The 60948-nt window shown below is 46.0% G+C and overlaps 1 protein-coding gene across 5 annotated transcripts; it reads left to right on the forward strand.

The window, feature by feature from the left end:
• Positions 1-17664: 17664 nt before the first annotated feature.
• INF2 (inverted formin 2) lies at positions 17665-60173 on the forward strand. 5 transcript variants are annotated; one of them, XM_036384023.1, is made up of 23 exons: positions 17665-17761; positions 35869-36277; positions 37616-37731; positions 38268-38427; positions 39207-39240; positions 40277-40418; positions 40520-40661; positions 41141-42028; positions 43230-43375; positions 43461-43522; positions 44147-44249; positions 44333-44418; positions 44943-45043; positions 46332-46402; positions 46516-46623; positions 47489-47559; positions 48182-48302; positions 48866-49030; positions 49716-49818; positions 50672-50830; positions 51832-52545; positions 54017-54076; positions 57184-60173. In XM_036384023.1, the coding sequence occupies exons 2-22, from the start codon at positions 35884-35886 to the stop codon at positions 54073-54075; spliced, it is 3945 nt and encodes a 1314-aa protein (XP_036239916.1). In that variant the 5' UTR covers positions 17665-17761; positions 35869-35883; the 3' UTR covers position 54076; positions 57184-60173. The 5 variants fall into 5 exon arrangements, with proteins under 5 accessions (XP_036239916.1, XP_036239918.1, XP_036239919.1 ...); XM_036384025.1 differs by having other exon boundaries at positions 54020-54076; XM_036384024.2 differs by lacking the exon at positions 17665-17761 and adding an exon at positions 19595-19613.
• Positions 60174-60948: the final 775 nt, after the last annotated feature.

Below are 60948 nucleotides of genomic sequence, written 5' to 3' on the forward strand. Positions count from 1 at the left end.
AACTGTCATGTTCAGATTTTAAGAGAGGAGGTCATCCTTACATCCTCTCCAGCACCCTGGGAAAGGGCTTGGAGATAGGGGACATACTTGGTTCTGCTTTTGTCTGAAAAAGTTTGAGTACTCAGCCCACTCAACCTAGGAAGTTTGGGATGCAAATAGAGCCCCAAAACCTAAGGAAGCACTTGTGGTCTGAAATGAGCACCATGCCCATCATAAGAGCAGCCTGGGTAACTACCCAGACCTCCATTCACATCCCCAACAGAGCTGTTTTTAACGGGGCTGTGCCTGTCCTGAGGAACTCCACCCTTCAGCTGAGCAAACACGTTTCAGGCAGAACCTGAATGAGCCTCTCTCTCTTTGACAGATCAGGCACTTGCTGTTTAATTACACAGATGAGTAACAGCAATGAAGGGCTGCTTTTCCTTCGGAGTTTGTTCCAGGGGAATGGATGCGAATGAGGCTGTAAAACAAAACAACTGTGGTGTAAATAGTGTAATTGCTGTCTCCTCATCTGTGGCAATCAATGAGCTGTTAAGGCATTTTACATGGCTGCCACGAGCCACTCCACCATCCTGCAGTGTCTGGCAATAAATAACTCCTTTGCAAATGAGAGAGGGAGATGTACTCCAGTGTGAGCCCCACAGCTGCACTGCACCAGCAGGGACAAAGGCAGTGGGGAACACGGTGCAGGCTCTCACTGGTTGACCCCAAGAAGGGATGGACAAGTTGAGGCACACTTCATTTGGGCATGTCCTCATTTGACAGCTTTACCTAGGAAAGTCCCCAGAAGGGACATTGGAGGTCACAAGGTCACAATTTGTACTCAAGGGACACTCATTGGAGGTCACAATTTGTACTCAAGGGACATTCACTGGAGGTCACAATTTCTACTCAAGGGACATTCATTGGAGGTCACAATTTGTATCACAGAGCCTCTATGTGCTCAAATAGCAAGTGGGGGGGGATTTAGACAGTGATTTCATGACCTCTCCAGTCCAGTGTTCATCCTGAGCACTATTGCAGGGGCCATCCTCCTTTTCTCTGGTGCAGGCAGCTCCGTGGTGAGTGGGGTTGGGGCTCTCCTCCCTCTGGGTACTCCTCACACCTGCACAGCCACAACATTACAGGTGTTAGGGAAGAAAGTCAAACCAAAACTCAGCCTGGCCTGCAGAGAACTTCCCCAGCAGGGCAGAGGCAGAGAAAAAAAACAGGCTTTTTCAGCTGTTGTCCTAGGGTCAGAGATCTCATTTGGTCTGTTCTCAGAAAATTGAGAAATTGAACAGGGCTGTGACTGGTTTGTCATGTTTTGCCCTAGGGTGACAGTGATGACTCAGAGCACGAAAGAGGAATGAAGACCCCAAAGGCCCAGGTTTTCTTCTTACCCAGTTGAATGTCTGAGCCTCTCCCTCTCCATGCAGATTGAAATTTGACACTCAAAAATTGGACACTTGTTTTCCTACTGCTAAGAACAATTTCACAGAATCACAGATTGGTTTGGGTTGGAAGGAACCTTAAAGTTCATCTCATTCCGACCCCCCTGCCATGGACAGGAACACCTTCCACCAGACCAGGCTGCTCAAAGCCCCCTCCTGCCTGGCCTTGAACACTCCCAGGGATGGGGCAGCCACAAGTTCTCTGGGCAATGTGTTCCAGTGCCTCACCACCCTCACTGACGAGAATTTCTTCTTAATATCTAACTTAAATCTCTCCTCTTTCAATTTAAATCTATTAAGCCTCGTTCCATCACTATATGCCCTCATTAAAAGTGCCTCTCCAGCTCTCTTGTAGCTCCCTTACATAATGGAATGTGCTGTAAGTTCTCACCAGAACCTTCTCCTCTCCAGGCTGAACACCCCCAGCTCTCTCAGCCTGTCTTCTTAGGAGAGGAGCTCCAGTCCCTCTGATCATTTTCATGGCACTCCTCTGTGCTTATGTTACCCCATGTGACATCATTTTAATGAGAAAGCCAACACACATTTCTTTCCAAGCCACACAGAAGGGGCTCTCATGCTGCCAGCATCACAGGCAGGTGTTCAGGTCTAAGATTCCCTGTCCTTCCTCCTGGAGGATGGGGAGGAAGAGTTTTCACCCAAAAATGAGAGTCAGGGCTCAAACCCCTTCTCAGCACCTGCATAAGCACAGCCTCCTCCTGCAGCCCTGGCTCCAGGTGCCCTTCCTGAACAGCAGCTGGAGCTTGTTAGAGCAGCCACAGCCCCCAGCAAGGGCAGCCCCGCTGAGAAATCAAACCAGAGCTGCAAAAATGGGAAGTAGAGAGAAAGCCCTCAGTCTGTGGTCACTGCAGAGCAGATGGGGATGAGAGTGGGGAATGAGCACCTGCACATCTCTGCCTGGAGGTTTCTGAACCTGGAACCAGGTTTACTGTGCTGAACAAGAGCCCTGAGAGTGCTATGCCAGCCTACACAAACAACTGAGGGACCTTACCTCCAGCTCAGCCCCATTTAGATCCAGACCCAAAAAAGACATATGAATGTGCCAGGAGAGAACAAAATCATTTTACTGTGTTCATAGAGGAGAACAGCTAGAAAGGGGGCTTTTTTCCTCTAAATCAGCACAAATTCAAAAAGGTAGTTCACATCCAGTTACAGACACAATAAGCACATGTGCTTGAGTCTTGGCTAGAAGCTGACGAGGTCTCTGGTGTTGAGATGATCCCGAGGTGTTAGAAAGTCTCTTTTTTCCCAGCCCCAAGACCAAAGAAGAAGACAGAATTCCTTGGCTCTCGTTCTCAAGGTTGTTTATTTGCTCTCATCTAATACATTTTCTTTCTCTGACCTCCTGAGATCTGTCCAGCAGGTCAGGTTGAGGCACACTGACCACCCTTTTTATACTAAGAACTACATATACTTTATTTACAATAATTTTCCAATACTTATCACCTATGTTAGACAGTCTGTCTCTAAATCAATCAAAAAGTGTCACCATCCCAGCAGAAGATGGAGGCTAAGAAGAAGGAGAAAGACGGAACACGCCCAGATTTCTCCATCTTGCCTCTTGAACCCCCATTCTAAAAACCCCAAAATTCTACATTTTCACCCAGTGATAAAGCCACTATCATTCTATTCAAACTCTTGTGGCTTATAAATCTTCACACAAAGTTGGTAATTTTTTTCCATGGACTAAAATCGAAGGCACAGGTGTCTTTGAGTCCATGCCAAGGTCTCTGAGCCCCTTGCCAGGGTCTCAAATCACCCAGGGCAGCCAGAGGAATGTCCTGGGTTCCAACAAGAAACAATGGCCCAGGTCTTTCCAAGCTCACTTTTCCATTTGTGGCATGAAATTTCCACCTGATTTGTGCCAGTATGGCTGGAGTTACTGCCACTTTTAGGCTGATCCTCAGAGAAAGATTTAGTGTAATCTGCTGATTCCACCAACTCCATATCTGACCTGCACAGAGCAGAAGCTGAAGGCATGGCTTAAGCTCTCCTCAGCCAGTATTTACTAAATGTGAGCAACTCCAAAAAAAAGATAAATAGCTTGTGTAGGCATCCTCTCAGGCCTCCTGATACCAGAACTCATAGATGTTCATTTTGTAGCTGCCAGCAGCCCTTTTATGTCTTCCTTCAAAGAACAGTCAGTCACTTGTCCAAAGTCCATCACCCTCTCTATGTTTACATCAGTGCCCAGTTTGGCAGGCATGGATTGCCCAGTTTGGCAGGTATGGATGTCCAGATCCTGCCAGGGCTGGTGATGGCTGGAGCAGAGTGAGCACAGTCTGTGCACAGGCCCCTTGCACGTCCCACAGAGACCCTGGCAAGGATCACAACACTAAATTTACCAGCTCAGCAGATTTCAAAGCCCTTAACACAGGCAAGTCAGGTGTATCTGTCCAATGGAAGGACACAGGGACAAAGATAAACATCTCCAAAGGCCTCTGGACACTTAATGTGTTCTGAAAATAGAGTCACACCCCTCTCCAGAAGTTTGGCCAGATGTTGGCCCTCCTGGCTGCCCCCATCATTTCCCCAGTGACGGCACCACACCAATACCTGCTACAGCAAGGGAGTGTGACAGGGCTTCCTTCATGCAAGCTGAAAACTTCTCTGCTTCTTATCAATACAGCATCCTCCTGCACCCTCCCAGAGAGCACCAGAGCTGACTGGCTGTGGTCCAGCTGCACTGTATAGCTGAGCCTTCCTTTGCATCAGTCTTTGCCCACAGAGACTCTGTGATTCTCTGTCTTTAATCAGATCCCAAATCTCCTCTCTGCTATTCTGATTTGTGATTCTAAAAGTGGCCAACATTCACAGCTTCCTTTTTGACTTCTCGGGGTGTAATCTCATGCACAGCAGAGAAATCTAATAAACTTCATTCACCTCAGTGCAATCACACTGCCTTTGGCCAGCTGCAACTCCACAACTGGCCACTCATTTCACACCACATTTCAGACACTTCAGCACATATCTTTGCTTCTGCTTCCTTTTCTCATTTGACCCAAATTACTTCCCCTTTCTATGTTCTATTCACATAAAACCTGCATTTCAACCAGAAAAAAAAATGTAAATGAACTTTTTTTTGGTCTGAAGAAGGCAAGAAGGATTGAGGCTCTCAATCCCACCTCCAAGCTGAAAATTGGAACACTCTACAATTCCCCTGCCCCTGACATGGCAGTGAAGCCTCCTACACTCCCTCCTGCCCCTCCCAGGCAGTCCCTCAGGCTTTATCTGCCCCCTCCCATTCCAAGTGCCTGACTCCTCTGGCATTTCTGCTCCCCTCCCACATTACAGGCGACCCAGACCTTTCCATGCTGTCCTCATTTGCTCCCTTCAGTCCCAAGGGACTGCAAATGCCCAAGCTGTGGAGCTGCAGGGAACAAATGACACTGCCTGGTTGAAAGTTGGTGCTGGGCACTCAGAGCATCCAGAGCACACAGCCCTGCTGAGCATCTCTAACTGAAAAGCATTTGCTTTTTCTCCCTTCTCCCTCCTCTGACCTTCAGAAGATAAAGCAAAAAAGAAGAACCTAATTGGAGTTCATCACTGTAAAACAGAGGTGAGACACCAGTCCAGAGAGCTGTGACAGCTTTAACCCAGCTGTTTGAGGAAGCAGCTCACCCACCAGATCACATCTTTCACCTGGCTTGTGTCCTGTGGAGAGCAGCCCCCTGCGCCCTCACCACTCATTAGACCTTATCACACTGCTCAGTGATAAGGGGCAGCCAGTGCACACAGGATATTTGCACAATGCTGCATCCAGGGCAGCTCTCCCAGGATCCAAGGCAGTTCCCTGGCTGGGGGAAGGCTCCAGCTGCCCCACTGAGCAGAGGATCAGAGCATGTCCCCAGTGAAGTGCAAACCTGCTGGCTGCCAGAGGCTGCTCTGCCCTGGGCTGCACTCAGCTGTGTGTACAGAGCATCTTCCAGCCCTCCAGAGCAGAAGTGCTGCACTAATGAGCTCTGTGTGGGTATGTCCAGCTGTGGCTATCTGGGAAACATCAGCTCTTCCCAGCCAGAGGGCTGGAGGCAGCTATCCCTGCCCTGCTTGTTATCAAGCTCCTTCAGTGCAAAGAGACTGGAGTAGCTGCACATTGCTGAGCACAGTGCAGGAGCAGATTCTACATCTTATGAGTAATGCAAGTTTGAACCTAGCTCTCAAAATACATGTCTCACCAGCGAGGAACTGCTAGACTCTAGTTATTCTTAGCCCCCAAGTCACTGTGGTAAGAAACTAAATGGAAATGATTCCCAACAAAAGACATACTGAAATCAAAATATTTATCATGCTGCTTCTGTAAATGGGAAAAGGCTCTTCATTTTCAGGGAAGACAACATGCTGTTTTTATAAGAAACCATTCCATGGCTGATGTTAACTCATTGGAGTTTCTGGAGGGAAAATGAGTGCAAGGTGCTTTAGGGACCCTGCCTGCATGCTCCCATCTGAGATTGACTCTATGTGTTTGATGAGGAATTCACAGACCAAGCAAAGCAACTGCTCCAGACACATGGGATCCCAACACAGGGAAACTACCACACTACAACAGTGCCTGTGAACACACTGCCTCCACAGGGAGGGAATGGAAAGAAGTCAAATGATTTAATCCTATGCCCAGCGTGTGAGATGGAACAAATCTGCTGCTCTGACTTGGCATTGTCCTGCACCAGTTTAATTACCTCTAGTAAGGTGAGCTCAGTGGAGAAACTGGCCCCTTCCTGCAGAGGTGGTGATGCATGTGTGAGACATGAGCTATCCATTCCCCATTCATTTACAGCTTCATTCATGGAGTTGGAAAACAGAGCTCAGCGCCCACACACCTCTACAGCTTTTATTTTACAAGCTCGTCAGATAATGGTGAGCTGAAGCTTTTGTGCTTGTCTTTTAAAAGCTGATGACAGCTTTAAAGACCAGTTTTCCTAAGCCCTGCACAGATTTCTTAATAAATAAAAGAAAACTGGAGTCAGTATAACAAAAGATCCCTCTCCCTGCATGTCTCATGTGGATTACATCCTCGGAGTGTCACAGCAACAGGCAATTCTTGGCTACATGAATATTCAAGGGTTCTCAACAACTTTCAGCAGCACCTACAGAATTTGGTCTGACTTCCTACAGGATGGCCTTTGGAATTCAGGTCTTCCTCTGCTCTGGAAAAGAGTTACAGATCTGCAGCCAAGTGCAGCCAGCAGTGCTGTGCTTTTCAGTATCTGTGCAGCTGGGAGACACAACATGGACTACTCATCCTTCAGCTCTGGCAGCCTGGAATGAACCATCTTTACTTGCTGGCTTCAGCCACATGAAACCCTGAAAGCAGGTTCCAGTGCTGTGAAGCCACCTGCAATCCCCCAGTGATTCCTCTGAAACCTGTGTGAGTCCCAGTGTAGAAAGACAACACTGGAAATGCCCTTCCAGCTTTCCCTCTCATGCCAGCTTCTGCTGCCTGTGAGGCAAGGACCAACCTCTGCAGCCAAGCTTCTCCCTCCTGTGTTTGCTCAGCTTCAGGTCCCCTCTGGTCTCTCTCTGCAGACATGTAGGGGACAGGGAGCAGTTAAAATTTTGCAAAGAAGAGGTAGAGAGGACCAGACACAGATGAATTTCTCAGTGCACACAATCACCCACACTGCTTTGGCTTTGCAGCTGCTGACAAAAGCCCCCTGCAATGACCCATCCTTCATTCCAAGCCTGGCCTTGAGGGAGAGAACAGATTTGTCCAGCCTTAAGCAATTCACTGCACAATACCAAGGGCAGGAACATGATTTTCACTCTTTATCAAAACAGTCAGTCCAAGGGCAAGGCAATACAGTGCAAATGAAACCAGCACGAGGCAGCACAGGCTGGTAATAGCAAGAGAACAAGAACCAGGCAGTGATTTGAAGGTCTCCATCAAGTAAGGGGTATTTCCTGCCCTACCCTAATATAACCCTTTCAAGCCTGATGACTCAGATTCACCGAGAATCACCACTTCCTTTTTGTTTTCCTCCTGCAACTGAAAGAAGCATTTTCGGCTGGCCCATGGCAGTGTTAAATAACAGCCTTTCTCATGCTGGCTCAGCTGCCTGGCCCCAGAGGCACAGGGTGGGGAGGTAATGTGTTCCCCACACAGCTCACCTGCTGCAGGAGGGCACACGTCAGCCCATGTGCATCCAGGAACTACACACAGGCAGGTCCCTTGAGCAGGCTACAGGGCTAAAAACACTGCTTCTGGGGCTAACCTAAACCCCTGGGGCTCAGTGCAGCTCTGGTGGGGCTGGAAGGAGAAAGGGTTTATTATGAAAGGTGAAGCTTCCACCAGTGAAGTGTAGAAAGCTGTCAGTCCTTACCCCATGCTATTGCTAACCCCAGCTCTGAGTCTCTGCCCCAGCTCCACTGTTCAGGTATTAATCAAATTCAGCTCAAAATTAGTCTTCAAGCAGTTTTCTGATGAGTAACCAAGACACATTAGTGGCTGAGTCATAAGGAAGCAAACCTTTGTGCAGCAAGAGCAAGCTATGGAAACTCTGTCACATCAGCTTTGTGAGTGCCTTCAGATGTTTCCAAAAAAGCAACTTCTCTGTACCACAGTTAGCTCAAAACCTGTCAGTGTCAGGGGATAAATGTTTTGAAAATGTTAGCAAATGATTAAATGGTGCCGTAATTGCAAAAAACAGAAGCAGAACTGCACATTCATAGGCAGGCTGCCTTGTCCCATGGTGCAAGATCCCATGGGAACACAGGAGATTTGAGTGCTCTTGCAGACTCTGTTGCCATCTTCCTCTGTAACCTTGGAAAAATCAGAGCTTCAAAGTCTAGCACCAGTCTGAAGGTCAGTTTTTAAGAGAAGTTTGGCACCAAATTTGCTGAGCTCTTTACAGCTCTGGGGGAGAAGGCAGGAACTCTTGCTGTGGGACCTGTGTCCCATGTATGGGACTGCAGCAGTGGTCTTGGATAGCAGTGAGCACTTGGGCAATAGGGACATGGCATTCAATCCAAATACTCTTCTAATCCATGTGCATCTTTTGGACTTGCTGATCCACACTAGACCTTTGTGATTAATGGCCTCAATGGACTTTTCTCCCTTGAATTTCTCTAACCATTTTTTGAAGAACTTTATTCTTGAGCATGTACAGTGAACTCTGGAGTTTAAAGCCTGACCTGGTAAAGAATAGGGGTTTAGTTTAAAAACTGTTACTGAAGAAAACAGTTAATCTTAGGACCCCAAGCTCTTATTTGACAAGGAAAAAGGTGGATAATTTTGTTCACTATTGCACCTTCTCTATTACACTTATGGCATTGCAACTTCTACCACAGACCCTTTCAATCACCCCTATTCCTACTCAGTAAAGTCTTCTTATGAGAAGAGGTCCTGTTCCTATTACTATTCCTGTTTCTTTCCCCATATTTTATCTACTTTATTTTGGGGTTTTTTTCAGCAAGAAAGTTAAGAACAGCTCTGGGTGTGCAGCCTCCCAGCTGTGAGTGCAAAACATTTCTATAGTAGCTTGTTATGCTTCTCCTTTTTTGTGCACTTTTCCTTTTTGAACAATACCTAACATCTGGTTTACCATTTTCTAATTGCTGAGCATTGAATTGACATTTTCATGGTGTTACACATGATGAGCTAAAGTTCTTCTTCCTGAGTGGCAATAGCTAATTTTAGACCTTACTGCTGTGCATGGCTAGGATTGTCTTGTTTTCCTTAAGTAAATTAATAGCATCTGCTATTCTCCCATTCATCCAATAACCTTTGTGAGATCCTTCTGTAAGTCTTTACTGTCAGTTTTCATTTTTCTTATCCTCAGTCAACCCTGTATCATCCAGAGCTGCTGTCACTTCTTTATTCACTGCTCTTGTAGATCACTTGTGAATATGAAAGAAAAGCAACACAAGATAAATCTCTAGCAGTCTGCTAGAAACCCAGAATATCCTAAGCTAGAAGGGACTCACAAGGATCATCAAGTCCAACTCTTGGCCCTGCACAGACACCCCAAAAATCACACCATATGCCTGAGAGCATTGTCCAAATTCTTCTTGAGGTCTCCCCTCCGTCACCTCTTCTCCAGGCTGAACCAGATTTAAGTCCATTCCTCCTCAGCTGTGAAATTTCTTTTTTGCTACATATGTCTTAACCAGTCATTAATCCATGGAATTGGCTTCATATTTACCCCTTTGACTATGAGTTTAATCCTTTGTTTTTCCTTTTCTACCAGTTTTCCAAAGACAATCTGAAGTTTCCTCACATAGTCTTCCTGTACTCTTCTGACGTTAAGATCTCCAGAAAATCTGCCCTTTCATCACTATGTGTCTAAAAATATTTGATGAATGGAAATAACAAATGCTACGAAAAACAGGTCAGTTTATAGGAATGTCACAAATTGTCAGGGTAATTGCTGATGATAATCAAGTGCTTTAGTGTTTAGAGGCAATTCCATGTACTGAGTCATACATTTCATCAGCTCTTCTGCTGAAACAGATCTCTGTGTTCCTGTACTAAATATTAAAGCGTATGCAAAGACTTTGACGTTATTAGAAAATTATTGTTGTGTGTTGTTACCTGTGATGTTATGCCATAGGAGCCATTCATGCCAGGCTCTGACAACTGTTGCTGCACAAACTTTTGCCTAATGCTAATCAATGAACCAAATGGAATAAAAATGTCCAAGTAAAAATTGTTTCATCCAGTAATACAATTGGTGATTAGGCATGACTCTCACTATGGTTGCTTTGTTTTCCAGTTACAGACAATTATACAAACATGGGCCCAAATATTTACATTGCAAACACACTGTGTCTTAGGCCAGTGGTTTGCTATGTTTCCAGAGCAACAACTCAAATTTTCCTTGCATTATGAATACAACCACAAAATGTGCTGGGCAAATATGTTTCATTCCCAACAAACTTTGTGGATAATTTATAAAAAACTACCACTAATCTGCATACTACCACTGCTTTATGTGCTTGAGCAGGAGACATTGTTCTGTTGTAGGAGTACCTCAGGCATCCAAGGATAGGCTTTGAGAGTTGTATCTTCCTCCTTTTTACATATGAGGAACAGAAGTGGAGAGTTAGTCTAAATATAATTTACCACAGCATGGGCCTCAAGTTACCTGGAAAACCCAAATTCTCCCTGGCCTACTTGTTTGTTGGCCATGAATTCAGCCAAGAAAAGGTCCTTAAAAAAACTCAGAAGTTACAGAGATTAGAGAAAGAAGTGATGACCCAATTTGGCACCAATAAAATGGTGGCAAAACCTTTGTGTCTTGTTACTGGGCTTTAAACTGAGACCCTTTGGCCTTGGTGGCAGGATGGACATCCCTCAGCCAAGAGAAGGCAGAGATACAAAATAAGCATTTCCTTGAAACCTGTGTTTCAGAGTGGTAAGGGGAACAGGCTGACTTTATCCTCACAATGCATCAAATCATGGCTCTATTTATTTACATCCAAGCATGATGTATGCATGTACAATCAAATCAAATATCCCAAGCTATTGTTGAGCAGAGATTATGGGGTCAGCCTTTGTTCTGCTGCATGTACCAGCATTGAAAGAGAGCCTTTGTGGAAGAAAATGGCCTGCTGTTCATATCAGTTTCCCTCCCTAAAATGAATTCTGCATTTCTCCCAAAGACATACACTAGGCCTAAGTCTTGCTCTCACAAAGGGGCTTTGTCTGGGTGCCTTTGCTTGGAACACAGATTTTATTTATCAAAAATGGGCATGAAACTTGGAGCCATGTTGATATTTAACATGCAGAACATGCTGCTTCTCTGGAAGCAAGGGCAGTGAAAACAGGGATCTTGGAGGAGAAGGAACCATGCCTTGTCCTGCCATGGTAATTCCATCTGTCCACCATCTCAGACTGAATCACTGCTAGCACTAAGCTGTCTCTGGAAACAAAACCCCATGCCCTGCTCAAAACCAGAACAAAGACCTTCTGGGGAAGATCTGACAGCTTTTTGCAGCTATCATACTTTTAATCAGTCTATTTCTAAGTCACTTAGCTAAAACTTTCACAGGCATTGCATCAAAGAGTGGGCAGTGAACCAGGCTCTGCAGGTGGTGGAGAGCTACCTCTTCCTATGAGGAGCAGGCTGGAAGAAAGCCCAAAATATAAGACAAGCTCTACTGGGCCACACCAAAGCTTCCATCCAACTAGACCCACATTGATTGTCTGTAAGTGGCCAAACAAGATGCTTCCTAGTTGCTAGTCCAGTCTAACAATTAATAATACCAAGCTAATAACAAATAATTATGCTATAATTAATTATAGCATATAGTCATATCCACCCATAACTCCTCCTCCATCTCCAACATTTTGCACCTTAGGAACTTCCAGAGCCAAAAATATTTTCTCCATAGCCCTCAGTCTATTTTTCTTCCACAAATTGGTCTCCACTGATTTTTACTGTCGATAACATCCTGCAGCTGGGAGTTTCTCAACTTATGTCACCTGGTGTGAGGAATCATCTCTTGTTATTTGCCTCAAACTTGTCTTCTGCTAGTTGGATGAGATTTTTTTTTTCTGAAGTTCTAAATTTTTACTGGACAAGGCACAAAATAGCTGGATTCTGTTCTGCTGGATCAAATCACAGGGCCCAAGTGCTTGCAAAAATCCTTTCCCAGAAATGTAGCATCATTTTTCTGCCATATCTGCATGTCCAATATTCTGGAAAGGGTAAAGAGGCAGGAGCTGTGCCATTAATGAAGTAATTTCATTATAACCAGTTACACACATCTTAAGCTGCTTGGTCCTTCTTTTTGTGGCAGTGGATTGGTCATCCAAAAGCTGATGGAGGGAGTTTCCATTGCAAGATACAGGCAAACCTACACAGAAACTCCTGCCTCAAAGTGTATAAAACACTGCAGGCATCCAGGGTGCAAAAGGAAAAGGGAAGCCAAAAGTGAACCACAACCAAGGCAAGAGATGTAGGCTGACATGAGTATGTGAGGAACAAGGAGAGAGCCAAAGGAGGGGTGACCTATCTCAAAGCACCCCCATGTTGTGAGAGCAGCTGTCCTAGATAACTAGCCAAAATGAGAGGGCAAACTATGTACCACAGCCTTTCTTCATCCCTTCAAGCTATAAACAGATGCTTAAGTAAAAGGAAAGGAGAATTTAGGATCAAACCCCTTTGTGGTCACTAAAATTGGCATCTGCTGTTGCAGACAAATCCCTCTTCAATCACTTTTCATAAAGAAATGAAGCTCCCTTTTAACTCAGCCTAGAATTTTGGCCTTTTATCTCCTGACAGAGATAACAATTTTCTGACCATTAAAACCCTTTTTCTCTTCCCCAGTGTAAATGGGTTTATTTCTCATTAATACCCATTTGTTCTTGTGCTAGCACAGTTCACACACTTGAATAACCAGGGGGTATTTTGCTCCTGCATGGCACTGACACCTTTCCTGAGATATCCAGAGATGATCACATGCCCTCTCAACCCTCATTTTGTTATGTTTTATCAGCCAAAAGTCTTTTAATCTCATGCTGTAAAACCCCACTAGCATCCCCCTTCTCAGCATCTGTCCCACTTAAAATTCACCATTCTGGGAATTATCGAGAATTACACACAGGATTTCAAAGGATGCTCCTAGGTGAGTTATTAGCAATGGGAACCTGAACTCCAGCAACTTGGGCATAAAAGCAGAATGCTTTCCTGACAGAATTGGAAACATTTCCAAGCTCTGGAAGACTTAAAATTTTTACATCATCTGGATAAGAGGTAGGAGCAGGGAACCACACATCTCCTGTCCACCCGGTCTGGCTGACAGATGTGTATCCCACCAGTGAATGGGATACCTGGATAAATCCTGTCTCCCTGGTTTGTAACCAATTCCCTCACCCACAGCAAGTGACAACAAGCATGGCTTTGCTGTGTACCTGGAAGAATACCAGGAAGAGCAAGGAGCAAGAGATTTATAAGAAAACCAGAGCACTGAATCAGTACAAAATTACATCCAGTTAGTCTGTACCTTGAGTGTGCCTGAATAATCAGTGCCAAAATCACAGTGCTTTAAAAATCCATTACGTGGGAAATACAGCCATTAATCCTAAATTGCAATGAAGGGAAGAAGACTTCAGTCTCTGCTGTGGACTCTTGTTCTGAAAGCCTTTAATCTCTATGAAGTAATGTTTGAGATGCAGTTGCTGTTGCTGGGGAAATAAACATGATGGCACACGAAATAAAAAAACACTGTGAAGTGGGGAGGAGGCAAGAGTAGTAGATGAGCCCTGATGAAACAAAGGACTCTCACTCTCCAAGTGTAGCCTCTAACAAAACAAAACATGAGGCAGAGTGACTGAAAACATCTTAGAAAAATTGACTGTGCTTAGGTGCGTTATCTAGTAGGACATCTCTGAGTCTTTATCTAAATTACACAATCTGAGGCATTTCATCCACTCAGTGTCTCTAGGCTTCTTAAATGAGAGGGGAGGTTTATCTTCCTCCCATTACAACTGCAAACGTGTGTCTAAATCCTCGTGTGTGTATGCACCATTACTGACTTACAAATACCACATTGCTGCTCAGCATTGTTACTCAATCTCCTGTGGTTCAGGGAACACTGAAACACAAAGATTATTTTGCACTTGGTATTATAGATAATATCTTTATCTTTAAGGTTCTCAACTCTCTTGGGGCCTCTACCTCAGGAAAATTCAACTCTTTGACAACTGCTTTGCGACTCAAAACCAAAAAAGCACTTTTCTTCTGTGCTCTGACCTTCGCTGTAAGCATTGCAAAGGGCTTAAGTAAAGAAACAAAAGATCAGGAATCCTTCTGTGCAGTACATGCTCTTAACCTTCACCACCACTGGAAATGAGTCCCACTTTAATCTGAACAGGGACAAACACAAAACCAACTCTCGTCATCAGACCTTGGGACAACAATTCCTGCAGCTGTGCAGAAATGACATTCTCAGCATGGCAGATCTCTGTCTAAAACCCTGCTGCTAAGAAGGAAAAGGAATGTCTGCACAAACACTCACGTCTCTACATTCCTGAGCTCTACTGTAGCCCTGCCTTCATGTCAAAAACACCAAATAAATGTTTCAGCCCTTCTGAAGAGCAGGGCACAACTGCAGGTAAAACATCAGGAACCTGACAGAGGTCTGTGGACAGCAAGAAAAAAAAAAAGAGATCAGAAGAAAAAAAACTTTGATTCATATTTTTGGCATTTAGATTAGATGGTCATTGTAGGTCCCTTCAAACTGAAATTTTCCTATTCTCTTCTATTCTATTTAATATTAGTGTAGGTAGTGAGAACACAAAGCAATACAAGGTAAGAATGATTTGGAAGTAGCTTGCTCCACTGAAAAAGTTGCTTTTTAGGACCTCAATCCAGCCAGGGCAACAATTCCCCTGAGCTTCAAAGTCCCATCTTCCAGCTGCTGTTGTATTTCTTTCCAGCCCTTTCACTGTGGGACTGAGCAGCCAAGCATGGGGATGCTGTTGAATAAAAATGAATTTGCTATCAGCTCTTTTGCCCAAACCAAAGAAAAAAATGGCCAGCTGGAGGTTAAAAGAGCAAATAGTGGCTCATGGTGTAACCAAAGAAGAATTTGGTCCATGTGGTAGAGTTCTATGTACACATTTCTGACATAATTGGCAGTGATTGCACCAAATAGAAATGGCAATTCAGACCATCAACAAATTCAGTGATCACAGCCCTTCCAGGCAGGCAGATGGAGAGCCCAGGGAGAATTCAGCCTGATTTTCGTGGGTGCAAGGTTCCAAAGTGCAAAGCACTCTGCAGATATAGGTCTGGGGAAGCAAACCAGCTACTGCACCCCCTCAGCCACAGCACGTGTGCACCCAGCTCTGGACATGGATGCGCAGCGTGGCTGTATCCCAACAAAGGAGCACTTGTGTGTTCACTGCTCACCCCCGCAGTCATATCTGCTTTGGTCAAAAGGGATCTGGGTGAAAATGAGGGGCATTTACACAGAGTTTCATTTTTCCTCTTTGCCTTGTCTTTTCTGAGCTTTGCCCCTCATTCCTACATGATGAGAGCCCTTATGGCCCAGCAGTTATAATTCATCCTCCATAAGCAATTTTTACAGCAGTGTATACTGTCCTTCTACATCCAAGCAGGACAGACAAGTACCAAGCACTAGAGTAAGAAGGAATAAAGCAGTGAAACATGGAGGAGGAAGAGTTCCCTTGCTCCTCTCCCTGTCTCTCATCTGCCCTGAGCACAAGGTCTCTGTGAGCTGCAGGTCTCCTGTGTGTGACCCAGCTGCCCCATGGTCACACTCCCTGCTGCCCCATGCTCCTGTAGACATAAGAGGAAAGTGGATTAAAGGATCTACAGCCCAACTTCCCCAACACTCACAGTCACCATGAGGGACAGAGGCCACAAACCTGATGCTGAAAATGCCTGAAATGAGCATATGAATGAGGCAGCAGGAGGGGAAGCCCCACGGGACATATCAAGGTGTCCTACCTGTCTGACTTCCATATGGCAGGGCTACTCCAGAATACAAAGGCAGCAGACAAACACAAAGAAGAAGAAAAATGCTCTCAAGCAGGAAAGATTTGGGTTCCCTGTTCTTCATATAGCAAAGCAGCAAAGCAGCAAAAACTTTCAGAGAATGGAAAAAGGGCTAAAGCAAGAACAGCAGCAGCAGGCAAAGACAATTACTACTTTCTAAAAAACAAATAGTTCTTTCAAAACCAGTTTTATACCCTTTAGAGAAAGACTGCAGCGGACACATCCATTTTTCCCACTGCGTAGATTTGTAAAGCTAAGTATGTATTGCATAAGATACCAATTAGAAACATTTGTTTTGGGCAAAAGAAGAAGCGATGAGCCACTCTGGTTAACTGCCATCTCTGAGAGAGGAAGTCTTTTTCCATTTGTCTGCTCTTCCACTAAAAACAGAGTGTTTTATGAGCAAACAGTGAAAGCTCAGGTCTCGTTTTCCAATTTGAAGTCTCAGAAGTACTCAGCCCTGTGTTCTCACCCTGTAACTATCCTCCAGTCACCTGTAATCATACTCAGTGGTCTCAGCTTGGCTCTCAGCAACTTGCAGCAGCCCTTTGCAAAACATTTCATCAGTTATTTCCCCCCTCCATGATTTTCCCTGCCAGGTTTTCTCTGGATGGCAAAGCTGAGTGGCTTTGTCTGAAATCAGAACTGACTCATGCCTATAGGACACAGCACTTCTGACCCACGAACGGGGGTCACTTTTCCACCAAATTCTCTCCACTTGGCTGTCGATATTTAGCTTAACTCCATTGTTTCATTGCTTATCTCTGGAGCTGATGTGTTTTACTAATGGAAAAGGCATTCGTTCTCTTCTGCTGAATTGGGTGGCCCACTGTGCCCATCTGAAGCACCAGGAGATGTAAAACTTGTACTGACTTTAGTTTTAGGCTGTATCTGACTGGATGTTTACATGGTGATACACTAAAAATCTGTGCAAAATGCTCAAATACTAGCTTTCCTAGCCCAGCGCAAAGTACAAGATTCACACGTTGTAATAGGCTATCCCGGGAACCGGTTGAGTCACTGTCCCTGGAGGTATTTAAAAGACATGTCGATGTGGCACTCGGGGATGTGGTTTAGCGGTGGGCTTGGCAATGATAGGTTAACGCTTGGACTCGATGATCTTAAAGGTAATTTCCAACCCGATTGATGCCATGCTTCTGTGTTAAAAGTGAAGCGCTAACATTGCAGAGACCAGGGTGCCGGGTCCCTAGAGGAGGGTGCCGGATCCCTTGGCTCTCTGACCGCCTGGGCAGCCTGTCCCCAGCTTTCGTGATTCCCCTCTGATCTCCCAGCCCCGGGCCGCGGATCCAAACCCCAGGGCCGGACTGCGAGGGTCCCCGGGCCGGGCGGGGGCTGCACCCTCACACCGGGGCCGCTCAGGCTGCCGGACGGCTGCGGGGCAGCGCTCGGCTCCAGGATGCCCACGGGACACGGGAGGAACGGGCACACACTGGGGAGCCCCCCGGGACGGGCAGCACCCTCTGCAGCGAGCGGGACGCAGCACTGGCTCCGCGGGGAGCTCTTCCCCCGGGGATGATCCGCCAGGGCGAGACCAGGACAGGCAGCGGGGCTGCTGAGGGAATCCACGCAGCAGAACAGAGCTCTGGGGCGGCGCGGCGGAACCCCCGCCCGGCAGGCGACAAACTTCCCCGGCGGGCCCGGTCCGGACCCCCCGCCCCGCCCGCGCCCCGCCCCGGAACCGGGCGCGGCTCCCGCGGGCGGGCAGAGCCCGGCGGCTGCGGGCGGAGGGGCTGCCGTGAGGGGCGCTGCCCGCAGCAGGGCCGGGGGCCGTGAGGGGCGCTGCCCGCAGCAGGGTCGGTGCGTCCCCGCCGCAGGAAAGCCGCCGCGGTAAGGCCGAGCTCCGCCGGGGGCTCCGCGGGAGCTCCGCGGGAGCGGGGTCCTCTGGGTCGGGAGAAGTTGGGCTAAACCCCCTCCCGGGGCTGGGCATCCCCCGTGCCCCGCTGCCGGCCGCTGGGACCGGCCGGTGTCCGCGGAGCAAGGAGCTCAGCGGGCCGGAGCTGCACCCTCACACCGGGTGAGGGATGCACCGGAGGGATGCTGAACGCAGGGGGATGGAGGCGCGACAGCGGCAGGGAGGTGTAGGTGGGACCCAGTTCGGGCTGCAGGTGCGGCAGCATCGCTGGGACGGGCCCCGCTGCCGCTCTGAGGGTACACGGGAGAGGCGGGAGCCGGTCCGGGCTGCGGATGCAACAGCGCGGGGTATTCATAGGCGGGATGGAGTCCGGATTGCAGGTGCGAGAGTGGAGCACACAGGTGGGAGCGGGTCCCACTGCAGCCGCAGACACACCGTGCGAGGGCTCGGGTGTTGGTATTCTCGCTGCTGGGTGTCCTTCGGATGGCGGGTGCAGACACACGGGGTACGGGTGCGATGTGGTCCCGATTGCACGTGTAGGTGCAACGTGGTGCGGGGTTGCAGGCGTGATGGCAGCGGGATGTGGTCCTGCTGTGCCTGGGGCTGGCAGAGCATCTCCCAGCACAGAGTGGATGGATGGCGTGCCTGCGTCTGCGCTGGGCCACTTTCAGGCTTTTATTTTGACGGATTCTGTTCTGTTATCCAGTGGTTTTCAGACAAGGTCTCCCAAGTCCTGCCCGGTTTTCCCACATAGTTCTCTCCAGCCTCATCCTCCCTTTTGCTCAATAACTCTGCAGTGATTAAATGGCTTCTTGCAACATCGGTATACAGAACTGAATTCCAGAGCTCGTGGGCGGGGAAGGAGTGCTCAGACATACTGATTTTAGAAAAAATACCCCAAAACGGTGCTCGTGGTTGTCCCTCTCTGTACCAGATCAGCACTGTGAACTGTACATTCTTTTTTTGGATTCTTAAGACTGAAGAATTTCTCCGGGTAAACACAGTGCAAAACACCTCAGGCTCCCTGGTAGACTGCAAGGAAACTTCTGGCTTGAGTTAGTTGAAAAGGAAAGTTGGAGTCAGCAGAGTTACAGTAAGGTTGCCATCGTCCTACTGAACTTGCTCAGAATTTGGGCTGTCTGGCCACTAATCTCGTTTCTCTTCCATCCACTTAAGCTTATTTTTCCACTAAACAGAGGCTGCCAAAACCAGAGGGCTGGGGGGAAGGGATTGCAAGAATATGTGAGGATATGAGATTTTTTTTTTGTCCTGTTATAAGTTAATAATCCCATTCTAGGCTGTCATCCAAAAATATTGCTGAAAAAATGCAAGCAGTGTACAAGACCCATTGTATAAAAGATAATCTAAATGTAGGACAGGAAGAGACCTGGCAGGTCAGCAAATCTAAACACAGAATGATATTATGCTGTATTGCACACGACTGTAATTCATTTATTGCCAGCCTTCTGGGAAAAGGAAATTTCACACCTTAATAGAACTGATATTATAACCTTTTCTCCAATATATGGCTTTCTCTTACTTTGTATTTGCACTGTGACTGCTTCGTTCTCCCTGCCTGGTGCTTTTCTCTTATCAGTGCAGAAATAGGAGTTGCACTCTTTTCTCTTTACTGTGCAATGCCAAACAAGCTCCAACTTGCTGTCTGCTTTCATGAAGCAGGCTCCAGCGTCTGCTGATCCCTGGCAGTTGTGAGCTGGGCTTCCTAATCTCCGAGTTCCCTATGGATGAGCAGAGCTGCAGGGCTCAGAGGTCTGTCCTGTGCCTCTCATGTTTTGACACCTCACCTAGAAATAAATCCCTCACCAGGTAGGTGCTGCAATTAACCTCCTCCTCAGGTTCCTCCTGTCCTGTGGTGGGGGGTGGGAAGCTGGGATTTTCCTCTCCAGGTGTCCATCTGACTTTTGTTTTCTGCTGTCAGCTCTCATCGTATTCCAGTCATTCTGTTAATCCCATTTTTATTGCATATCCCCATGTTCTGTGCTAGTTCAGAAAGTTCCCTCAGCTTTCTCCCACTTGCTCTGTGATGAAGGGAGAAGTTAAGTAGGATGGAGTCTCCCTCACTTGCAGTAGTGACCCCTGCTAGACTCAGACTGACCCCTTCCATTTCATTTTCTGTCTGATCCTTCTAGGTCTGTACCCTGTTTATTACAAATTTTTATCTTTCATTTGCAAACTTCTGATTTCACTGGACTGCACAGCAAATGGCTTCAAATGTGTTGTAAGCTGAACTTTATCCCTGTCTTGTGTGCCAGGTATGCTGAATAGTTTTCCCAGAGTAGCTGAGCAGAAAATTTTTCTTACCAAAGCAAGCTAAATTGCATTTTGTCCTTCTTTCCACCCGATTTACTTCCATGGCATCAGTTATTAGATGTGGGGTTTTTCTGCAGTGATTATTCTGTTGATGAGGATATTTAATCCCACCATTGTAGCTGCAGCCAGATGTGAGTAGAAGATGGGTGAAATTCAGCAGTGAAGAGCAGCACAATGCTGCAGGTTGGGCAGTGAACAACATTCATCGAGCTGAAACAGCTGAAGGAACTTCAGACAAGCTCAGTGCTCATATCTGAGCTCAGGTTAAGCTCCCACTTAAATATCCTTGCTCTTAATATTTGCAGTAAGGTCTATCAATAATGATTCAGAGAAAATACCACTGAACCAACAAAGTCAGGTCATGGGGTCACACAGTGACACTGAACAAATCCAGCTCTGCTCAGTCCAAAATGCTGCAATTGGTAGGTGCAGATAAACATTAGGAGTTATCCCTGCTCCGTTCATTAACATTGTACATTGCTTTTTATATAATCAGGTGAAAAATACCTAAATATTTTGCAGAAGGTAGACTGCAGCATGATACCCCTCGTGTTCAGTGCATGACTACTAAAATATTATAATCCCTTTGGCATTATCCACCAAGCTGAAGTTTATTCCAGTGTTTCTCAGCATTGCCTGTGAGCAGTTTATCATGCAGTGTTCATGAGCTTGGTCTTGCACAGGCTGCCTTCATCTCCCAATGGCCAGAAAAAGCACTGAGAGCACCAAGTGAGCAAACAATCTGTATTTTAATTTTACTGAGATTTCTCCAGTCCAGTGCTGCCAACCAAAATGCTAAGAACAAATTTAGGGAAGGCAACAAGTCACATCAAATCCTGAGTTTTGACTGTCACCTTCTAAAGAAGGGCAGCTTCTTGCTCACAGGTCTGGTGTGGGGTTGTCAGACCATTCCAGAGGTTCCAGTTCTGCAGGCATGCTTTAAGACTGGAGTGAAGCAGAAATTGGAAATGCTTAAAGAAAGCATTTGGGTGACTTTTCAGTGCCTCTCAGATTCCTTGTCAAGGGCAGGTATCCTCTGGCTCCTTTTTCCTAGGAAAAGAATAATAATGAGCAACAGCCAAGCTTTATGATTGCTACCAGATAATGTCAGTGGTAGATGAGGTGATTTTATGAAACTGAATACAGAAGAAAATAGGGTGTGGGGTTCAAGCATGAGGCCCTGAGTCATTGCCTGGCATCTACAGGAGTGCCCAAAATTAAAAGTTAGTGATTGTGTAATGTGGCAGATGAACATTTGTTGCTGCTTTGTCAGCCAGCCTTTCACATCTGCAGGAAGCATCAGGAGAACATCTAACAGCATGGTGGGTTTTCTGTTTGATGTAATGAACACATGTTGTTCATGGATTCAGCTATTTCTACTATTTTAATACCTGAGCTGACATTTCAAAGTGCTGGGAATGCTGGAGCCACAGATCAATGAGACTCTTAAGCAAACAGTAGTGTTTGCAAAAAGCTCTGTAGCATTTAATAGTGTATTTCAAGGTCTCTGAAAAACCATCTGAGCTGATAAAGGACACCAGATAAAGCCAGAAAAGACTGAGACAATGGATGAAGTCCTCATTCCATCACTGGAGTCACTCAGCTGATTCCAAAATGTTTAATGACCACAAAAGAAGCAGCTCACTTCAGAAGGGACATTGCTCCAGCACTTTGTCCAATATCACAAGAACAGACAAATGCAGAGCTGCCAAATGCTGTAGTTGGTAAGGCCTGATGTTGAACTTGGCATGGTTGGAGTAATTATCACCAGGTGGTGCTACTTGGAAATGACTTCCACTTGTTATTTTTACCAGGATCATTATTCAGCTGAGGTGTGAACAGTATTAATTTTGTGGACTGTTAGAGGCCAGAGAAGGGGTTTGCTCTTTGCACTGCTGTTCCATTGGAGTCTGTGAGCAGGTGTCCTCAGTCACTCCTTGGTGCTGAGAGTTTCAGCTGATGGTTTGCATTGCTGCTCACAGGGTACCTACAGACTCTCTGACACTGGTTTCACCCCAAACCCAGCTTGCAAAGCCTTTGATGGCTCTGCTGCTCCCAAGCTGTTGGCTAATGCTAACACAGGACATCACTGGTGGCAGCTGGCCACCTTGGAACTATGTGGGTCTCCACTTTTCCAGATGGGAAAGCTGAGTCACATTTTAACAAGCAAGGACAGCAGAGGAATTTGGAGATCACTCCAGGAAAGTGTGGGAAAGGAGGCATCCTGCAACCATAAAACCTCTATATTTAGTTGTACTTTAAAATGGAAAATATTGGTGATTTTGGCATTGCAGAGGTCCAATGAGCTCCACTCCTGTTTGCTCTGCTCAGGGAGCCATGGCCACCTGTCCTACCCCTTCCCTGTGATCCCCAGAGGGAGGGACATTCCAGCCCCACTGGGGACTGCAAGGCCAGCCCTTCACTTGCAGGAGGCACAGCCAGAGGGGATGAAGGGAGGCAAGCAGCAACAGCAGAGCCCCTTCCTCTCTCCAGATCAATGAATAAGGTTGGCATCATCTTGATTGATTTATTTATTTATAATTGTGGTGAGCGGCTCTGCTTTTGCCAATGCAGCAAAGGCATAACTGTTACACTGGCTCTGTGGGTTAAGTTGCATTATTTTTAATGAGGCAGCTATCTCCATGCTGCTTCTGTTCTGCTGGCTTCCCCTTTCTGGGAGCTGTCTGCTCTTTACTTGTCCTGCTTTTCTGTTAAGTCATTGCTGGAAGCAGTGAGCTAAGCATTAGCTTTATTTTCTGACAGAGGCCCCAGTTGGAAACAGAAGTTCCCATAGTACAGGGCAGCAGCTTTTTGTGAGCAGTGCTTTTCTTCCCACAGCCTACCAAGTCAGACTGTGCAAATCAACTCATCCCACCATCTGGCCCAGATCAAGGTACTTCACCTAAATAAGAGGATGGCCCCTGCTGCCAAAGGATTTACTCCCAGGAGTGGGTGCAGCCCTCAGGGGCTGGATGTGCCACCCAGGGCTGCAGGAGGAGAGGCAGAGAGCCACAGAGCCCTCCCTGGGCCATTCCTTGTGCACTGGCTCCTCTCTTCCATCAGCACTGCAGTGCTGAGCCCGTTCCCTCTGTCCCACCAGGTCCCCTGGGGACACAGGGTGGCTCTGGGGGGTTCTGGGGTGCAGCTCTGGGGTTTTGCCCCCCTCGCAGCCCACAGCTGTACTGCCCTGGGTGGCTGCATCAGCTGTGTGAGTAAGCCTCCCTCCTGCCCCAGAAACAGCCACAATCTCCTCTGTGTGTTTCTAGCTCAGAAAAGGCTGATTCATTCTCTGAAGCAGATTAATTACTTCTGCTATTTAGAAAAGAGGAAAAAAAAAGATAAATCCTTTAGAATTGGTCGGCTTAACTTTCAACTGTGTGCACAATGCAGTGAAGCAAATCTGCTCTGAGGCAGAGCAGAAAAGTTCACACTTCTTACAGTAAGAAATTGTAAGAATGCAATATTTACCTGTCATGTCAGCAGTGGGCTCTGCTATTTAGAAAGTATTTATGAATGTGTCTTCTTCTTGACTTATATGACAAATGGTGCAAATGTGAGCCTGCCATGAAAGTGAACTGGGGAGCAAATGTTTTTATTCCCTGATACATTTTATAACTTGCTTCCTTTCTGGTTTGTGTCATGCCTATGTGGCAGCAGGCTCCCTGAGTAGCTCTCATCTGAAAACTGGCTGAGCTGCTCCATTTCTCCCTTGGAAGGCTGCTTTCCAAGCCTGCCTGGCTGTGCTCACTTGTTTATGCACTGATGGGCTGTAGTTTCCCATTTCAGAACAAGCTGTCCAATATTCATGAGTTATTTTATATTTACCCAGTCCTGAAGCTTCTTTTATAAGCCTGGGGATAAATTTTGGGTTTTGTTGTTTCCATTACTGGAAATGGACTGAACCTCTGCAAACATTACCAAGCCTTAAATAAGGCCTCTATTTATCTAAAAAGGAAGGGAAAGGACTAACACAAAGCTAAATTGATTTACAAGCCAGTAATTCCCAAACCCCTGTTCTGATAACACATGTAAGAAAGCAAGCCATATGTGAAGAGATGAATCACTTATAAAATTATATCCTAATATTCACTGAATATTAACTTATCAGACAAGTATAGTGATTTTCCTCTTGAAGATTAATGACAGCCACATGTTCAGCTGGCATAAAGCACTGGAACTCTTTGGACTATGCAAACCTGAGGATATGATTGAACAACTGATTGCTTTGCAAAGAACAAAACAGTATCTAAAGTGATAAGGAACAACTGAAAAAGGTAAAAATTATAATCATTAGATATCCTGCTAGTATAGCAAGGTCATTTTGACCAAGCATGAGACCTTTCCCATGATCCCCAGTTGGCTGGGCCATACTAAAATCTTTTCACATTAATACAAAGACTGGGTTGGAACCGGAAAGTCAGTATCTAGGGGGACAATTTTAGGTCCTCTCAAAACAGCTGGAAAGAGTACTGTAGCAAAATGAAAGGTTAAACCCATTAATGTTTTAGGATTACTGTGTTACAAAATATGCTCCTCAAACTTTTTTACCCAGCAGTAGAGAAAATACTCTAAAGGCATCTTTGGAGTGGATTAATGTTGAAATCATGCTAAGCCAGCCTTCTTCAAGCATTTATTTTAAACAGCTCAAATGCTTAACTTCTTGAATTAGCAGCTGAGCAGGTTCTCTCATTAGGCTTGGTAATGTTCACATTCACACGAGCGAGCAGGAAGGTACCTGGCAGTATCTGGGGCTGGTCTCTTTAATGTGTGCAATACGTGCATTAGGAATCCTGGCTGTGGTCAGCCTTATCTGAACAAAAACACTCAGGATGTTTGCATTTGGGCTGTTCAGCAGATGAGATACCAGCCCCTGTGATTCAGCAGCAGCTGAATGGAAAAGCTGATCTCGGTAGAAGGGAATCACATTTGCAACCTGTTTGGAGAACAGCTGGAAAAACACTTCCCCCTTCTGCACCATTCTGGTGTCTTGGTAGCTCTGTTCAGAAGGGATATCTGTAAATATGGGTCTGGGTAGCTCTTTGGCTTAGTGATGCCCTCAACCCTTTCCTCTGTGGACCTCCAGCATCAAACTGGTTTTTAGGGAAGAGCTACTGCCTGCCTGAAGATCTTCAGCCTTGTGCAGGGTTTGTGCTTGTGCTGGAAGGATACAGCTAAACCCTGGGCAGGACCTGCTGCCTCTCTCCCTCTGGGGCAGGGCTCAGAAGGTCTTTTTTCTGTAATTACATCTTTTTGCTGCTGCAGCACCAGCATGTGTACCAGGGAGCAGAGTCCAGCTGCCGTGGCACCCTTCATCCTGGCAGTGCCTAAGCAGTTCCCCTGCAGCCTTGGCACAGGTGCACTATATGTATGCAGGAAAAATAAACAATAAATATTAGCCTTCTTAGCTGTGCTTAGCAGCACATACATCCTTTAGAAACCTGTACATGGCTCTGTGCTCTTGGCAGAACTGCTGGTGCAGTTTGGGGTTTTGGCAGAGATTTTTGTCAACACCTTTCCAAATTAAACTCCAGCTTCCTGACAGTTCATGGTTAAATCTCCTCAGGTGGAAGCACCCTCCCCAGACACCCTCCCCATGTTTCCTTCTTGCAGAAGCTTTCTACCAAAAGAACTGCAGAGCAAATGTTAAGGATGTTTTAAGCAGATCAACCCTATTAGATACAGAGTTTCCGGAAATATGCTACTGGCAGTAGCAGAATCTTTTATTTTTGTTATCTGAAGTATTCATCAGATATAGACTACTTCAGAAGGCTTTTTTTTTTTTTCCCTCCTTTTAACATCCTCTAAAGTGAATGCATTCAGCCACAAAGCAATCAGAGAGCTGGTCTGTGGCAAGAGAGCTGGAGGGATGTCAGTCTTCAAGGAGAGTAGAGAAATTCAGTAAGAGCCAGCAGCAGTCAGCTCTGCAGTCCTGTCTTGCTCCTGTGGTTTCCTGAGGATGCTCAGATGTCTCTGCTCCCCACAAGGGAGCAAACTGGCTGCTGTCACTGTGCTGTCCCAATACCTGGGAAGGTCATCATTAGTTCACCCCATTTACATCCCAGTAGCTCTTCTGGCATCTCCTGCTGCCCCCAGTGTATAAGGTCATGTTGCTGAGGCCAGAAACCTTGTGGGCAGGGGGAGGATTTGCCTCTTCCCTCAAATTTTACTTTGCTCTCTCCCTAAATTTGTATGTCTTCATCTATGCTTAATTCCCCTTGAGTGCCATTTCAGCAGTGGTCCTTCTGCTTAGCTAACTCAGAGTTCAGTTCTCAGATGAACAGAGAAATTGAATTATCCAAGTTTATTTCTCTAATTTTGCCCCTGTAGACATGTAGTTGTTATGACTGGCCCCATGGGTGCTAGAGTACCCAACAAACCCGTCGCAGAGATGCAGAGGTGAATATTGCACCTTGGATTCTTGAATAACATCTGTGCTGATGTTTAGTGATTAGAAGGGAGTGATACAAGGTATTTTAGGCAGGATCACCTAGAAACAGCCATTGCAGCAGACCTCTGGCTGGCACAGGTCTCCCTGCCAGCCCAAAATGAGCTGGGCGTTCCCTTTCCAAAACCCTTGACATGACTTCCTTGAAAAGACACTGGCATAGGAATAAATTAGTCACAGAAACGTAGAGCAGTGAGAAGACACTGATTGCTGTAATTAGGAATAATCTAATTCCTAAAGGCAAATGGGTTGTATTTATGTCTGTTTAATTGGATTCCTGCATTTTGTGGGCAGGCCATGTGGGCAGTCAAGCCATTGCTCTGTGATTCTGAGGCAGCAGAGTGATACTCAAAAAGTAAAGGGTCTCTGCTCTACTTGACCTAGCATGGAACTAAACTCTTAGTTCTTGATGTAATCTGTTTGATTTTGGTGTAGTTACTATTCAGAGGACCAACAAATCATCTGCTAGAAAATTGGGGTAAAATTGGGCTGATTTGCTGGGGGAAAACCATTTGGCCCTCTCTCTGAGAAACTTGGAAGTTCATGTCCATGTGGCCTGCAGAGGAACAGTGCAGCCTCAGAGTGGTTTTCCTGCTTTTCAGCCCAATTTCTCCACTTCTGCTTTCTTTGCTTTTGGGTTTTTTGGGGGTTTTTTTGTGGGGTTTTGTTGGGTGGGGTTTTTTTTGTGTCGGAAGTGATGGAACCTTTCTCAAAGGAGAAACATTTCTGTAATTTCTTGGATCCAGGCTTCAGATGAAACCCGATGGACCCTGATTGATAACCTTTTACATTACTTCCATGGCTTTCAAGGACAGGAATTTGCACCATCACAATCCTTTCTTTGCAGGATTATTTTTTCTCTTAAATTTTATTTTTTCCCCTAAAACCGGCTGTGAGCCTGGTCCTGCTCCCAAGAACCAGATTAGTGACTAATCTTTTGAGGCCTTGGGGATTACACTTCAGGACTGCATGAAATGTAAAGGGACATTCATTTGCTGCTGTAAAACCCATCCTGAATTAACAATAGTCTTGGATTGTATGGCCACACCCCCAGAGTGTTTCCTATGGCAGGATGGGGAATTGTGCAGGGTCATTTCCTTGGACATTGCATTGTTATGGTGAAACTGTTTTAGTTAAAAAGCAACTGGGCAGTTAGGGTTCTTAAAGGCCAACTGAATTTGGACCAAGGGGCAGACAGATCAGTGTATTTCTGATACTGGTGGAGTCGTGCTCATGTACACAAGGCTTGAGTTTCCCACCTAAGGCAGGAAGACTCTTGATGTGGGTTCCAACTTTTGATCTGGGAGGTTCAGTTCAGGGTAGAACCTCACAGAAGCCTAACTGCTACCCCTGAGCCAGGCAGGAGGCTTATGCTGAAATGGGCCATGTTGAAATATTCACAATTTAATAATGACTGGGTTTCAGTTAACACCTCCCAAGAGGCTGAGTGGATGCATTTTGCAGCTGTGGCTCACAAACTAGCTTTCACATTAAATATCAGCCAGAAAGGCACAGAGATGTTTTCTGTAAAAGAAAGCTTTTAATGTCTTCAGAGCCTGCTCAGCCCGTAAAAGCTGGGCTGAAGCTCAGCAGGACCTTAGTGGTGCCCAATGGGAGCAGAATTCTTGTCACTGAGCCCCTTTCCAGGGGACACTGCCTGAGCTCCCAGCCTTTGCTGTGTGGCCCCTCTCCTAGGGTCGGAGACATCCTCAATATTTTAAGTTGTCCTGGTTCTTCCAGCATTGCGAACACCCCTGAGGTCTTGCACTGTTTAAAGCTCTGGTGCCACAAAGGCAGAAAACCCAGCTCAGCTTATGCAAGAGGCAAGGGGCTGTCCCCACCCACAGCTGTGCTCTCCATCCCACCCCCTGACCACCCTGCATCCTCTTTTTCCTTCTCATTGTTCTTCCTTTCCTTTGACAGATCATTGCCCTGCTTTGGTCATTTCCCTGCTTTGAGTCACCCCATGCCAGGAGTGCTTTCTCATATTGGGACATAGACATGGAGTGGGGGCAAGGCTCCCACCTTCCCAGCCCACGGGGAGTGACAGCAGCCAGCCACCAGCACAGGGTGAATGAGGGTGACAAATGACATGCAAATGCCTTCCCTGGAGGATACAGAAAAGTCACTTCCTTGCACCTTTCTGGAGAGTGATATTTGCATACTATCAGACACTGACATCCTGTTGAACTTTCTTAGAGTGTGTGAATTATAAAAATACTCTTTGGGATTTACAGTGTGTTGACTGAAGGTTGCTTGATGAGAGAAGGAGAAAAGGAGCTGGCTGGGGAAGGGAGGGATCACACAACTGGTTGAGAAGTATCCTTCGTGTGGGAGAGACAATGGAATAATTTGGCTTCAGCTCTGAGGTAGGAATTCTTCCCTCTGACAGTTTTCTCTGTCCTCTTGGCATCCTGGGGAGGTTTTTAAATATATCAACAACAACAAAAAAAAAAGGCTATAAAAGGGTTTTGGCTGTCATATCTGCTTGTGTGACAGCTTCCCACAGAGCAGAAGCCAGGAGTCTTAGAAAGTTACCACTGCACTGTCCATGTTGCTGGGTAACAGTTTCTGCTCCTCACATGACCCCAAAGGATAATAATAAGTTGCATCCCAGAATGCTGAATGGTGCTGAAATCGCTGGCAGATGGAGCTGCTGCCCCTGCTTGAGTGTGTGGGCGCTGGAGCAGGGGAATCTCCAGACCCTCCGTGTTCCCATCAGAGTTTTCATGAGACCTGGACCCGAGTCCCATTCCTTTCTGGCTGGAGCCAGGATTCCCCTCTGGCTCCCATGGGCCTGCTACAGCAGCAGTGGGGAAGGACTGGAGTGAGCCACTGGTGGCCCCATTTGGTGCAGAACTGGGGGCTGGCACCCTCTGCATGGGGCCAGAGCTGGCCACCACCTCACATCCCTCCAGGGTGGAACCTGTGTGCCTGCCAGGGGCTGTGGTAGCACCTGAGGGTGCCCTGGGTTTGTACCCACCATGAAAAGCCTCTGATACTGGTTTGTCTGACTCACACAGATAAGCCACTTTCCCCCCTCCAGTGGCAGTGGCCATTACAGAAACCAAATCTGACAGCTGCATCAGTCTGGTTTAAACCTGGCTCACCGCCTTAAGGGAAGTGATTATTGTGTCTTTACACTTAGAGTAACAAAGAGTGGTTTCCAACCCATTTGAAGCTAAGCTCGTGGAACCTCTTACATAAATAAGGGTTTAGAGGCCACTGAAGATCCTGACATAAATGTCCTTGAGTTTGATTTGTTTGTGGACCTGTAGCAGCCCAGTGAGAAATGTGTTTATTTACTGAGGAAGAAGTCACTGGCAATCTTTTTTTCTTTGGTTAAACCTGGTGTAACTCCACTGCTAGCAGTACATATTGAATGGACACATTTAGCCATTTTGTGAGGCATCACACAATAGTGTAGTCTCTAGTTGCCCAGGAGAGAAAAGCTGTGCTGGCACACAGCATCCTGATGGTGGTGAATGGGACTGAATCAGAACAACATGTTTTTCCTTTATTTGTGAAAGAATAAGCTATACTGGCAAAATACATACCAATTTATACCAGTATGGCCACTCTTTGTCTGTGCATTGAAATCCTTTTCTGGGAATTTGCAGAAGCCATTGCCAGCCCTGTGCCAGGCCCAGTCAGAGTGTGGATGGCACAGTTCCTGCCCACAGCTGCAGCAGGGTGTGTGTCCATGTTCCCTCATTTCCTAAAGACAAAATATTCCCCATAATGGTTTGCAGCACTGCTGAGGCCACAGCTGACCTGGCTATGTTGTGAGAGCTCCTGTAGGCTGTGCCAAAGCAAAGCACAGTGTGCCAGAGACCTTTTTCAGTACTGAAGAGCAAGAGTGGGCACTCATTCCAAAACTTTTCATTTTTTTGATCGTAAATCACACATTCTGGCTTCTGATACAGGTGATCTAGAGAATATGTAGATCTAAAGACTGCTGAGGCTGCTGGCCATGGCAGCAGAAGGATGGAGCAGCACTTGCTGGGGCAAGGTCTGTTGTGCAAACCATGCCTTTGGTTTGCTTGCCTGAATTTCCCACCATGCCCTTATCCCAGCTGCCCTGGGAGACTGAAAATGCTGCTGGCTCCTACAGACACTCATGGGCCCACACCAAGGGGTCAGGTTGATGTCTAAAATAGAGATCTGTGCTTTCCCCCAGCTCTTCTTGGTGCATGGAAGGATGGTTTGTTGGCCTTTCTGTGGGTGAGCTCTTCCAAGACTGCACAGGAAAACAGCAGCACAAATGAAAGCAAAACGAGAGGTGAAGGAAACACATCACACTTCCAGAAGTGACTTTGGAGAGCACAAAGCCAGGATGTTGTTCCTTTTGGGGAACTGAGAAGTCTGACATGTTGCAAAATACAAAGGCTTGGCGTATTCCCAGCAGCAGAGGGAAAACTGGAGCTCCTCAGAAGTGAAACCTGTCATTAGCAGTCAGCCAGGCAGAACAGCTCCTGAGTGCCAGGAACAGGCATGGAAGGGAGGGGGACTGAGCAGTATAAAGGAGCTTTCCTCACCCTGGCAGTCTTGTGCAGGGGAGCAGAGGGCTGTGAGGGCAGCATGTGGGATTGGGATGCTCCCAGAATTCTTCAAAGGGCAGCAAGGAGCTGCTGTTCCCCCTCACACACAGCAGCCTCAAAGTCCTGTTCTTCTCCATAGGCAGTGGGTCTGCTCCCCAAGAAATCAGAGTAGTTTTGACCTGCAGTTTTTCTCCCTTTTGTTTTCACTCAATTATACTTAGCTGCCCTGAGAAATCTCTTCTCACATGTCCTCCCCAGTCCTTGCTGTGATCCGTGTCATCCTGGAGGCATGTAATAATTTAGACTGAAAGCTGTGCTCTGCAGCTCTGTGCTCTGCAGCTTCACAGGATGGAGGAAGTATTGATGTGCCCTGATTTATCTCCCACAGATGTCATCTCCCTAGGAGTGGACTTGAAGGACAGAGAGGCACAGAAAACTGAATCTGGGAAGTACCCGATTTAGAAAGAAAGGAGGAGAAAATTTTACAGGCCAGGTTGGATGGATGCAGGGAACATTATAACTTTGCAAACCCAGTGATCCAAGGAGTTGGCACCATGAATTGTGATGTTGCTGTTGCCACGTGCAAGAACACAAGCTCTCAGGATACCTTTATGTTTCCCAAAGGAATCTCCTAAAATTAAGAGTACTTTTACATTGATGCTGCTTTAGACTTTATAACAACCTTCCAATACCTGAAAGGGGCCTAGAGGGAAGCCAGGGAGAGACTCTCCATCAGGAACTGTAGTGACAGGACAAGGAGTAATGGGTACCAATTGAAAGAGGGGGAAATTTTTTATGGTGAGGGTAGCTAGACACTGTCACAGGGAGGTTGTGGATGTTACAACCCTGGCATCCAGGCCAGGCTGGATGGAGCGTTGAGCAGCCTGGTCTGGTGGGAGATGTCCCTGCCCATGGTAGGGGGATGGGACTAGATGATCTTTAGGGTCCATTCTAACCCCTTAACATTCTGTGATTCCCCATCAGGGCTAACCAGCTCCTGAGGGTGACAAGATGAGGAGAGGATTGCATTTTAATGCATGTAGATGTGGCACTTGGGGACATGGTTTAGTGGTGGGCTTGGTGGTGCTGGGTTAATGGTTGGACTCGATGATCTTGAAGGTCTTTAGCCTAAGCTAAAGGATTCTGTGGTTCTTTGTTGTGGCTGTGAGTGTCCCTACAGCAGCAAGCACAGACACACTCTCAGGTTGTGCCCAGGGAAGCAGCACACACCCCCAGGGCTGAGCAGGCAGCTGGGGAGGCAGAACGTGGGGGCTGCAGGCATGGTCAGACACAGGGGACATTGGGGACATTGCTTCCACCATCACAGCCCCCTCTCTGCCCTGGGAAACAAAAGGCAAAGCTCCCTGTGGCCTTCTGCTGGGAAAAGGTGAGGTGTATTCAGCTGTCCTGTCTGGTTTTGACAGGGCACTTTCCTTCCCTTGAAGGGAAGTTTAAATAGCCTCTGTGAGCCAGCCAGATAGATGTGTTCCATTTCAGTCCTTGTCTGTCCTCACTCTGCTGAGATCATTTACCTGCTAACAAGCTCCTGTGGTCAGAGATAAAAGGCAAAACCAGCAGCCCTTTAAGGATGTATCCAAAAATCTTTGCAACATTTTCCTTCATGGAAAATATGGAAAGATGTTGCATTCACAATATATCACTCTTATCTGTGTTTGTAAACAGATTTATCACACCATCTGCAAAGTTGTATTGCCATCTCCTCCATATTCATTTCCTTCCCATTTATATAGTACAGCTCCTGTTTATTTTATTCCCTTTTTACAATTGGATACATTAGCTACCTTTATCCTTTCCTGCAAAAAGGGTGCACTCTCTGTGGGGAAGAATATTGAATCAGTCCAATTTGTTCATTTTAGTGCATGAAAACACAAGCCAGGGCTGTTTGGAGAGGTGCTGCCCGCTTCTGTTTCTCATCTCTTCACATCCGTGCGGAGCAGGTGGGAGGGAAGGATAATTCAGAACAAATCTGCTGGTAAACAGGATGCTCTCTCGGTATTTCCTGCCTCCTGTTGCACTGGTGGAGCTTAATTTTCAGGAATCAGCTAAGCCTGAGGTCAATAATGCTGTTGTAATTTCTCTGACTTGCTGTAGCTGATACAATATAGTACAGATACAATATAGTACAAATACAATATAATGAGGCATTCATGCATCTGGGAGCAAAAAGTCAGCCTGTTTTGTTATCTGGCTGGATAAGAAATGTTTATTTATGTTCAAAAAAAAAAAGTGATTTGCTGAGTATAAATGAAGTCACACAAGAGAAGAGGAGCTTGCAGTTGGCAGCCACTTCTGCAGCCCCAGGGGCTGACCAGCACCCAGGTCAGATGGTTCTCAGTACTGCCCTACACTGAAGGTCCAGCTTGAACCAGCACTGGAAAGAGATGTCTGGGCTCCATGCACAGAGTGGAGGAGAATTTGACTGTAGGTGGACTCTCCAGCCCCATGGCTGTAGATTTGCCATCACCATGACTGGTGAGAGGTGTAGGATGCTGCCCCATCCCCAGGGCTGTGAAACTTTTGCTTCTCTCCCTGCAGTGAGGAAGGATTTCTCTTCTCCTTTGCATCAAGCCTAACCCAAATTCCTGGGCTTGAATACAGGGGAGGGACTGGGGTTGACTAATCCCAAAAAGAATTTTACCAAGAGTGAGTAAGGGCTCTGGACTGCAGGGAGTGATGACAAATCTTGGAAACTCAAGCCTGTGCTTTGGCAGAGAGGTTTGTTTGGGGATTGGTTGGGTTGGTTTTTTTATGGTCCTTTTTATCACTTTTCAGCTGTACAGTGTGTTCTCAGATGGTATATTTGCCACTTCATGCTTTTGGATCGTGACCATCATTTTTTCAGCTAACAGAACAGGGAGCAACTGGGTGCTTGGCCAGCTTCTTTCCCACTGAACCAAAGAAACTCTGCCAGAGGGCTTCTCCAGAGCTCTCTAAATGGATCTTCTGTCACCAAATCCTGCTAACTCTCCCACCCCTCTGACCTCTCAATGCAGATTTTGATGCTGTGAGCTGCCAGAAAGTCCCACCATCATATTTTTTCAGGGAAACTTTTCAAGTGCCCTACCCCATCACACTTTGAATCTTTCCAAGAGGCACATTTAGGCCTATAATATCGTGCCTGTCATTAATCAGTGAGCAAATCTTTTGGCTGTATGTTTGCCAAGGGGAGATTGCCAAAATGACTCTTTGGGTAAAACAGAAGCCATGCAGCTCTGCTGCAGGAAAGGAGCCAGGACTTTTCTCAATGGCACAGTCCACAGGAAAAAATCACAAGGCAGGCTTTAAAATGAGATTTTTTTCCAACTAGTGTAAAGGGTCCATCCTTTGTGTTGGCTTTCTGGAAACAAAACCTTCCAGAGATTACTTAGTTTAGATTTTTCAAGCATTTTTTTTTAGTCACTGCTGGGCTAGAAAGCCTTGTGCTTGAGCTGGGAAGGGAAAATAAGAATCTGCCATAATCCCCTCAGTCCCCTAAATGCTGAGTTTTGGGGCCAACTGGCCCCAGGTTATTTTGAGCTCTTTGAAGGCTCAGCAGCTCAGGGGAACAGAGGTGCTGGTGGTGTGGCAGGACAGGGAGGTAACATCAGACAGGGGAAAACTCATCTATGGGAGTAATTCAGCTTTAAAACAGAATCACAGAGTCACAGAATATTCGGAGTTGGAGGGGGCCAACAAGGATCATCAAATCCAGCTCTTAAGTGAAAGGCCCATTTGGGGATCAAATCCAAATAATGCCAGCCTTGGCATTATTAGCATGGTGCTTTGACCAACTGGGCTAATCTCAGTGGCCAAAACCATTGCATGCAGCCTTGAAAAGGACCTGCATTGTGTGGCTTGATCCCTGTGAGTCTGAAAAATAATAATCCTGCCTAAAACCATAAAATCTGGCACCAAGAGTTACAGTTGGCTTTGCAGTTTGTGTGTGCTGAATCAGTTCCTGACCTTCCTTGCTGCTAGCCTTGATGGCCTGGCTGGAAAGGCCATGTCCTCCAGTGGGGACAGGCCATTGCTCCCCATCTCCAAAAAAGTGCTCTGCTGTTTTTGTAGCCAGCCTCCTGCTGCTGTACCTGCACTCTCAGCCTGTCAGGCTCTGACATTATCAGGCATAAACACCATGTGTACAAACATATTTGCTATTACAGCAGACAGGAAGAGATTAAGTGAGTGCTATAAAATTAACCTCAACATCAGTCAAAAGAAATAAAAGCGAAAAAGGAACAGGGTAATCAGAGCTCTTATGAGCAGGATATGCTCAAAATTATTTCTCCATCCCATTGTAAATGCTTAGAAACTGCACAGCCTCTCCAGCACAGTGAGATTTTGAAGTGGTTTAATGGGCATAAGAAGTTCAGAGCTGATAATGCTGCTTCCAACCTTTTCCTTTCACTGCATGAAAACAGGTAGTGGCAATTGACTGGTGCAAATTGGCTACTTTTAAAGCTGTGTTTGCTGGCTTGGATGTGCTAAAAGTCTCTCCACAGAGTCTTCAGAGCCTGAATGTAATGTGTGTGGGTAAGGTGGGGATATATTGAGTTTCTTCAACAGAGGACTGGTTCCAGTGTATGTGCTACATGCTGGAGAGCTCGGACCTGCTGTAGTAAATTAGCTGCTGTAATTTACATCCCAATTACTGATTAAATACCAATTAAATTACTAATTAATTTACTAATTAAAAAGCAGGCTGCTGGATCATTTTTGGTCAGTCCAGACAAACTTCTCACTTTTTCTTTTCTTTTTCTTTCAGAACAAACTGTTCACCATGTCAATCAAAAAGGAAGGTGCCCACAAGAAGTGGGCTGCCCTGAAGGAGAAGCTCGGGCCCCAGGAGACCGACCAGTCAGAGGCCAACCTGGAAAATGCAGAGCCAGAGCTGTGCATCCGTCTCCTGCAAATGCCCTCAGTGGTGAACTACTCTGGGCTGAGGAAGAGGCTGGAGAACAGTGATGATGCCTGGATGGTCCAGTTCCTGGAGCTGTCTGGGCTGGATCTGCTCCTGGAGGCCCTGGACAGGCTGTCAGGGAGAGGAGTGGCCAGGATATCCGATGCCTTGCTTCAGCTCACCTGCATTAGCTGTGTAAGAGCAGTCATGAACTCCCACAAAGGCATAGAATACATTGTGAGCAATGAGGGCTACGTCAGAAAACTCTTCCAAGGTGAGAGGACACCTTCCTGCTTCATCCATCACAGGCAGCACTGGTGGGGGGCACGTTCCTGTTGCTTATCCTCCTGCCCTGCACCAGGCTAGTTGGAAATTGTTGGTCACAACTGATTAATAAGATTGTTTTTTTCTTTAAAATAAAACTGCTATGAAGTCACATTTCCTTTGCCACCCAGTGCTATTTCCACACAAATATTGTCATAGTTTGCTGAGAAGCTGGGGATAAACCCAGCCTGTATACCAGATTGGGATAAACCCAATCTGTATACAGGCATGAGGAATCTTCAACCCTTTGGTTGTCAGCAGATATTTTGCTGTTCAGTCTTTGAGAGCCCCAAGGGCAGAGGAGAGGAACTGAAAGGGCTTGGAGTCTTGTAGCCTGTAAAGAGTGGGGAAAGTGGCATGTTTGGACTCAGAAGAGCCTGCTCTGTGTGCTGCTCACTCTGCTCCTCCTGGAAGATGATGGATAAACACTGCTTACATTCTCCTGCCATTCACTTGGCTCATCATTATCTTGAAATTCATCAGGGCATCTTGTAGGACTTACTGTACAGCACTTAATGGTGCTGGTGCTGGAAGGATAACTTCTGTTCCCAGAAAACCTTACTAATAGCTTTTTAAAATGCATTTAATCTGAAAGCTGACTTGCTTCCCTCTTCTGTTTTGAAGTCCCCTTCTTTCCTTTTCACCCTGTGTTTTCTTAGTCTAAATAAAATATGGACCTGACATTTTTGTATTGTGAAAACAGGGGGGTATCCTGGATTTTCAGTGTTGGACCTTCTTTGTGTTCTAATATAGGAAAAATAAGAGAGCCTAATGCATTCCATCCAGCTCCCAGGGCCTGCAGAGAAAGAATAGTGCAAAAAGGGAATTCATGGGACCCATTGGAACAATTGCTCTAACTCATATGCATATTGAGTTTTTCTGCACAAAAAATAAGTGTCATTAATCAAAGAAAATTGTTCATCTGCTGTTCTAGAAAGTACCCATATGTGAAAATGGGAAATAAATTTCATGAAAGCTGAAAAATCTTGGCTGCTATTGCAGCATGTCACTGGGACATGGAAATGAGGAATAACCACAAGCTGCACCAAAATGCCAAAGGGATACCTGTAGCATTTGCTGTTCCCACTAGAAGTTACCATCACATAATGCTACTGGGATGGGATATCTGTACATTAAGATATTTCTCTTCCCATCTCCCATTGTACTGGGTCCCCTCCTTCTGTCTCTTTTCTACTACTGCTCATAATTCGTGTAGCAGAAGACACTGAGATTCAGAACATTAATGTAATTTTAAATTCTTCTTTGTTTTGTTCTGTTTTTCCTACAGCACTTGACACAACTAATGTCATGGTCAAAAAGCAAATATTTGAGCTCCTGGCTGCACTGTGCATTTACTCATCAGATGGCCATTCTTTGGCTCTGGATGCTCTGGACCATTACAAGGCAAGTGTTTAGTTGGAGCAGCAGGAATGGCTCAGCTTTGATCCATGCAGACAGATCCATATACCACAGAAAAGGGTGGGAATAAAGTTTATTTTGCCTTGTTTTGGTAAGAGAAGTAGGGGTTTGTGAAGTGAAAGCTGTAGGAAGTTTTTTGTGGTCAGTGTAGGTCTGTGGTGCTGTTCTGTGACTTGTGTGGACAGATGACTGCCAACCACAAGGTGCTTTCTGGCAGCAAAAGCACCACCAGATCAGAATTAATGGTGCCACATCCACAGGTTTCACTGCCCACAAGCTCAGGTACATTTACCAGAAAGCACAAAGGGATCCAGGAGCTGTTTTCAATGACTTTCTGTGCCAACCAGCCCCTGCTCCATAATGGAGGAGTGCTGCTTTTACTCCTGTCTTCCTGTCCTGTGCGCAGTGGAGTAAACTGAGGATTTCAGATGCTAATTCCATCTGAGAACCTCCACCACACTCATGGGCATTTCTGTCTGTATAGACCATCCTTGTCATAATATCAGTTGTGTTACCCACAGAGTGTGAAGAACCAGCAGTACCGGTTCAGCATCATCATGAACGAGCTGTCCAACACAGACAACGTGCCCTACATGGTGACACTGCTGAGTGCCATCAATGCCATCATCCTGGGCAAAGAAGAGCTAAGAACAAGGACACAAATCAGAAACGAGTTCATAGGTAAGGATGTTTGTTACACCTTTCCCTGGAGAAAGTCAGTTACCAAATGGGTTTTTTTCAGATGTGTCCATAAGGTGCCTGAGGAGGCTGGGGAGCAAAACTGCAAATATTAATTTTCTCCTTTCTTTTATCCTTTATTCTCAACAGCCTTTCTGTCAACAGATTTTTTTTACTTTGCTGCTTTCCCATAGCTTTTTCTGTAATCCCAGCAGCACTTGAGCTTCTTCAGAGCATTTCTATAACTAACCATCTTATGTGGCCACATTTCCATATATTGCAACTACTTGTAAGAGTTGATAAATTTCCTTCACTCTGTATCTACTCAGTTGAACTACTGAGTTCCCATGGTTCAGCAGTTTCCAACTGCTAGAATCCCAGGCTCCTAGGTACCATTGTTGGGATTCACCTCACGTGCTGGGTGCATCTGAGTTGGTGAGCTTGGGCTCCATTTCTCTCCATGGAGATCAAGAAGCATTCCACCGTATCGGTCTGATTTTAGACATCTGACTTGGACAGAGGTCCCTTGTGCCTCAAAAGTGCCTGTGTCACTCAATAACCCCAAGGGGATTGTGCAGTGGCTCACACAGGTGCTGCAGATGTGTGCTGTGGTGTCTCATCATTTACCAGATTACTCTACCCACTTTGATATATCCATCTGAAGATAATTTCACTTTTTCTCTCTATAAAAAGTGTTTATGAACATAACATGTATGAAGATCATAACAAATAAGTACTAAGTGGGTCATAATGCGATTGTATCTATTTTTTTCACCTGGCAGGGCTTCAGCTGTTGGATGTTTTAGACAAGCTAAGGTAAGGATCTCTACTTATTTTTTTTTTAATGAGATTCACAGTGAAGTAGCTTTGGAAACTTAATACTTAGCCAACCTTCTGTTGTGTGAAGTGCAGTGTGCTTGGGTGGAGTGGACCATGCTTGTGCACCCATTCCATGGGAGCTAGAGGTACTTGGCCAGTGTTAGGATGCTCTTGCCAACCACAGTGTCAGGGGGACAGCTGTTGGCACAGATGGCATGCACAGAGGCTCTGGGCACAGATGGAGTGGCAGTGTCCTCATTGAGGCTGTTTCAGACTGAATCTGAAGCAGTGCCGTGGGCTCACTGAGCAGCTCACTGTGTTCAACACCCCTTCACTGCTGCTGTTGATCCCAGAAGCATCCAGCTAACACAATTCACTAATACATATCTAAATGTAATTTAAAAATTATGTTTGATCAGAAACATCTGTGATAAATTCTAGAATGCAGTTTATATGAGTTGCAGTTATCCATGTAACTGAAATTGCTCCATCCAACACCATAAAAAATTAGGGAAGAGAAGATCTTTTATTAGAGCTTGCTGCTCTAATACTCTAAAATTCTAACACTGAGTGGTCTTGAGAGTGCTGAAAAGTCAGCTTTAGAGTGTGTGGTTTTTTTAAATCCAGTTTTGAATAACAGAGAAGGAGGTTTTTCAAATAGAAACATCACTGGAATATTTTTAATTAGTCTTGACTTTAAAAAAATGAAGGTGGTGGCCTTGTTTCACAAAGGTCAGAATGCTACTCTGTTATTACAGCTCCAAGGAGAATTCCATAGCAAGCCTGTGCTGTGCCAGGTTATGCCATGAGAAGTCCCATTCCTTTGTATTTGTTGATTGTAGGAAGAGGTACATTCAGTTCAAGAAAGGATGCACTGATGGCATCTCCTCCTTTATAAATCAGGCAGAGTTGGGTACTTTCAACACCAACTAGCTGAGTCTGAGAGGCAAAGAGATAAAAGCCATTTAAAAAAACAGTCATCTGAAAATTAGTGAAGGGCTCTCCACTGAAAGCAAATGCTGTAATATTGCAGAGACATCGAGGAGGAGGATCTGCTTATCCAGTGTGACACATTTGAGGAGTTCAAAATAGAGGATGATGAGGAGTTATTAAGGATATGTGATGGCATAAACATGAATGATCATCATGAGGTCTTTTCATCTCTCTTCAATAAGGTAAGTTGCCCCTCACATGGGGTGCCCCTCACACAATGGCCAAGTTAATCCACTTTGCTGGGAGGCAGCCTTGCTGTGACAGAAGCTGCTCTGTCTTCCAGGTGAGCCGCTCTCCAGTCTCTGTCCAGCTGCTGTCCATCCTGCAGAGCCTGCTGCACCTGGAACCCTCTCATCACTCCAGCCTCCTGCTCTGGGAGTCCTTGGATGCTGTAGTGAACAGAGCCCTTTTACTCGCCAATGACAGTAAGAGTGACACATCCATCCAGCCTTGCACACTCCTCTTGTTTTCCCTTGTGCCATAAAAGCCTTTCCCCAGTGTGCAGGAAATTATCTGTGGGACTTGGTGAGAGCTGAACAGAAGTGAGACAAAGCTATAGCTTCTGTGTAAGCTTCATCCCTGTGGGTGACCGCATTTAGCAGTGGGCTTGGGATTCCCAGTCTTGTTTTAATGGTTAATCCCTGAGCTTTGGCTCATGGGAATCAGTGGGAATCTGTCCTCACTGGCATCCTGCCACTGGTGCTGGCCTGTCTTGCTAGCAGGCATGCTATGAAGTGTTTATGGGCTGGGCACATGGGAAGGAAATTGCCTAGAAGCCAAAAGTGTAGTTGTATAAAGTGACACCAGGAAATGGACTCTCCATGGCTCCAGATTTACTGCTTGGTGAGGGTTGAAGAGACCTGTGGGCCTTGTTCCCTTCCCTGACCCTGACTCATTTCTCTAGTCCAAGGGAACACAGTTGAAGAAGTCATTGAGAGGCTGCTGTCTATCAAAAAGCATCCAAGCAAGCAGAAGCGAGCTGAACACCGCCTGTCTGGGAGCGCAGCTGGAGCTGCCCAGGCTGAGCCAGAGCCATGTGCACGTGCAGCTCGGTGTCCAGTGGGGTCATCAAACCCCACCAGGGCACCAGCAACACCCTCAGGGCCACTGGACAATGAAAAGAAGATCTCATCCTGCCAGTTCACAGCCTGCTGTGCCCTGCCAGAGAAATCCAACCCTCCCTCCAACACTGCTCCCAACCCGGCACCTCCAGCCCCACCACCTCTGCCCTCTGGCACAGCAGCCATGACCCCCACATCCCCCATGACAAATACACCCCCAGCCCCTCCACTCCCTGGCATCCCTCCCCCTCCACCCCCACTGCCTGGCATGGGGGCTATTCCCCCCCCTCCTCCTCCTCCACCACCACTGCCTGGCATGGGGGGCATTCCTCCTCCTCCACCCCCATTACCTGGCATGAGTGGTATCCCACCCCCTCCACCCCCTCTGCCTGGCATGGGGGGCATTCCTCCTCCACCCCCACTGCCTGGCATAGGTGGTATCCCTCCTCCACCTCCATTACCTGGCATGGTTGGTATCCCACCCCCTCCACCCCCGTTGCCTGGCATGGGTGGCATCCCTCCTCCTCCACCTCCATTACCTGGCATGGGTGGCATCCCTCCCCCTCCACCCCTCCTTCCTGGCATGACAGGAGATCACATAGAAGCCGTGGTGGCCTCCCAGTACAGCTGCCCCCTGGGCTTGGGCAGGCCTCCCCACAAGACAGTGAAGACACCAACGCTGAGAATGAAGAAGCTGAACTGGCAGAAGCTGCCCTCCAACGTGGTGAGAGGTGGGTGCTTCTGGCATAAAATCACTGCTGCTTTAAGGGTGCTTTACACTGCTGCTTTTGCTTCCCAGGGGAAGAAATACTGTCTTAAAGTTTGTCAGATGTGGTTGACTCTGTTTAGATACAGAACTTCCCTGATTTCCTTTACTTTTGACCTACAGAGCTGATATAAAAGTAACATGAAACTACTAATGTAATAGTAACTATTCCAACTGAATTAGTGCTTTGGAATAGCTTGTTTATAACTAAAATACTTTGAACTTCGAAGAAGAGAAAAGGATGGAAATATTTTCCTAATCACTATGATGTGCCTTAGATCAGGCTCTGATCTGAGTTCCCCAGACTTTTATTGCCCAGCTCATCTGTGCTTGTTTCTGTGCTTGGTATATTGAAGTCGTGAGTAGGAGTGCATGTGAGGATCACATCACATATCTCTTGATTTTTGGGTTACATTTCCCTCTACTAGTGGATTCAAAGTGGAGCATGAAATGTGAGAAGAAGCTTGGACAAGCTGTGTCAGCTTTGTCCTAGACAAGCAAGGCATCCACTGCATGAAAGTAGGCAGAGGTGAAATCTAAATATGGCATGTCTTCAATCACAAGAGCAGTAAAATGTTTGGATTATTGCAGTAGAGGCTTCTACAGGCATGTTAGGGTGATGATTTTTTTTTAAGATACAAGAAATTGCAGTAGAAATTATTTCAAGCAGTCTTGTAGCCAGCATTATACAAGGAGACTTGAGTATAAAATGAAAAATGGAGAAGGACACAGTCAGAAAATGTTCAAGTTGTGCCCAGTCCCTCTGTTAGGATGCAAGGAAGCAAAAATAATATCAACCAGGGAACTAGAAACAACATGTCTGAGGTCTTTGTCATGCTGATCCAGCTTCCCCAGCATGGAGGAGAACAGAGTTGTACAGGGAGGGATGGGGCTGTGCAGCCTCTGTGTGCCCAGTGCTGCCTCCCCCTAGCAGGTTTCATTGCCCTTCAGCCCCTTTGGATCCCACCTGTAGCACTTGCCCCTCCTCAGTAATGACCATTTGTCCACTAATATGGATGAATATGTCATATTAAGAGACTAATATGTCTCTTCTTATTTCATTCATGTCCTGAAGAGTGCCCCTTGCTAGCAGCTCACCTTGTCCCAAGCACCAGGAGCTTTCAGCTCTCCCTGCAGCCAGTCTGAACACTTTTTCTTTCTTTCAGAGAGCCACTCAATGTGGGCTTCTGTGAGCAGCAGCAGCGAGGAGATGATAGAGCCCAACTACAGCAGCATTGAGCAGCTGTTCTGCTTCCCACAGCCAACCCCCAAGGAGAAGACAGCAGCACCAGTGAAGGCAGAGCCGAAGGAGGTGAGGAGACCCCCTCGTTTTTTCGAGTAAAGATCCCTGCAGACAGCTCATCTAATATGAGATATCTTCTTTTTCTTTAATGAAGATCACATTTTTGGACTCCAAGAAAAGTCTCAATTTGAACATATTTTTGAAGCAATTTAAATGGTAAGATATGGCCAGTTTTTGTGACAGTTGACAAAACTTTGAGCAGGTTTTGCAGTATCTGGAAGGTCCTCACGAAATCTCTTCTAGCCAATGTGCTTTGGTGGTCCATGCTACTAAATCATCTGAACATTCCCCATCTTGTCCTACACTGTCTTTAATATACTGAGTTTAGGAGTTTAGTTATGTTTTTCTATACAACTTCCCCATATGTTGGCAAAGGAGTTAGATCTCCATTTTACAGATAAAGTCATGGCACAGACTCTTAGGGCAACATAGACTGTGAGACACATCCGGAGGTCAAATCTCTCCTCAAATCAGGGTCAATGGACAAATGAAGAGTTCAGCTTTCTGTTAAGTTAAAAGTGCTCAGAGACAGGGTCTTAGTTGTAGGATTCATCTCTGTCCTTGAAACATTTGATCAGGGCCAGAAACAAGATTTGGGTCATAGCAGGGATCCGGGTCCTGATTCCAAGTTAATTGTGGGGAGATCCCTTTCCTTTTGGATTATTGTGGTTCTTTACTAGGGAAAGCACAGAGTGCTTGCACAGATAAATCTCTTGGTAGTGTGTGATAGTTGGAAAGTGGTCTTTGGTTGATGGCTGGCTCTGCTCCTCCTCCCTGCAGCTCCAATGAAGAGGTGACTGCCATGATCCAGAATGGGGACCGGACCAAGTTTGATGTTGAGGTTCTGAAGCAGTTGCTGAAGCTGCTGCCTGAAAAGCATGAGGTCAGGAAGAAAACACCACCCTTGGTTCACAGAGCTGAGCACATTGAGCAGCCCTGCAGTCTTGATTCTCTGTTTCTCATTAGATAGAAAACCTGAAGGCCTTCAAAGAAGAGAAATCAAAGCTAGCAAATGCAGATCAGTTCTATCTTCTCCTCCTTCAGATTCCCAGGTAAGGTTGTTAGTCATAAACTTCAGCCGGATCTGTTTCTTGATTTACCTCTGGGAAGTTGAAGTTTCTTTATAGGAGCCTCACAGACCAACACTGATGGATATAACTGGTGGATTCCCCTTTCCACCTTGGAGCTATCCCTTTCCCTTTTACCCTTAGGTGAAGGGCTCTTCCTGATCCAGCATGCCTTCTCCCTCTGAACCAGCTGAAGCTGGCTCAGACTCAGGGTCAGATATGCCCAAGGAGGCTCCATAACTTAGTGAAGGGCAGTGCAAAATGCAGTGCTAAGAAGGGGAAACTCTTCTGTTTGATGATCACAATGCACCAGCAGAACCCACATCCCTGCTGGTCCTCAGGGCCAGCAGCAGCCCCTCTCCTTCCTTCACAGGCCACACCAGTGGTTTGTTGCGGATGTGGTTGGCATGTTGTGGGGTGCCATGGGCTTGCTGGTGATGTGGGAAAGGGGCTGCTGTGCTGGCTGAGATCCCAGTGCCTTTATGCTGAGAATCCATCTCCACCCTCAGCTACCAGCTGCGCATTGAGTGTATGCTGATCTGTGAAGAGACCACCGTCGTGCTTGACATGATTCAGCCCAAAGCTGAAGCCATCCGGAGAGCCTGTGAAGGTATGGATGACCTGAGCTTATTCCTGGGTCTGATTTAGGACAGGAAATTTTAACCCCCAGAAAACTCCCCTGGAGCTCTGCAGTATTACTACCCAAACCCCAAAGAACTCCTGTGTGGTCCATTCATGGATTTGCTGCAAATGGGATGCAACTTTAGGTATCTCCACTGATGGTCAAAGCCCATAACAGGACCAAAGATTATTTTCTCTCATCCTCATCCCTTTTTTCATGCAGCAGATGTATTCCCCTGAAACACTTTGAATGGTGAAGTGCTGGAAGTTCATCAGCCCTTCCAAAGGAGCTGAATTTAGACAGCAGAGCTGGCCCTGCTGCAGCTAATTCATCCATCCAGCGTTATTTCCCAAATTAAGAACTTCATAATACAGTAATTTTCTCTACTGCCAGAAAACTTCCCCAAAAGCAGCTCTGCTTTAGTATTTCCCTGCCTAGAAATGGAACCAGAAGAAAAAGGTTGTTATTTTGGGTTATAAATTGCTGATGCTCCAAAATGGTGAGTACACAGAAAGTTTATGCAATAGATTTTGGCTTCCTGTGGCAGAAACCTTTGGTCCCACTCCTCTGAGAGCAGTATGCTCTTCTTGGCACTGTCAAGTGTCACCTGTCCTACAGGGCCAGTTGCCCCAGCTCCTGCTGGGGGTTTCTCCAGCTGGCATTACAGCTGTTTGCTGGGATAAATTGAAGCTTCCCCCGAAGTGACTTCCAGCAGCCCATTTGTTCTTTTGGAGCTGTTCCTGTCTCAAAGCTGAGTGCTTCAGAAAGCACAGCACTGCAGCACCCTGTTGTAAGAGCAAGGACAGGGACTGCACTCTTCATGCCTGGTCTCTACCATGAGGGACCAGGAACAGGGTGAGCATGTCTGGTTTTAACAGCTGGCAGGTGATCATAGTGCAGTCAGAACTGGTTTCACAGCACAGCTAAATGAAGTTGGCAAGATTCAATTTGCAGTTCAGTTACCCTTGCCCACACTGGGAAACTTGCAAGGAAGGCAGGACCTTGACTGCTGTTAGTGAGGAGGGTCCCACTGCAGGTTATTTGCCATTAGGAAATGAGACCAGATGTAAAGAAAGAAATATAAGTCAACAAAGACTTTGACAGCCCATGGAACTGAATCTGCATGGAATCAGTTTCTCTGCTTGTTGGGCATTGGGCTGCAAAGCCAAAATACCAGATTTGATTTAGTGGAATTCAGAATCCCAATTTCAATGCAGTTTAGAAAATGTTCTGGTGTAACAGAAGCTTTTGCTTAAAAATCCCTTATGTTTTTCAGATCTTCTGACCAGTCATCGCCTGCCAGTCTTTTGTCAACTGATTCTCAAAGTTGGAAACTTCCTGAACTACGTAAGGACTTTTTTTGTCTTCTCCTCCCCCCATAACAGTCTGTGAATGATCTCCTTTAGGGTTGTAATTTGGATGGACACAGGAGTTACATCTGCTTTTTTTCTCTCTTGTAGGGAAGTCACACAGGCGATGCCGATGGGTTTAAAATCAGCACTTTACTCAAACTAACAGAAACCAAAGCCAACCAGACCCGCATTACACTGCTCCACCATATTCTGGAGGTACCACTGCCAAGTTCTGCACAGTAGGGAAGAGGGAGGGTTTTATCACAGATGAAACATTTCTCCTACTCTGCTGTTGGCTAATGCCACATGCTCATACATCCTCCCTGGCAAACCCCAGAGTGTCACAAGTCAGGAGAATTTGAATCACTTTGGTGACTCCGGTGGAGACTGCTTGTGGGCACTACTCCTTATTTTAAGACTTGCTCTGCTTCCCTCCAGCCTCTTTTCCCAGTGTCTGCAACTTCCTTTCATATTTGTGCAATGTGCACATCAGCAGCTGCAAACCACAGAGCACAAATCTGTCCTGGCTCATCTGTACCCATTCAGCCTTTCTGCCTTTCCATGGACTTTCCCTTTTCCTCCAGACTGTGCTCAGGCTTTTCATGCTTCTCTCCCGGCCCCCATGGCTCTCCAATTCCCTGCAATGCTGTTTTTATCTTTTTTTCTCCATGCTCTGCTCTGCCACCTTCATTCATCAATGTCCCTTGGTTTCAGTTACACATGTTCAAGCCCCGCTTTAGCTGGCAGTGGCTTCAGCAAGGACAGCTGTGAAAGTAAAGAATGCAAGACTCAAGGCCTTTTAGTACCCTTCTGGGACTGTGGGAAGTGTCAGATTGCATCAAACCACAGTCCTGCCTCCCTCTATGCTCAAGAAGAGCTCTGCTTTGCTTTGAACTATGAGTATTTCTGAGGGTTCAGTTCTCTTCTGTGTTTTTATAGCCAGGGAAAACGCCTTTCCTCTGAATGTGCAAACTACAGACAGGGGGGCAATAGCAGAACTTCTGTCCATGTGTCTGCCCCCCAGCTTCCCCTTGGCTCCTGCCACACACCAAATAACACTTCTTTCTCTCTTCCTCTTCAGGAAGTAGAAAACAGCCACAAGGACCTACTGGAACTGCCAAAGGATCTTGAATATGTTTCAAAAGCAGCAGGGTAAAATTGTGTGTCACTTCCTTTGAAATAAAAACAAAAATAAATCCCATGCACATCAACAATGTACCAGAAATTAGGAAACACACAGCTGGTATAGAGATTAAGAAGATGGCATCTTACATAGTTTTAACTGAAAGATTTGGTTGATGAATGTTGAAAGCCCTTTAATATATAATAATTCTACTACAGCTGGCAACACTTAGGACTGAAATTTGCAGAGCAGTCAGTTAAAACTGCCTCCCAGACCCTTCTGAAATGTGTACTGCCTTTGTGGTGGCAGGAGCTGGTGAGGGTCAGCTACCCAGACATTTCTGAAGTCCCGTCAGGCAGGGGAAGTGAGCATGGGTGGAGAACAGCCTTTTGAACAGGTGGGCTTTTTTTGGCACTCATCTACCTAATGCACAGAATTGTAGATAGGCCTGGCAGCCTTTCCATAAGTACTGTGAGGGGAAGCTGTTTTCCCTGAGCTTGGACTGTATAGAGAGTTCAGAGCACAGGGTTCAGTTCAGTGGAGTGGTGGGAAACAAAGGGGTGACCAAACCACCAGTTCACACTTGTCCACTCCTTGGTCAGCTCAAGATGCTGGAGTGTCAGCTAATGGCAGGGTTCTGTGTGATTTCAGAATTAATCTTGATATTATACGCACGGAGTCCGGTACCAATTTAAAGAAGTTGCTGGAGCTTCAGCGGAAAGTCTTATCATCAAATGAGGATGTGAAACAACAGTATGAGAAACCCATCCAGGTCAGTAACAGAGCTGCCTTAGATCTCCCCCATTACACACAGAGAGGGGTGCTGCATGGTACATCTGCAGCTCAGGAGCCTCATGAGAGGGAAGAAAATATTGCCACAAGACATGCTCTCAGATTTGGAAATAAGATGCAATGCTGTACAACCCAAATATGCAGTGGCCAGCTGCACCCCAAACTTAGATACCTTTGGGGAGGCCATTTCTTAGGATGCTGCCCCAACTGCTCTGTCCATGCTCCTGTGTGACTCCTCACTTTAAGAGAAGATGGTCACCTTCTCTGTGGATCACCAGAGTGAAGCCCTTTGCTTGGAATTAAGCTTTGCATGGAGCTTTCCATGTCTTGCTCAAGCCAGACTGCCCTGTAAGTTGGCACAGCACAGTTGCAAAGAGTGAAGATCATCTGCAGATCTTAATTTCTTCCCACCTGCTTTCCAAAAGCTGCAGTTAAAAGCCAGGACCCAGAGTCCTGCTCTAAGCTCTAATCCTTTCTCTCTGAGTGCACTTTACTCGTTGTCCTCTGGATGGTGTTTTACAGTGTGCATTTAATGTGTTTCAGGACAGCATTGATGCCTCCAGAAAGCTGGAAGAAGAATTTGAAACCATTGAAAAGAAGAGAGAAGAACTTGCAAATTATCTCTGTGAAGATCCAAGCAAGTTGTCCTTAGAGGACATATTCAGCATCATGAAGACCTTCAGAGATCTCTTTATCCGAGCCCTGAAGGTTGGCAGCTGTACACAGGATGCTGAGCACCCCTAGTGCTGGAAGCTGCCTCCACTCCAATGGACAGGGGTGGGATGGGCACCCCAGTTCAGGGGGGAATCTGGTTACACTGGTTACAGCCTCCTCCTTTTGGCACTTGGCATGAGGTCTCCCAGTGAAGTGGTGTCTGATCCCTCCTCCACTGCATCCTCATGGATGGAGGTTCTGGTGCTGCCAGGCCTGGCCCAAACACCAGGGATTTGTGATTTTATTTCAACTTTAGCTGCAGAGTCAATCACAAAGATGCCTTTGAGCCAAGTGTGCAAGTTGTAGAGAAAGGGGCTTACAAAACCCTTTGCTCCAGCCTGAGCAAACAGGCTCAGAAGGAGGATACGTAGTCAAAAAGCCACCTGTTTGGAAAAAACTGTGGCTTCAGTGTCTCCCACTGTCACCTTAGCTCGAGGTCAGGCAGGTGAGCACACTGCAGGTGGCTGTGTGAGACATAGCACCACTGCCACCTCCAGCTGGGACGTGGCAAAATCCTGGCTAAGTCAGCAGTCCCCTCTCACCATTTTGGTAAGACAGCCCTTATTCCCAATGCCCATTATATTTATTGCACAGAACAAAGCCAGAATTTCTCTTCCTTCATCATCTTCTTTAGCAGACATTTACCCAACCTTCTCATGCTACTTTTACCTCCCTGCAGGAAAACAAGGACAGAAAGGAGCAAGCTGCCAAAGCAGAGAAGAGGAAAAAACAGCTAGAAGAGGAAGAGGGCAAGAGACAGAAGGGAGAAAATGGAAAAGTCAGTGAGTATCTGAAATGGCTTCAAAAAATAGAGATGGAGCCATAGGAGCTCTTTGGTGGTCCTGCTTTAATGGACCAGTAGTGGTAATTTATTTTGTGGGTTTCTAGGTGCTGGCTGTCTAAAGGCTTTTAGGTGTCTTACAGCCCTAGCTAAGAATTGACTTTCCACAGTTGCAGCTGGGCAGAGAAGTTAATTTTAGGTTTGCTGACTGAACATCAAAGAAGAAAGAAAATCACCACAAATTAAATATTTCAGTTAACTTTTCCAGTTTCTAAACATAACTTTTGAATCCCAAATCTAAAAAGAAACATTTGACTTATCCACCATCCAAGGTCTTCATATACACTTGAATAGTCTCTCTTCATCACAGTTGTCCCAAAAATCTTGCATATTGCTTAAATATGCCTTCTGCTGGATGAAAATGAAAGACTAAAAAATGCAATTGGAAGAAGCAGAAAGGAAAGAAAAATCAAAATTATTTTTCCTCAAAAAAAGAAAAAGCGTTCCCACCAACATTGATAACAAACAGGGAATATTTCACGGTCATGGGACAACCAGGGATGTGTCCAGGCAGAGCTGGTGCCACTTGTGCCAGGCTGTAGCACCAAGACTTGGGAGCAAATTCCTTGTGTTCAGCCAGGATGGGCTGCTGTGGGATCATGGAGCACTGCTGTGGGATCATGGAGCACTGCTGTGGGATCACAGAGCTGCTCCCACATCTGCTGTAGGTGCCTTGCTCCTGCCCAGTGGCTGCTTGTGCTGGGGCAGCAGGAGGCACCTCCAGCAGTGGCATCACTGCATCTCCTGCTGGCCTGTCTCAGGGGCAGGTGTAACTCCCATCCCTCTCTCCCCAGTCAAGAAGGGGCTGATGAAGCAGGAGGAGGTGTGTGTCATCGACGCCCTGCTCGCCGACATCAGGAAAGGCTTCACACTGAGGAAGACAAAGAACAGACACGAGTCAGAGGCAGCTCCTAAAGCCTTGTCTGCAGAGTGCCTGGAGGAAAGCCAGTCTGGTAAGAACACACACCTGACTACCTGCAGCTCTTCATTCCCATCTGCCTCTGAGCCTGAGCCAAGCACGCACCAGTGAGAAGCCTTTGTGTTTGCATTTGGGGCATTTTATTTAAGGAGGTTTTGCAGCCAGTGCCAAGGAGAAGAGGAGCAGAGAGCCTTGAGCTGTTGCTAGCCAGGTCTGTCCCAAAATTAGCAGGAATTTGGAGCAGCATGGCCCTGCATCTGTGTTGATAAACCCTCTGAGGTGCTTAACCCACGTGTCAGCCATGGCACCATGCTGATGAGGCACTGCTGTTATCCCCACACAAGTCCTCTGCATGCTCTCAAGTCTCAGTAGCACAGTGTGTTCCTGTCTTGGAGACTGCTGCATCCCATCTTAGTCTACACTTGGGAGACTGAAGAAACCCTTTAAAAAAGATAAGAAACCCTATTTGCAGAAGTACCTGAGTCCTTTAGGTGCTTGTGAGGAGACAGCCTCATGGGTTTAGGTTTTCTTTGGTCTCTTGACCTCAGTGTCAGTGCAGTTAGGCAAATCCAAGGACATTGGTCTGTCCTAGGCCTGCTCTGCAGAGCAGGTTAAGGCTGGCTAATGGGCAGCCTTGAAGTCCTCCCACACCAAGCCAGCAGTCCAGCCTGGTCCAGGACCTCACAGGCAGGTACTCTCTTCTGCTGTAGACTTTAAGATTTCCTTGCAAGTCCTGGAGCCTCCATGGAAATCAGCCATTTTGTAGAAAAGACACATTAACACCTGCTGGAAACAAATCAGGGGCTTTGCTGAGCTGGAGCCTGGAGTCCAGCCAGGGTGACCGCATGGGTATAATGAGGGGAGGTACAGGGAGGATAAACTGGTGCTGCCTCTGCATTGGAGAGCTGCATTGGAGATGCTTTAGGGTCAGTGCTCCCTCGACAGGCTAACCTGTAACCTCTGCAGGGTAGGTGCATCTTGGCTGATTCCTGATGAAACTGCAGCTGTGGCTGATTGTGTGTTTTCTATTTAAAGGACAGAGCATGAAGGATCCACAAGCAGCAGGGAAGCAGATTGATGACAAGGCTGAGCAAAACAAGGATGATCGTCCCTCAGAAAGCACTCCTCCCTCAACCACTGCCCCGATGGAGACAGGTGGAGGTGTTACAAATGCTTCAGCTTCAGGCCCAGTATTATCTAGAAACAGTGCTGGAGGAAGTCTGCCACTGGAGTCCCAGACCAAAAGCCCCTCAGAGAGTGTGGTGGAAGCTGATGGAGCCAGTCAGACCACACTGGGCCTCGGGATGGAGCAGGCAAACAACATGGAAAGCCTCCAGCCCAGCACAAAGAGCGGCTCCCTTGGCTTCTCTGTGGCTGACATAGGCACAAGGATAAGCTTTGTGAGCAGCAGTTCAGCCCCTGTTCTGAGAGACCAACTCAGCTGGACTAATGAGTCCATGTCAGGAGGCCAGGACAAGGAATGCCCAGCTGATGGCTCAGAGAGTGCTCAGCCTGCTCCCTGCCATGAGGCTCAGCAGGCAGAGTCAAAAGAAATGACAAAGGAGAATGAAGACCCTGGTACAGACTCACTGTTGGACACCTCTCAAGACAAGTCCTTCTCAGAGGAGCCGGCCACCGACTCCTCTTGCTCAGCAACACTTCCCCCAGAGCAAACTCACAGTGACAGGGAAAAGCAGAGGCCATCAGGGAAAAGGAAGAAGAAGAAGAGGCACAGCAAAAGCTACTCAGGTAGCCTATTTTATAAATAGTCCTTGGGGACTGACTTAAATGTGGGAACCTTCCTGATATATTTGTATACACCTCTTCCTTTCCACTTCAAGGCCCAGTGCCCCCTGCCCCTAGAGTCACACTGTTTCATGCAGTTATTATATTTTTCAAACCTGAAAGAGCTTTAAAAAGAAAAACACAAGCATAGTTCATTCTGGTGACACATAAGTAATTTATAAAGGAGTAATGATGAATCAATAATTCAAAAGCCCATTACACAAATGCAGTAAAGATGGCAATAAGCACATCTGTCAAGTGTGCTAAAGACAGCTACAAGGCACGGTTATGTGCAAACAAGAGCTCCATTAGGCTCCAGAGCAGTGATTAAGAGCAGTTAATACTCGGTACTTAATCAGCAATCACCCCTCTGAACTGCTTATAAACACATAAAAGCAGCAGCATCAATGCTGCCTTGGGCTTGTTTGATTTTTCCCCTCATTGCAGCAGCACTTTTGCCTGACAACCTGCCCCAGGGGTGCTTTAGGTGCTTTTAAACATCAGGCCCTCAAACCATCTGTGCAGAGGGAGGGGGAAAGGTCAGTCACTGAAAAAGAGCATCTTGCTGATGCTTCCACCAAGGATCCGTCCTCCAGCTGGGCTGCCCTGCTGGGGCTGGGAGGGAGCTCATCTCCTGGAGCCACACAGGCCCCCCTCTTCTTACCAAAATCCTCAGCCAGTCCCAAACCTGGGAAGAGTGTCCAAGTCCTTTAGATCCTACCACCCTTGGGTGGGTACCTTAATCCCAAATTGGAGATGCCTCGTAGGGAAGACAGATGGGTCTGTCAGCCTTTAGAACTTACAGTCTCTTTTCCAAAGCCTATTTTCTGCAAGATCCTGAGGTCAAACAAATGGGCAGGCAAATGGGAAAGTCTCTACCAATGCTTGATTTTTCCCTTTCAAGGAGAAAGGAAAGGAGGGTTTGAATACCCATTGCTGAGAAAGAGAGCATAGGTTGAGCAGCTGCTACAGAGGGACTTACCCTTTGAATGCAGCATGCCCCAGGGTTGTAGATATTTACATTTCTAAACATGCTACTTTCCCCTGGTTAAAAACAAGCCACAAATGAGAAGTTATTTCCTGTAATGTTGGTTCCTGAACTTGCTTCATCTGAGGAGCAGAAGCTGCAGCAATGGGAGCATCCCTGCTCCCAGCCCTGGCAATGCTTTCCTGACACCTGAAATTAGGACTTCTGGCTTAAGAACTGACCCCAGCCTGCAAAAGCCACAGAGTTCCCTGGACATCCAGGGATGGCATCAAGAGGGCTGGAACTAGATGATCTTTAAGGTCCCTTCCAACCCAAACCATTCCAAGATTCTATGTTCTTAGGGACCTCTCTGCTACTAGACAGTATTTTCATCATAAAAAAGTTCCCTGTTGTTACCTTGGCCTTGCCATGATCAGATATATTTGGTGTCTCTCTTTTGTTCAAAAGCAGAGGTTGAGACTGATACTGGAGATAATAAAACAAAAAAAGATTGTGTGGCACAATGAGGTATGTAAACTCACAAAGATTTTTTTTTTGTGAACTAACCACAGCACTGGGACTTCACAGACCTAATCAGTATTCAGCATATCACCTGAGCTTTTTGTCTTTGTGTCTAATCACAAACACATGTGAAATAAATTTGTTACTCTGATTTTTACTCGCCAGGGTGTTGATCTTGTGTTGAGTGGAGTCAGTGCTGATCTCCACTCGACACAGGGTCACAGCCCACATGTTTGTCCTCTGTGTCAGCAGCAGCCAAACTGCTTCTCCCTGCAGATAATTAAAAGCCATTATTCTAACCAAACAATCAGACTTCATGTGATGAACAAAGTCCTTGCTTTGATCACATTATTATCTCAAAAACTGTAAAAATGCAATTTCAGTACCTACCTCCAGCAAAGAACATTTGGTTTGCTTGTGGGTAACCACTTTCTGTAGCACTGTTTAAATGTGGGTATCTGGAGAAGGGAATAAAACACTGGACCTAGGGGCAAATTCTAGCTGGGGCAAGATACCAGCTCCCACTCAAAGCTAAATTCAACTCCAGAGTTGCACACAAGTTCCCTGCATCCTCACTGATGCTGGCAACATGCAATTGCCCCTCAAAAGGAGTTCTAGGATGAGGCTTCCATTTGCAAAACTTCCCCTGTTTTTACAGCAAGTGGAAAGAAAAGCAAGAAAAATAAATGAGTGAAGCCCCCACTGTACTGAAATTGCATAGTTACACATTGTCCTTTCCATGCTGATGAGTATCTCTTATGAACTAAATCAATATCATCAAATCTCTTTGTCTTGTTTCCTGAAAGGAATGTATTTATTGTCCAGCATGCCCAGCTCCCTGGGGCTGGGAGCCCAGCTGGGAGCCCTGCTCCTGCACAGAGACAGGAGGAGTCTGTGCAGGATTTCCCCACAGGATTGCTTTTGTTCCTGCACCTGGAGCATGACTGCTAGCAAGAGAAAATGGGATATGCATTGGGTAGTTACAGTCCTCACTACTCCTGCCCTCCTTTTGGCTCTTTTCTTGCAGTACCGTAGGAGTACATGAAGTGGAAGTAGCTCTATTGGTTTAAAAATCCTAAGGAAGAGTTCCTGCAGGAACAGAAAATGTTAGCAATGGAGCATAGGTGAGAAGTACACCAGAACCAGAGGACATGCTGCATTGAAAGGGCAGCGGGAACCATGAGTTAAGCTTAACTCAAAATTTTCCTTAAGCATACAGGCTTAAAAAAAGTCATATTTGAAAAAAATATATGAAACACAGTTTTGCTTTGTCCTGGGAAGACATGGAAATGCAGCACAGACAAATACATGGGCATACAGTACCTTTATGAAGTCAGGCAGGAGTTTCACTGCATCCTTGGAATGCATTGCCTGGCATTGCACCAGCAGAGCCTACATGGGCTTTGATGCCAGGAGGGCAGCAATGAGCTGCACCTTGAAACCTGCACTTCTCTTTTTCCTCTTCTTCTCCTGTATGTCACACAGCAAGGGCAGCAGAATCAAAAGCCCATTTGCTTGTCCTAGTCTCCTGCCAGAAAGCTTCCTCTCCCAAATGCAGCTCCCGTCTTGATGAGACAGATATGAGAGAACTTTTTGATAAAACAGATTCAGCAAGCCTGGAGTGTTAGCAATCAATATTTTTTCCTAGGATCTTCCTAGGATTTTTTTTTTGTTTATTTTATGTTTTGTCCCAAGCATACATGGTCTGTTCAGGTCCCCAGTAGTTCTCTTTTGGTACAGGATATTTCTTTCTCTGGTGGATTTGCTGATGTGGAAGTTAATGGGTCTCAGTGAAGCCACAGAAATTTTCTTCCTTCTTGTGCAGATCCAGCTGCAGGGATCAAGACTCAAACCCCTTATGAGTTTTTACAGCTTCCCTGACAGCAGCAGAGGGCAGGAACAGCCTGAGACTCTGTGGTAATACTTCAGAGCAGTAAAAGACTGTAATCAGCTACTGAATTCTTGCCTCACTTTGACCATATCTTGTTATGCAGCAATTTCTGTAATAATGTCTTTAAATGTCAGCTCTCACATCTAAAGAGTGGTATTCCACATTATCTTCATGTTCTTGAAAGAAATGGTTTAGTTTTTCCTCTGGAATCAAGGCACTGGTGGTCACACTGTGTGCACCCTGGTAACATCTCAACTCATTTCCAGCCAAGTCCAGAAAGAGCCTAAAGAATCATTTTATAAAGGTGACAGTAAAAGAGAGGAGAGACTGTACAAACACCTGAACTCAAGAGAGCTGCTCTTTGAGTGTGCCTGCCTTAAACTCTAGAGGATTCCTAGGGACAAATGTTCACATCTGTCTGTGCAGCTCTCCTTTTCCTCCCCTCTGTGTGTCACTTGGAATGGTTAAGGGAGAGAAAAGCCTTGAAAGCACAAGTCCATGAGCAATTGGGCTTCAGCAATTTCCCTGCTCACAAATCTGCTTGATTTATTCCCTAGAAAATAAAAGGAAAACCAAACCAGGAGTACAGACCAGCTCAGAGACCACAGCCTGGTGAGGAGGGAGGGCAAGGGCAGAAGGGCAGCTATGACATGCACATGGCACAGTGGCACATCAACTTGCAACCTTCCCCTGCAAAGACACAGAAGGGATTGAGATTCCAGGTTTTCCTTTCATTCTTGAGGGACAGATGCTTCACTTCCCCTTCTGCAGACCCAGTATTGTCTGTGGACAGTTTTTAAATAGACTGTGAGAATGTCATCAATCTAATCTCCCTGCTAGCCCTTTGCCTTCATGTCTGCCTTCAGAAATGGTATTTTATTCAGTTATGGAGTGAGACAATCTACAGTGTGCTGTCCCATCCTTCTGACAGTCCTGCTAAATCCTCTAGATTTAGTTAGTTCAGCAATTTAGTACCTAGAAGGATATATGTTATTGGACTAAACTTAAAAGCAAAGTTGCCCAAACTCTGGAGCATCAAGATTGGTTCTGGAAACAGGAGGTTTTTATTAAGTACATCAAACCACCTGTTTTTAGGTTATCTGAGGAACAGATGAAACTGATTTCCCTAGTAGCACCTCAACCATTAGATACACATGCATGCAAAAACACACCACTTTTGTTCATAGTTGCAAATAATTTGCATTTCCCCCTCTTCCTGCAGGTGTCATGGCAAGGCAGAAGGTATGAGAGAACCTCTCATGTGTCCCTGGAGTGCTGCCACCTTCTGAGACTCCAAGTTCTGCATCAATGAAATGCCACCATGGACAACTTCTGCCCCATGAAGACCCAGAGCCTCTCCTCATGCAGCCTTTCACTCCCCTCCCCAGGACCTAAAGAGCCTCCCCAGAGACTCTGGACCCCTCAGCCTGTGCACTGGGCACCTGTGGGGACAGGGGATGGCTCTGCATAGTGGTGGTGGAAGGGTCAGACCTGTCACCCACTGTCCTGGAAGCCAAGGCTTTCAACCTGCTCTTAGGCCAAACTTCTCTTGAAATGACAGCTGAGTGTGGCCCAAGAACAGACTGCAGTGGTTAGCCCTTGAAGAAGTGTTAAAAACATCAGTGCCTCAACTAAATTAAGGGTATAAATTAAGCAGTGGCTGTACCATCACAGGTGGAGGTGTGTTAAATCCCTCTTCTCATTGCCCACTGATGACTTATATTGGACCAGGTCCAAGACTCAGATTAGACAAATGTGTTCTTACTCTCAATCACTTAAAGCAAAGGAAATTGGTTGCAGGGGAAAAAAAGCAAGTAAAAGTATGTATTTTACTAAGCATATGGCCATATAAACAGTGTCTGGTTCCTACATGATGCTTATGTGCAATTAAGTTGAAGTGCATCAGTAGTCTTAAGTAGTCTTGTCACACATGCTGATGCATCCATCAACCTTTGGAGAGCCAGGGCTCTGGTTTCTCTTACTAAAGCAAAGGAAGAGGTTTTCCAGAGTCTTCTATTGGACACATTTTAAGCTTATCCTGTAGTAAATCTCTGGGTTTGACTTCCATTGTCAGCTGCTTGTACTTGAGAGTCTGTGTCCAAGCTGCAGAACGTGTGGAATCATGTTACTTTGGCTTTAAAACTGGGACTGTGCAGTACTGTGCTTTCAAAATTCAGAGCTTTATTTCTCAAGTTTTGTAATAACACTGTATAATAATTTTGTACATAGCTGTCCATTTAAAATGATCTATGTTTGTTGAATCTATGGTGTGATATGTGCTGAAACATAAATCCAGTGGAAGAGCTGGGTACATTTCAGAACTGTTCATTTATATGGTAACTCACTGTGGCTAAACTAATGTGCAGGCTAAAGCTTATTTTGCTCTGCTTAATAGGACTTGTAATGTCCTTGTAATACTGAAAACTTAGAAGTGAAACCAAGAATTAAATCACTGGTTTGCTTTAACCAAGGCATCACTATGAGCATATTGAAAACTGGTCAACAGAGGCAGAGATGTTGAGAACAGACTCGTGGGCAGGATCAGTGCAGGAGACACTGCCGAGTAGCACAGCCCTGTTGCAACAGAAAACTGATTCCTGCTGGCAGAAGCAGGGATACCCCCAGCATTCCCTGGAGAACCATGCACCCAGGTTTGATTTGCAGGGCTGTCTCTATCACATCTACAGGTATCTCCCCTTTTTTCCCCTCTTTTCCAGTCTCAGAGCACATCACCCAAGCACCATATTTTTACTCCTCAATCTAGCTCTGCTGCTCTCAGATTAGACTCCAAGCTGCAAAAACCTGAGTATTAAACACATTATTTCCAGCTCTCTACAGCCCAGGCTAGCTGTGCACAGCCAGCCTCCTCCTCTCCACCCCACTGTTTGATCAATAGGAACATCATCATTTGGAGATGAAGGAGTGGGGAGCAAACAGGTTCTCTGCGTGTTACCTGGGGAACCTTTCCTGCTGATGCCCCACTGGCTGCTCACTTCAGATGCTACAGCATGTGTCCATTTCTCCATCTGAGTCTTTCAGCTTCCCTCATTTCCAGAGTTTTTATTACTCTGTGTGCTTACCTTGGCATTTAAAGAGAGGGTTTTTGGCATTATCTTTCCCCTGCTTTCAAGAGTTTACAAAGAAATGGGTTATTTTGAGCCACCAGAGGCTCTTTGTTCAATAGTCATCTGTAAATTATCTATTCAATCACATCCCAATAAGCAGCCTCAAGCACAACATTTATAATTTATTGCTCCAGAGCAGCTCTGTTTCCATTACAGTGATTATTTCAGAAGAACAGAAGAAAAGAATCAGAGCAGGTCAAAGACTGAAATTCAGCTGGGATGTGGAGTTTTGTTCCATTTATGAGCTTGAAATAAAGCTCATGACCCTGAAGATTTTTCAGTGGTTGCAAGACCAAATTAATTGTTGGTGAAAAGAATATAATGGCCAATTCAACAGAGCTTTGGTCTTTTAAGTCAACCATGAGTACAGACCTCAAAATAGAATTCTTGTGGTGTATTACAGCAACTGCACATGGAGTCTGGTATGTAAACCAGGCTGTGACCACCACAAGCTTCTTGCTGCCAAATAAATGCATATTGTGTAATTAAGCATTGGCTATATGATAAAATGAAAGTACAGGAGAAATCAGCTGAAGTCTTTTCCAAATATTTCACATCAAAAATTAGGTATGTTTAATGAGATGGATTTTCAGGGTTAGTTTTTTGGGGAGTTTTGGTTGTTGGTTTTTGGGTTTTTTTCCCAGTATTGAAAATATTTCAAAGTTTAGAATAAAAATAAATACTTGGTGAGTTTCCTTTCTCTGGTGGGGCTGGGGAAGACCTATAATTCATGAGAATTTATCCATCAAAGTCCTATATTTTCCACTTTATATAGGATATAAAGCACCTAAGCATAATTGTCATATATGCCAATAATTGTCACACATGCCAATAATTGTCATACATGCTTAGTAATAATTACCAATTGTTTTGCTCTTCTTCCAGTTCCCTCAGTACCCTTGGGTGGGTCCCATCCAGCCCCATGGATTTGTGAGTGCCTAAATGGCACAGCAGGTCACTGACTATTTCCTCCTGGACTGTGGGGGACCTATGCTGCTCTCTGTCCCTGTCTGCCAGCTCAGGGGGCTGGTTGCCCTGAGGATAATTATTCTTTAAGACTGAGGCAAATAAAGCGGCCTTTTCCTCATCTGTGGTGACAATGTTCCCTTCCACATCCCCAAAAGGATGGAGATTTTCCTTGTCCCTCTTTTGCTGGGAGTATATTTATAAAAACACTTTTTTCTCATCTTTAATAGCAGTGGCCAGATTGAATTCTAGCTGAACTTCTGCCTTCCTAATTTTCTCTCTGCACGACATCTCACCATCCCTATAAATGTTCAAGAAACTACTTGATGTGACCTAGTGCTGTGGTTTAGTTGGCACAGTGGCGTTTGGTCAAAGGTTGGACCTGATGATCTTGGAGGTCCCTCTCCAATGTTAATGATTCTATGAAAAGAGGGAGAGATACAAATGGAACTATATCTAGTTCATGAGCACCACCACAGCTTTGCACTCTCCTTGGAGCAAGGCTGAAATCTCAAAGCTATACCTGGATCTCTTGGGTGTATTATTTGGTCCTCTCCTACATTCCATACAGCCATGGGGGCTGAGAAATACCTTCTGTTCCAATTAGAAAGAGGCAGGATAAATTAAAATAAAAGAAAAATGCATAAGCCTGTTTTAGGAAAATTAACCAGTTTCCATTCTATCTAAATGTAAAGCCTGGATCCAGGGCTTCATATTTCTGGTACACAGTGATCAAACAAGTACCACATGCAAGCCTACCAATGATAAACATCAGCACTGTAGGAACCCTGGCTCATTCTGTCTGTGTGGTAATAGTCATGGCCATGAAATATGGGTGAACATGTTAGTCATGAGGTTATGTCCCCATAATATGGCTGAAAGCAAATACAGTCATA

Source organism: Molothrus ater, chromosome 6 (assembly GCF_012460135.2).
Source record: "Molothrus ater isolate BHLD 08-10-18 breed brown headed cowbird chromosome 6, BPBGC_Mater_1.1, whole genome shotgun sequence".
Lineage (NCBI taxonomy): Eukaryota > Metazoa > Chordata > Aves > Passeriformes > Icteridae > Molothrus > Molothrus ater.

What these genes read in the sequence shown, in the direction of transcription:
- INF2 (XM_036384023.1), top strand. Translation starts at nt 35,884, where the DNA reads ATGTCAATCAAAAAGGAAGGTGCCCACAAGAAGTGGGCTGCCCTGAAG. An exon ending in ATGCTCTGGACCATTACAAG is followed by an intron (nt 37,732 to 38,267) that starts GCAAGTGTTTAG and finishes TGTTACCCACAG; the next exon opens with AGTGTGAAGAACCAGCAGTA. An exon ending in TTTCATCTCTCTTCAATAAG is followed by an intron (nt 40,419 to 40,519) that starts GTAAGTTGCCCC and finishes TCTGTCTTCCAG; the next exon opens with GTGAGCCGCTCTCCAGTCTC.